At 42.0% G+C, this 60,410-nt stretch overlaps 1 protein-coding gene across 7 annotated transcripts; it reads right to left on the minus strand.

The window, feature by feature from the left end:
• Nucleotides 1-217: 217 nt before the first annotated feature.
• On the minus strand, nt 218-34,929 carry ZFAND6 (zinc finger AN1-type containing 6). 7 transcript variants are annotated; one of them, XM_048317628.1, is made up of 8 exons: nt 34,807-34,929; nt 33,213-33,255; nt 32,030-32,120; nt 9,705-9,874; nt 8,653-8,764; nt 6,479-6,579; nt 1,804-1,917; nt 218-1,219 (listed from the first exon to the last, which is right to left on the minus strand). In XM_048317628.1, the coding sequence occupies exons 4-8, from the start codon at nt 9,853-9,855 to the stop codon at nt 1,071-1,073; spliced, it is 627 nt and encodes a 208-aa protein (XP_048173585.1). In that variant the 5' UTR covers nt 9,856-9,874; nt 32,030-32,120; nt 33,213-33,255; nt 34,807-34,929; the 3' UTR covers nt 218-1,070. The 7 variants fall into 7 exon arrangements, with proteins under 7 accessions (XP_048173585.1, XP_048173584.1, XP_048173586.1 ...); XM_048317627.1 differs by lacking the exon at nt 33,213-33,255; XM_048317629.1 differs by lacking the exons at nt 33,213-33,255; nt 34,807-34,929 and adding an exon at nt 34,330-34,454.
• Between the last annotated feature and the right edge of the window lie 25,481 nt (nt 34,930-60,410).

Below are 60,410 nucleotides of genomic sequence, written 5' to 3' on the forward strand. Positions count from 1 at the left end.
GCACAGGAAGCACGGAGAGCTCCCTGGGCAGAATCAACAGACAAGGTGTGGAAACTGCAGTGTCTCTGGTAGTTACAGGTGAAGAGACTTTAAAAAAACACCAGAATTTAGCTGGCATTGGGATACACATGGTCACTGTGAATAAATACACTTTAAGTAAAGGAACCACCAAGGGAAGGTCCCCATTAAGTAAAGCAAGAGAAATCCAACTTACATATTCCAGTGACAGCCACAGGGGCTCGGATTTTTTTAAGTTTTATTTAATCAAAGTTAAGACGTGGATAAACATAAATACAGCACAGGTATTTCAGATCATTCTTCATATTTGTGTACAGACAAAACTGATGGATGTAATCCCAATGAAAACTGCAGTCAATGAAGTGCATACAGCCTTCCCCCCACACACACAAAAACAAACCCCAATTAAAAAACCAAAAAAACAACAAAAAAACCCACACAATCTCAGCACACACTCTCATTACAAATGATTCATACATAAATAGGTAGAGGGTGCAAACAAGCTAATATGCGAACATGTATAACCTCTCGTTAATGGGAAAAAAAAACCAGAAGCAGCCATAATGATTAAAATACATTCAGTTACTGATAACTAGTTGTGCCATACAAGGCATTATCAAAAAAAAAAAAAAAAAAAGGAAATTGTGCTGCAGAGAAAAGCTATATACAACAAGAAAATAAACTGCAAAGTTAATGCATGCATGTTTTATCCTGGAAAAGCACAGCCCTCCAATATTTTCTCCACGTTTGTTATAAAAGCCCTCTGCACTCAACTAAAATTAAAATGATCTTAAAGGATAATACTTGTAAAGTTTACTTAAGTCTTCAGCCACAGAAAACTGCAATGAAAATAATGTTCAGAGTCATTTTCAAAACAAAAAAAAAAAAAAAAAAAACAAAACCAAAAAAATCTATTCATCTGATGACATGCATGATTAAAAGGTCTAGGCAAGATACACTGCTCTACGTTCCTGATGACTAAGGAAAAAAGCTCAAGTCAATTTAATCTGCAGATGGTCAGAAGATTTTTGTATTCCAGCAGAAGCAGCAGTTCAGATCTTCTGGATCTTTTCCCCAACAACTACAGGATTCTCTTTTCTGATTTTCTCAGCAGCATCAGCTTTGTAATTGTAAGAGCAACTGTGTACATCTGAGTAACGGTGCATTCCACAGTAAACGTTCCCACACCGACATTCGAACCCTGTGGACAGAAACAGCAGCTCAGATATTTCAACATTCTTATTTACATTGGTTTGCTTTAAATCCTGAATGTGTTCACTCACTAGCAGTAAATCTCAGTCACCAGTGTCAATCAATCAGCCAAAGAGCCTCTGCTGCAGAAAGCATAAGAATCACAAATACATTTTTAAGTGATTACAGCAAGATTTGACTTGACCATCCCTCTTTTTGCATGACACTCTAGCACAGAACATTCCTAGAAAACTCCTGCTCTTTTGCTAGTGTTTATGAGCCCTGAAGAACTCAGGCCCTTTCATTGGACCACTGCAAAGGTGGCTAGTGAATGGCAGCAAACTATCAACCAATTCCTCAGCTAAGGAGACTTCCAAAAGGAAGTATTTGGAATTATGAACTTCACTTTAAGACAGGAGGCTGAAAAACAAAATGATACAGGAATGACTAATCTAGTAAGATTCAGCTGAAAGCACCTTTGACTATTACTTCAAGTCAACATCAAATGACCATGCCCCATTTTCCCTTTAAGATAACATTTCAAAGGTCCAAAGCCTAAACAAGCATAAGGAAACTGAAATCAGTATTTCTTACCAGTAAGTCCAACCTTCTTCCTGCACATGAAACAACGATTCTTTTTCTGTTTTGGTTTGTCAAGCGACTTGTCCTGTTCTTCAGGTGCGGGCTCTGCATTCTCTGACACTGAAGCTGACATTAAAAAAGTTAGTAAGAACAGTGGAGAAAAAAAAAGTCTGTCTCTTCCCTTTTAAGTCCTACAACAATCTAAAGCCCATGTTGTACATTTGGCCATTTTGCTGCAGCTTCCATGTCTGAAGTGTATTGGTGTCTCTGCAGTGACTGAACTCTCTCCTTCTAGACCTTCAATGTAATTTAAGGAAAGAACTCACCAAATGCTTGAAAATACCATAAAAAAACCAAAGTAATAAACATTAGGTTTAACAGTAAGATTCAGCACTGTCAGATTCAGGAAGAAAATCCAGCAGCCAAGTGCTTCCCCACAGTGTTACTCGCCAAGTTCCCAAAATCAGCTTGTAAGAAGCACTCTGTGTAACAGCATCAGCTGAGCCAAACACCCTCTTTCAGATCCTGAATCAACATTATTTTTGCTGAAGGCTGCAACACGGAGGCCACACAAAACACAGTATTTCAGAACAATCTCAGCTATTGTGACACTGTTGCTCTTGCACACCTGGAAAAAGCCTACACAGAACACAGTCACTACCTGGGGTGAGAAACATCAGCTCAAGAGACCCAGACTTACAGGTTGGAACTACATTGTCCTGGAGCCCAGAAGGAAGCAGGTAAAGACCTAATTTTAAAGACATTTCTCCTAAGGCAACTTTCAACCTACTTCAGTGTTCTCTCACATCTAAAAGAAACAGGTTACAGGTTGTGTGGGAGAGTACAAACAAGTAATGATAGTATTTGCCCGACTCAGGTAAAAATAGAAGTTGGCTGGTTTCCTCAAGTATTTCCACATTCCTTACATTACAAAACAGAAATAGAAACAAAAAAACCCCAACTTCATTTCAAGAAGGGCAAAGAGCCAACCTCTGCCTACCAGACATAGCTACACCACAGCAGGACAAGCCTCCAGGGAGTAAGATACACAGAAGCTGGGAGTATCTGCAGCAAAGAACAAAAGCAAGCTCCAGCTGGGAGGAGTGTGGATGGAAGCAGAGCTAGAACCAGTGCTGTAAGGAAGAGAATACAACAGCAAGCTCAGACATTTGTCAGGGAAAAAGCTGCAGGCATCTCTGTGCAGCTGGACTTTTGTTTGTCAGAGACTGTCAGATGCAGTTCTGTGCTAGTTCTACGCCAGTTGACAGCTCTTCTGCATGACAAATCCAGTGGGGTTTTTCATGCGCTGCTATTCTGATCTTTTTTTTTTTTAAAAGGAAAGGGCACTCACCACTTTTGCTATGTATCAAAACATTGTACTAAGCAACATCAATGGATAGCAAGATACCTGATAACCAGCAAAGACTTTGCCTGAGGGGACAGTATATTCCACAGGCTAATCTAGCAAAGATACTATTATACACAGTCTATTAAGTCCTTCTAAGTCACCACCTGTGTTACAAGCAGAGCTTCTCTTTGTCCTGAAATGTATAAAAATTCATAGTTTGCAAAAAAAAAAAAAAAAAAGGAGGTTCAATGGCTTTAAATGGCTGTTACAGGGCACATTTCTGACTGGGGATAGCATCAGAAGGATTGCAAGATAAGAACCATAATCAGCAAGGACTAAAAGAGGTGAGACAAATACCAGAAGGGGTAAGACTTACTCAAATGAACTTCTGCAGTTTTATACAAAACAGACATTGCAGTCTTAATTCATTAAGACATCGTCATGCCATGAGCTAACATTCTCCAGTCTGCATTTCCTGTTGTAGCAAAATCCAGTTACCTCAATGTAAGTTTCACTGAGAGCCTCTGTAACTATTAGCTAAATTTAGGAAAAACTGGCACTCTTCCCTGCATAACAAGGCTCTCAAACACCCTTACATTTTCTTTGTGCGTATGGCTCTCACATTAAAAAAAGTTTAAAAATACTTAAGCGCTGCTGCTCAGTGTAGAACTGAGTGGGAAGATTCTTCTACTGCACCACAAGTCACTCTGTATCTACTGTAGTAACCATAAATTTTAGGTCTCAATTTGCTTTTGAATAGAAGCCAGAGATTTGAACCAAAATCCTCTATGAAAATCACAAATATCCCAACCATGAGTTTCATTTTACGTCATCTTTAATGGTATGTTCATGGTATTTAAGAACACTAAAGTTAAAAAAAATTCTATTAGTCCCTATCTTAGGGCATCTGGGCTTTTTGCAGTGTTCCACAAGCACCATCATACAAACACTAGCTCTGAAGTCTAGACTTATTAACATATTCTAGAGTTTTCCTCTATTTCTTCTGCAATGCATAAGTCCAACAAAGACAACTCTGAACTGCTCTTTGGGAACTTTATCCCTTTGTAGTTTTAGCTTGACTGCAAACAGCAAGGACTGTTGCACACAGCTCAAGTCCCATTTATCTGTCTGCTTTAGAAAAGTAATAACAGTAATCTAAGAAAGATTAATTATTCACCCAGTCTTTCGTTCAATGTTGTTGCAGCCTGGTAATTTTTGTTACATGGCAAGTTAAGGAGACCTCAGCTGAACACAATACATTAAGTTACACCAGCAGCATAGAACAATTCTCCTCAGAAGAGACATTCCCAACAAGGCAAGATTTTATCTAAATAAATACTGACATTACTTCTCCTTTTGTTCCCCTACATCAACAGAAATACTATGAGACACACTTCACTCTGGGATCAACTAGCACATTGCTGGGACTTTATCTTTTTCTAAATGTTAAAAACTTAGGCAGTACTAAAAAAAACCACTTGGATTCACGTGTTTGTATTACATTCTTGTCAGCAACCTAAAATTCAAATTCCAAAAAAAGGAGAAACTTTAGGATGCACAACTGTTAGAGCAATTCAATTAAATTCTCTCAGCATCCATTCTAAGCTGCTTTCCTTCCAAACTTATATTTTCAAATCAAAATGCTTTAAAACTGGAAACACTACATTTCCTATGATTTTCAGTTACAGGGCAACACAGAAGGAACTCTTAAGGAAATAAGGCTGACCCTGCCAGAGAGTTATAAATAGGGATGGTAATTTAGAACTGCAACTATATGCTGGTGATGTTCTTAGTTTAGAAACGAGGGTACAAAGAAAAGGACAGAGGACACAGCTGAGTAATCTAAACACCTGATATAGGTTGATCCTTGAAAAACATACTGTAAAATGCAGATACGTCCCTAAATTCAAAGCTTCTGGTTGAGAAACCTCTTTTCTTCTCGTAAGGAGAATGAGCTTGAGAGGTAGAGAATCAGAAGGAGCACAGATTTACCCAAATGGTTAAGGAGAAAGACATGCCTCTGAAAACCTGCTGGAAAAAGTCTTCTCACAGGCCCAAGTCACTTCACAGTGTAAGGGTCAATAAAGTAAAGTATTCCCTCTGCCTCCCAGCGAAAAGCCCGTAGAGGCACTGTCAAAACTGAGACAAGAGCTCTCAGCTCCAGAACACAAACTTCCTAACAGGCATTAGAGCGTATCTCTAGAACATATATTTTCAAGAGTAAACATGTTTCTAATAATTAACACCTCAAAGGTTAGTAAAAATGGTAAAAAAAATAGAATTAAAATCTTCTCACAAGTTTATGTGACTAAGGAGATGGCCTTACTTGGCACAGTAGCTGAATAATGACTCTTGTATTCCACCCTACAAAAAGGGATGGGTCAGGTTTAGAAAAGTATCTGAGAAGTGTAACTTTGATACCAGAGGTACAGTAGAAGAACAAATATTTAGAATGTTTAAGTGGAATTACATGTTGTATCTGTGAAAAACCTAAACTTCTGTGTTTAGACAAAAAAATAATCCTCCCCACTAAAGCCTAAACTGTCTCAGTAGAAGGCAGAATATTTACTGTCTTACCTTTAAATACCTTTCATAATGTCTACAGGTTACCAGTCTGAGCACATTTTGTACACTATCTGGCATTTCTGCATTTCCTAAAAAATATTACTAATTTTTTTTTTAGTCTTAAGCTCTTAAAGTCTGCATTTAGAAAGAAAAAAGGGAAAAAGAAACTTTATTTGTACCAGCAAGAAGAATTTTAGGCCAATATAGTTAAAATAACCTACTCAGCCATTTTCCTTCAAGTAAACATAACCTGTGGTTTGTTAATTTTATACTTGATAAAGTGAATTTCAGTAGTTCAAAATATTACACCACTACAGTTCCTAAGTAAAAGGTTCTTTTATAGGTATTTCCTGTTCATAAAAAATACTCACCCTGTCTTGCAATGGCTGTGTCAAACACCCTCTATCACAAATATGCTCATAAGCTTCTGGTATGTGCTGTAAATGGTTACTCTGAGAAGTAACAGATACTCAAAACTCTACTTACATGTAATAGCCATGGCATACAACAGGATGTCCATTTATAATGTGCATTTCCAACACCAACTAACACACTTGTTTATGGCAGACACTGACCAATCACCAATTACACATAAACATAAGGTTTCAGCTTGACTTGCCGTTCAAGAAAAGAAACTTTATCCTTATTTTGCCTTCTGACTTCACACAATATTTGGGTTTGAGAATCAGCCATCTCAAACAGGAGTGTATTAAGAACAGTCAAAGTTTAAAAAACATTATTCATAAATTCTGCCTCTGAAAACTAGGCACCAACCTTGCAACTCTTCTGTCTCAGGTACTGTTTTGTCCACGGCCGTACTATCCGGTTGGGATGATGCTACGGATTCTCTTAAAAGTGACTGACTTGACACAGGGCTGAGGGGCAAAAGAAGAAAGTTACAATTTTTATGATGCATTTCCATGTTCTTTTCCTGTAAGAGATACATTAGGGTACCTCCTGATGAAGTATCCCAGAACTTTTCACTCTGAAGCTGTTTCTGTAGCCACTTAGAACTGCCACAATCTGAACTGACACAAAAGGTAAACATTTTTTTAAATTCATATTGAATGCAATAAAACAGTTCTACTACAAAAAAGGAAGAACATTTTGGGTGGTTTGGCATACCATCATTCCACACAGAAGCAACAATGCAACATTCAATATGCAAGGATCTTTATAACATAAGTCAGCAAGATAATTGTAGAGGAGCTACTTTCAGTGTTCTGGTGATACGAACAAGAAAATTGCAGCATGTCAATGTTTCCAGTAATAAAAAGCTGCAGCAGCTGCACACAGAACCCCTTGGATTTTCACAGTGTAAAGTGGTGCAGGCAAAACTTCCCAATCCTTTGGCCATACTGCTAAATCACAGCATGGCTGAACACTCACCAATGAACACCCCGAGCAGCTGAGAGAGAGCAATTCAACACTAGCAGTCACTCCCAGACAAGCTGCTCATCCAGCAGCTCTCCTATGGAACAAGACAGAGCTCAAGCCCCAAGCAAGAGGTAGCACTATCTCATTTGCATTATTTTTTTTCTTCCTTTTCACTGAGTGAATTCACTCTGAAGGCAAAGCCCAGCAGCCCATGAACCAGCACTCCATGGCACAACCAGAGCACTGGAGTCACAATTTTAATTGTCAAGAACTGCATGCAGGTCTCGAGCTGCCTGTCTGGCCACCTGCAAAAGGACACTGTCAATTTAATAGATCTGTCCTTAGAGCATCGTAATTCTGAGGTATTTCCAGAGACTGAAGTTGAATTCCTGCTTTTTTATTTTGGAAAAAAACCCCAAGCAAGTGACACTGATTTTTCTGAAGTGCAAGTCCAAGAGGACTCACTTCTCCTGCAGCCAGTAATCAAGCCAGTGATCAGTGAGGTACTTCTGCTCTTTCATGACTTTACTGAAGTTGTGAGAGAACAAAGGCAAGGCACTGTAATTGGTTCACATCTGTGCATTGACCTGGATGAACTTTTTTTTTTACACATACCAGAAGAGTTGTTTCAGGGTAAGATATGTATTTTCTAGCCCAACTAGAAACCTCAGAATGGAAAGACTAAATATAGCATCAAGCATGGCACCTAGCTCTCAGTTCATATGCAGGATCCAAGCATGAGATAACACCTCCCATAAAAAGATAGAGAGCAGAAAACAGTCTGAGCAGAATCAGTCAGCAGTAACTGATGAAATCGCCCTCAGCCTGTGTTTTGCTACATTCATTTTTGTAAAGAAAAGTTGAAATGAGTATTACTACAAGTTAGCTTCCATGGTATGTAACACACTAACACTTTTCACTCAAAAAATTTCCAAAGCACTTAAGTTGCTGTTGGTTGTGTCATTCTAAACTGAAATGAAGCACTAAATATAAACAAATATTTAGCTTTTACAAATGGAGAACACTTAGTAAGTCTGAGTGATTTACAAGAGGACATTATGTATCCTTGAATAATCCTGATGGAAATTACTTGCTTAATAAGAGATCAGTTCAGTAGCACAACTTGTACCAAGACTTGTATCTTTCCCCTGTTCTAGTACTCTCCACTCTTTGTGGAGCAACTGGCTTGTTAACACATTATCATACATTTATTTATGAGAGCTCTAGTAAACAGCTCTCTGCCATTTTACAAAATCCTCAAATTTCTAAGATGAAAAGAGTTCTCCTTTGGTAAATGTACAACTACAAGCTGTGGAATCAGAAGAGCAGCCAGACAAATCTCTGTAGAACAGAAGCTGGCAACTTCTATTTGAGGCTAAATTCTAAAGACAAATTTCCATTTGAATGCCAGATGAAGCCCTGACATCCCATGCTTTAAAGTCAGCACTGAAATCTTACACCTTTTCCTAATCCTGGTTCCAGCATTTAATTATGCAGGATCAGTACACTTCATTTAATCATTTTGACACAGATTTTTCTGTAAAGACACAGAGCACACCGAAGTGTCTTACCTTGGCTGCATAGATGGAGTCGATGTAGAATCTAAAGTGGACTGAGTTTCCTGGGCACTGCCCTCTGTGCACTGGACCGGTAAGGACTCGGTGATACTACTGACAGAGGCTGCTGCAAGACACACACCCATGGAAAATGTGTTATGCTACTTCCTGGGACTACAACAGTTACACACCGAAATCACTCTTCAACCCCTGCGACACCAGTCAAGAAAGTAATTGGATCTCTGCCTACACCATAATGAAATGTAATTTAAAAAAAAAACCCACACATTATGTTTGGCCATATTTTGATCTCATTCCAGCCCCAGGCCCCCAGAACTTACACTGCAGAAACTTTTGAAGCTGGAGTTTTAAAATAGTTATTATTTTTGCTAATTAAAGCATCTGCAAGCAGCTTTCTCAGCATAAACTGCAGTATTCTGACATGAGAAGTTGGTGTTTTGTTTAAAAAACCAAGATGGATCTGTGAGAACACCAGTGTAACATCCTAATGCCAACTCCAGATGCATTTTGAAGGTGTAGAACCCAGAACCTCAGATTTCAATAGAAGCTATTGCTTCAGTTTAAAAGGTCAGGTTGTAGGAAAGGCGACAGTACACGGGGCACTGGGCCAAAAAGAACAGAAAGTATATGAAGTTAAGGAGAAACTATCAAGTGTTTACAGGTTAATCCTTCAGCATGAGGCTGCAGAGACAAAATACCTGTACTTTTAAATGCTTTTCACAAACATTCCCCAAGATCAATCCTATCTCTACACTCAGTAATTCCAGGAAAAATATGTTGGCATAGTGTTTTTCTGCATTTTTCCATCTTCAAATCAGAAACACTCGAATACAAAAGGTATTAGTGAGAGTCTACTTCTGAGCAGATTAGTGGCAGCACAGTTACATTATGAGCATTCCATCCAAGCTCATTCTGCACGGTAAAATGCTGGAATGAAATGGTTTGCACTAATGCTCCAACAATCAGTATTTGGACATGGCCATGAAGCTGCTGCCTGCTGCGTCAGGTTGAGCTGTTCACACACGTGTACAGACGGTGTTACTTACCAGGAGGGCTAATTCTACCATTACTGTTCTGCCTTTGAAGGTGCTCTTTGTAGCACACTGAACACATGCCATTTGTGCGAGGATTCCCGTAAAATCCGCAGCCAGTGGAACAAAGCATAGGCACTTGGCTACGGTTAGTTTCTTGAGCCATTTTCCCTTCTTCTATAAACCTGAAATTGATACAGACAACCCAGTATTTAGAGGCCTGAGAAAACCCTTCTTTTACAGCTGACATTTGAAAATCTGGAATTTCCTATAGCTCAGCAAAAAGACCTTCCAGAAAAAATGCCTTGTGGGTAACTTGGTGCCCTTTCCCAAAAAGTCTAAAAAGTCTGCCCAATAACGCAAGTACAGTCATATGTAGGCTTTGCATTACCCACCCTCAGCCCCACCAACTTATTTTTGATATACACCCCGCAAAGAAAAGTAATTTTAGCAAATATTGGAACTATTACTGCTTCTAGCAGTCAGGTAAGGGGAAGAGGGGAGAGGGACACTTATGCTGAAACCTGAACACCTGACACTGTGCATGAGAACTGTAAAATAAAAGACAAGCATAGTAATACAGACTTACTTCCTGCATAGTAATTATAACTAACAACAGTCACATGAATTCACATGTCACTGTGTCACTAGTGAAAGACAACGTAACTGCTTACCACAAACCCTGTATTATGATTTTTCACACACTGAGAAAATCACCCTTTCAGTCAAAAAATATTAGACCAGGTACACATAACCATTTATTTATAAATTATGTGTGAAAATATAACAAAAATGAGAAGTAGAAGATACATGAGTCGCCTCATTATTTAACATCCTTAAATTTGGTTTTCATTAAAATTGCATAATTTATTTTTTTCCCGTGGCTTGTATTAAAGTAAGTTTACAGATATTTGCAAGATATTACAAGAAGATTACAACAAATTACCATTTCCATCAGTGTTCTGAGGTTCCTAACTATTATCAAGTGGTCTAACTTGCAAATCATTTCTGTCACGCCACTGCATGAGATAAAATCAGTTTCCATTTTTCCCACATCCATAAATATACAACTGCCCTTTTTTTACCAATTTTGAAAGAAAAAACAGCTTCTCGTTAAGAAACTAGGTATATCAAGGTATCAATTATTTAACTCAAGATCAACTTAGGTCTACCATTTCCTGATTAAAAAGTAAGCTGAAGCATAGGTAATTTTAATTCTTGCAAGTCAAGCCAAAGATAACCAATATTACTGAAAAGAAAAAAGAAAAAAAAAAAAAATAAATCAATCTTGCAAGTAACATCAGTATACATTTCAAACAGAAAAAAAAACAGAGGGAAAAGGCTTTCAAGATAGTTGAATACTTCACCAAGTGCCACGTTATAAAACTAGATAAAACCACAGTAAGAAGTACCACAGTAAAAAAGACTTCCTTTTACATAAGAGGTATTTGAAGCCAAACACAAACAACTTTCCCATTATTTTGTTTCCAGAGAAATCTCATCTCCTCTCACACCCACATCCACCCCATTTTGTTTTTATTTCCCCAAAACATATGAAATTGATATCAAGAGCAAACCTCTGGGTTGCAAAGCCAACAGCAACATAGAAACAAGTCACGTCTTCTGCTCACAGCAATAAGGTAACTCTATGGATGAGGAAGTATTCAAGATTTAAGACAAGGAAGATGTACAGGCAGGAAGACAACCAAAATCTGATAGCATCTTTTTCAGCTTCAACCTGCAATTAAGCTTATTTCAGCTGTTGACTGCACTCCCCCACCCCGACAGAGAAGCACTTGCTTTTGACATACAAAGCCCCCATTGACCTCACATGACAGCTAAATTTGATTTTTGCTGAAGTACTGTACTTGTAGTTGAAAGAACGCTTTCATTCCTGCCTTTCTCCAGACAGTCTTTCAGAATGAAACTGCAAGTAGTGCATGTGGAATTTAATTCTTATGTTGGGCCCAACATTCAGAGAAGCCATTTCAGGGGAGAGCAAATGAACACAAGTTTTCTGTGCTTTGGTAACCAGAACCAATTTAAAGCTGAAACCTTATGCATGTCACTCTTGGGATAGAATGTTTAAGATTGAAAGACTAATGAAAAACACTTTTGACTGAGTATTTCAAGAGCTAATAGAGATTCAATGTCAAAATACAAGTATTAATCCTTTTAATTTTAGGCAGCAGCATATTAAAGAACCCTATGCTAACTTTCAGAAGGCACCGTGATTGCCCTTCTGTTCAATATTAGCTTCAAGCAGCACACAGGAACTCGGTTAACAGCACCAGCCACTGCTAATATTCCCCTACAGAACGTTGCTGAAGGGACCAGGTGCTAATGCAAACACAGAATAACAATCTCTAACATGGATGTAAAAAAAGACGTTTGGGTCCAATTCAATAAACAAACTGTGAAAGGTGCCCAAAGATGCCCAGACGAAAAACAAGAAAAGCTGGCCTCAGTTCCAGCTAAGCCAGTTCCCAAGCTCATTAACCAGTGGATCCTGTCACCAGTCAAAGCACAAGCCACTGGCATGAGGCTCCAGAACGCTTCAATCTCCAAGGGGAAGTGCCAGGGATTCTTCTGAAGAGTTTTAATAAGGGCCACAGGAAGTGGAAGATCTTTCATTGGTTTCTAATATTTGAGAAATACAGTGAATAAGAGATAGGATCAAACTGATGCAATGTTATGAAGTCAAATGAGAACGTGCACCCAGACAACAAGTTCGAAGAGGGCAGTTGGCTATAATCCCCCTCACCCACACTATTAGTGCTGTGAACTACCAAAAAAACCCACCAGGAAAAAAGGACCATCACCAACACAAAGTTTTCTGACAGTTCAGTGAGCTCAATCAGCTCACATGCAAAAACCCAAGTAGAAAGTCCAACACAAAGGAGAGCCTCTGGAACTGATGTGAGGGAGGACATGTGACCAGGAGGGAACACATATTTTAGCCACCTGTAAGCTGCTGGAATGGCTGAACTCATCTATTTGAACCCTAAAGCCACAAAATGCCAAACCAGTATAATAAGCTCTCCCATCCTTAGCCCTCCCTTTCAGTGCTCACATGCACCAAAATGAAACAAGGAAGTGATCAAACTTTAAAAAAAAAATCAACCACTTTACCTTGTGCCAATTAGTTTCAACACAGGTTGGTTTCTGAGCTCATTTGTCACGGGTGTGCTGTTTGGGCAGGAGACAGGGTCTAGCTAAAGACAAGCGTGGAAATGCCTGTTTCAGCAGAAGAGCAGGCTTGAAAAATTAAGAGAACCACTAGCCAAAAACAGGCATTGAAAACAGAACGAAAGAGACCCAAGTACTGGCAGTTCCTGCCAGTGCCACTGCACTTGAGCCATGGCTCTCCTGCACACATGCACTCCCGCAGGAGGGCCAGGGCCGGATGACAGCACTGCCGCAGGGACTGCTCCTCCTCCCGCCTGGGCAGCGGGCAAACAGCGTGAGCAGAGCAGCCGGACTCTGCCCCATCGCAGCAAACATCAACAGAGAGAGATCATGGAACAGATGTTTTTGGGGGAGGGAAGGACCTCCCATCAGCCCAGTTCTTGGCTCAGCTTCAGATGATTTTTGTTTCAAAACTGTCTGTAATTCTTCACCCAGGAAGACCCGCAGTATCACCGAGCCCAAACATCCAATAAAGCATTAAAGGCGGGCAGTCACTGCTGGAACAGTGCTGTGAGAGGGGCGAGCCTGCTCCCACAGCTCCAGCCACTGCTGCCCCCCTGCTCCTGCCTCCAGGCACATCAGCTCAGCCATCTGATGGAAACAACACAAATATTTGTTCTAGTGCACTGGAGAGCTTGCTGATCTGATAGAAGATCAGCTCCAGAGAAATGACATACACTGCACAGGAAGTGACATGGCTAAAAATAGGACAACTTTTTAGGGGCAGCAAGCCCTTGCTGAGCATCAAGCCTACTGTAAAATAAATCCCAAGTGCATACACTACGCACATTTCAAAAATGGTCTCCTAAGCTTGGCTTCAGTATGACACTTGAAGCAGCTTCATAGATGAAGTGACAACAAGGTCTTGGGATCAGCATGACTACATGTATGTCCCCCTCAGTTCGAGGTGTCACAAAAAAAAACATGGACCTTGTCAAGCTCCTGGCTATGCCTCTGGGCTCTGCCTGTTCCCCCAGAGCTGTGCTTGCACAGCATTCACAGGGTAACGCTATGAATTCTGAAGGTTATTCTGAATGCAGATTTGATTTACCTTAAAGAAAAAACCCCTAAACAACAGAGCTCTTTACAGTATTTTAAGCACATTCCCTGCTTTGCTTTACAGTATAGTTGTATAACCAGTTGTACGAGCACTAATGAGAAGGAACAGACTTGAGGGAAGTGCAAGAGCCTTAAACAACTCCTCTCAGTGCAACCTCAAAACATCCACTTCGTTGAAGATTATGGAATAAACAGCTTCTTTTTGTATTAGCTAAAAATTGCTAAATTTCAGCTGAAATTACCTCTGTTTTCTAAAATATATTTATTGCCACCAGAAGCATGGCAGCACACAGCTCTGCAAGCTAAGTCCTCCTTTTCCTACAAATAAGGTGCTTAAAATCTACCTGTTCCTGTTACTCCTGCAATATGTAACTTCATGCATCTAATCGTGCCCTCTTACTGCTGCTACAGGTCCTACCTTTCCTCCCTCACCACAGCACATCCTCAGAGTATTCCTCTCTGTACCAAGGAAAAAAATATGCAAAGGACATTCCTACAAAATGTATAGAGGTGAAGCTGTAGAAACACAAGAGCAGTGCAAATCTTTTGGACATCAAGTTCTCTGGAGAAAGAGACACGTCTTCCAGTACTCTGTAAAGCAAGTAACAAAATACTTGTGGACATCCCTTCCCCACAGAGCGGGCACTGTCTTCCTCCCCACCCAGCTTTCTTCATTTCCTTTTACTTAAAATGTGTACATGCCACTAGTTTCAAATAACCAATACCCTAACTTTATAGGCTTCAAATGTTAATCAGTAAGATCACAGAGAGCAGCATTTAGCAGGATTAAACACACAAGGTTTAGCAATAATCTCTTTCACCCCCCCATTCTCGACAAGAAAAAAAAAAAAAAAATCCAGCACAGAAGCCAGCTCTCTCTTCATCTGTCTTCCCCAAAGAAAAAGGTCTCCTGCACACCAGTTATCATCATACTTCAAGTTGTGGCAAGGAAAACGAACAGATCCTTACATCCTGCAGTACAGTCTTGAGTTCTGCAAACACTTCTAAAATCTGTGACTGGTATGGGAAGGATCCCTCCCGAAAGCTAATGCTGAGACCACCCAAACAGCATTGTGCCTCAGCACCACAGCAGACGCCGTTTGAACCGTTCTGATGCCAGCTTTGAAACCGCTGCTCAAAGAGAAAGCAGAGCACTGAGTGTGAGCTACTCTTCACTGTCAAAATCAGCACACTGACAGTTTTACCTGACACTCACCTCAAATGATAAATCCAATTTTAACAAGTGATTAAAATATTCCCTCCTCTGTCATAATCACCTTTATAAGGAAGCAGTTCAGCACTGAGTGAAGTAGCACCAATACTAATGGTCATTTTCTCTTTGCGCTAATGAAGCGAGGAAGAAACTGCAGAAGTGGTAATGTGTGCTGCTTAAACATACAAAGCTTCATTCCAGGCACAAATAAAGCAAGACACAAAGTTGGGCACACAAAAATACACTTCACTTTAGAGCGCATACTGGCACAGATATCCAATACCACCTGTACCACCATATGAAAAGGCATGCTGGTACAAAAAGCAATAAATAGGAAATGCATTTCCCTACAGTCTTATCAAAACAAAGGGTGAATAAAGGCTCAAGAGCAGAGTTCTGCTCCATCTTGCTGCAGAAGCTCCCAAAGCACTGGCTGTGATCGAGGATACCGCTTCATAGTGGAATTTGCCGCTCAGATGTCCTGCTGGAAGCAGGACACTACTCAGGGTATAAAGCACTAGACTCACAAATTAATAGCAAGTTACAGAACAGTCCTGTTTTCTTTTACTCCATTGCTGTCTCCCAGAAAGCTCCAATTTACATTCACTGAGCAGTCATTTGTAGCTGCTTTAAGGCATTATCATGTCCCAGCAACTTGCTATGGAGCCAAGAAGAACTGGCAGATTTGAATAGGGGCCTCAGCCATTACAGCTCAGCTCAGCTTGCTGGTTGCAGTCAGACATGTCATTTCATCTTACAGCTCACCCTGGCTAAAGCACTGCAGCTGGTTCACATTTGCCAGCACAGCTACATGTGTAGCTACACTCTGACCCAGTTTCATCAGAATGCTTTGAGTTAAAAAAAGTGAATATGGTTAAGGACCAGCTATGCAAGCAGATCTGTAAGGGCAGCGACCTCTTTGTTCCTGTAGCAGCAGAACACACAGCTGCTGCATTTTTCAAAACATGGGAGTTCCAACTTCCTCAGCACCAAGAGAATCCATACATTTTAAACCTTTCCACTCATTCCACCGAGCCTCCGGTTTTCTTGCTGCTCACAACAAAGTTTTAAATTGTAATTTGAAGTAGAATTTATACAATGACTTCATAACAAAAACAAAATACTCAACACTAGTGACCAAAGACTCACATAAGATGTTCTCCTAACTCACTTGATAAGTCATTTAATATCTACTACATTCCTGTCTATTCCTGTTGAACAGCTTTTTATTTTTGATTCTTGCACAGACTTATTTTAGGCCAAAATCAAGTACTTATACTAGACACTCCTAGCAGAAACTTTACAAAAAGATGGAAAGAGTTACAGAAGTCTTTTCTTCACTTCAAATTTTTAGTAGTTAGTAAGTTTAAATCCTTCCATACAAAAATCAAAATATAAATAAAATTTGGACTCTTAAGAAAGCTGTATCTCAGATTTTAGTTGTCAGACTATGAAACAATCAGGCTAGTGGAAGAGACACACAGATGAGAGAAAGTGCCAACTAAGAAGTGGCAGATGGACAGAAAAGAGACAAAAGTTCAGGTCTTAGGAAGGGAAGGAATATTAGCAACTTTCGTAACTAATCTGAGCCAGAATATCATAAACCCAGGAACACCTGGCACAGACAAAGCCTCCAGTGTTAAAGTGTGTATGCTGCCAAGTACAGCTGACTGCTCTTGTACGCAAGGTTACACGAGGAACAAGAGAACATTTCACTACAACCTCTTCACTCTTACTAAGCAAGAACAAAGATGCACAGATTCTACACTGGTATCAAGGAGATCACTGATAATAAGGACTCAGCTTTCCATGCTTGTCTACATACACTATTAATAGATGTTACTTTGAAACTGTAATTACTACTTGTGACCACGCTTAACCTTTGCAAAGCACTGATTACTAGAGCCAAAGATTAACTTCTGTAAAAGAGGTGGTACTACAGACTCTCATTCACCTCATGCAAATGCATCTAATTGCTTGCAGAGACCACTTAAAGTCTACAAACAAAACCAAGAAGTATAAACATTTTTCATATTGAATTTCCAAACTTTCTAGTATACTCAACACACCAAACAAGGGGCCAATTCCACGAAGTTCACTGTTTTACTGAAAATTAATTCAAAAAAAATCCCAATAATTAACAAGCAATGTAAGAGGTACATTTTATTACCTAACAAGAGGAATCGTATTTTATTTATTTTGGATTTCAAAGAGGCAGAGTACAGGTAACAGGATTTTCATGGAAGTGCTGGAATTCCAGAAAGCTGCCACATAGAGCTACTAGTCTGATGATGGGTTTTTTTACAAGAATGACCACTGCTTTATGCTGGAGCATCTGCTAACTGCTGAGACACCTAAAAGATTAAGTGCAGCCTGTGTAAAAGACTGTATAAAGCCTTCAACACACCTATTTATCATGCATTTCAATTTGAGTCTAAACCAGCAAAATACAAGTCAAGATGGCAAAAGTTGTAGCTGTTTATACATTTAAGCCTGGACATTGGGACTTCCTAGTTCTAGGCTAACACTGCAGCACCACTAGAATTAGACCCCTACATATGACAGTATCCAAACTTCCTGAGATTCAAAGAAACATCATTTTTTCCTCTGACTTAGAAAACTTAAATACCTCTTATTTCCCAATAGCATAATACATTTGTAGGCAACCCAGTTCATTCAGCAAACTCCAGTCCAGAGCAGCACAGAAATGCTTTCAGAAGGAGCACCACCAGAATGTTCTAAGTTTCTGTCTCTTCAGTGATGACTATCAGAAAATCTAAGCTGACAAAGCTGCCTTTTTGGAGAAGTCAACCTGAAGGCAAGTGAAAACAACAAAACAAAACCCATCCACACCACGAAAGTCACTTCTTGGCTTCAAGAATAAAAACCAGCAAATAACCCTTGGAGCTGGACACGCTTGTTTACAGCAAGCCACTATAGGGACCTTCAATAAAGATAACTAGTTAAACATTAAAAGCACTGAGAACAACACATAACTATAGTTGTTCTGTACAAAGTAAAGACAATGTCTAATGAGTTATAGACAAAGAAAAGTGAACACAAGAAAAGGGTATCTCATGTGTTTCGGGAGGCTGGTTTTGATCTGGTATCCCTGGGAGAGGCATGGTGAGAGAAGTTCAAGAGGCATATCTGAGGAACACAGAGAGGACACTGGCCAGCCACCCCACTTGTGACACTGTCCTACCCAAAGCACTCCATGTCCATACACAAGCCAGAGAAGAGTGTTCTCCCCCACAAATATGAAGATGTACTTACGCAGTTTAGCCTCCCCAGATCACCCAAGATTTAAGGCAGACAGGCTGAGCAGGCCCATTTTTGGAAGATGGCTGTCTCTGAGACAAGACTGCCACAGAAACCTTGCATGAAGTTACACTTGTGACAGAATGTGCAGCTACTTTTAAAAGAGCACCCTTTTAGGGAATGCTTGCTCTGGCATCTCTGCTCAAGAGGAATAAAAATCAAACCATGTCAGTAATTGCTCATCAGCAGCTGGCTATGTCAGCTCACGTGGTTTCCATCATGTGTGGCTGAACTGGTGTCAAGCCGCACAAGTCACAGATATTGCTTGAGGAGCCCTTTTCTTTCCTCTGGAGTTTGTCCCATCTCACACCTGTATTTTGGCATTCAGGTCCTGCAGGAATCCTTGAGTTGCCCTTCCTATTTCTACACAACTCCATAAATGTAAGGTTTACTTGAAATCTGTCAGATTACAGAAATGCCTTCTTTCAAAACGCTCTAAAAAAGGTAAGAAAGCTCCTCTGAAACAGACCAGACAGGGCTGCATTCTGCTTTCTCTGGCATCAGATGTTGAAGCTGGCCATTTCAGAAATCAGAGGCTGTATAAAATCAGAATCAGGATATTCTAGAATTCTCTAAATTCCTTTAAAATACCAAGCCAAAAGGGATGCAGGAGAGCAACTCTATAAACTATCTTTGGTGCTGTATTTTAAAACAGGTTTGACTTTACACACTGATGAGAAATAATCTGTAAGAAGGATTCAAACACTTACAAGATTACTCTCATAATTATTGGAAGAATAGATACAGATTCAGTAATCGCTTCTTTTGAGCTTCAGTGAATAAGTAATCTTCTCTCAATACAGCATAAGTTTCACTTATTTTAAGCATATCAAACCCAGAAGAGATAAAAGCCGCTTTAACACGAGTTCCCAAAATAGACAGCTTCTTGTTAACAAAACACCTGTTGCTGAGAACTGACAGTAAGCACAAAACATATTATAATTTGTTTTTATAAACAGCACTATGTAGAATTTTAATTAGCTTATAATGCCACAGTTCTATGTGGGCCTAATGCTAAGGGAGCTCCTTCCCTAATATCGGGGCTCCTATGCGTTAATAAATAAAACTATCATCCACTTCTGGCTAGGGCATCTTCAATTCAGCTTAACTTCCAAAAACACTGTGATTATCATGCATGATGTGTAGTTCTATTTAGAATTAAGCACTATGTCTAATTTAAGTGTGCAAAATTATACAATACCCTTACTGTGGTTTGATGGAGAACTCAACCTAAAGCTAGAGCCTGACCAAAGAAAGAGGGTATGTAAGGACAAGTTTTGAGCAGAAGAGGTATAAGTACAACGTTCCCTTTGGCAAAGCTGCATTCCTCATCTCTTGCAATACACTTAAATTTAGTCAAGGGACTCAAAGGTATTACTTTGTTTTAACCCCAATGCTATTCTAGGGGGTTTTTTTGCTGCTTTTTTTATCCCTTAATTATTATTTCAATCACTGGGGAAGCCAGCTTACATGATCCCAAACAAATTACATGTAGTATGTAGATGTCTACATTCTAAAACTCACCACCCTGCACAAAGCATAGGAAAATATTACACAGGTGATCAGCAGCTGCCATGTTGGGACAACTGCTATTTATCCATCACTTTACTATACTGTCAAGTTTCACTGAAGATATGAACAGACCAACTGGTCCCACTCTGAAGGTTTGCATCTTTCCTTAGCTTCCTCTCAGCTATCCCTTTACACTGCCTGAAACAATGGAGAGTGTAAACATCCAACTTCAACCTATACATGTCCATTCAGTATCTATTTACATGCAACTAATGCAAAGGTTTCGTGATACAGGTAATTTGGGCTTTAGATACCTCGGTCACAGCGTTGCTGGGACAGAACTGATCTACCCCCCGAAGACTTCATTCTTCAAAAGCTTGGACTGGCTCTCATATCTGGTTTATGGTGCAGCTCTGTGCCAGAAGAGTCAAAAGTAACAGCACACTGCAGGAGGAAGGTGAACCTACCAGGTCAGTAACAGAACTGAAATTTAAGGCATAGCCTCACTTAGAGCTTAAGCCAAGGAAAAATGCACACATCACCAGGAGGTCAAAGTGAGAATTAGTAAGACTATCCAAGCACTAAGTTAATAGATAAGGGGCGAGGAAATTATCAGAAATTTGCAATGAGACACTCTCCCTTCTGAAGGTTTCCAAAAGTACACCACCTACTCAGATGGAGAGGTCACTGCTTAAGAAAAGCTTAAAAAAATACTGGAAGTAACTTGATTGAGGACAACTGGCATTTCTTCCCCCACTGCCATCATGGAACAAAAAATAGTTTTTTACACTTCTTCCCTAAGCCCATACAGAACAGACTGTACGTATTTCAGTTTCTCATCTGAGGAGAAAGCCAGAGCTGACAGCTTTCAAGTAAGAGTCTGCATTGCAAACATTGTGCTTTAATCACTAGGGCATCCTTTTTACCTACAAATACTCCAGTTACAACTCTGTGAACTGCCCTCCTGATAACCAAGTCTGTTATTCATTCTGTTTCCAAACAAGATTCCCCTATGCGAGCACACATTTGTAGTACAATGTCTCCCCCACACACTGTCCAGAACAGTTAGATCAGCAAGTTAAGAACACAATCACCTAAAAATAGCATGGCTGGATGCCACTGTCTCCCCACTTATTACTATGCTACCTTTGTACAGAGTTTTTGTCTACAATTCTACATGGAAAAATAAAGCCATAAATGGCTTTACAAGAGGGACTTGTAACCAAAAAGACCAAGCTGTTAAGTAGGGCCATGGGATTTCCCCTTTTTCCTCAAGCCACATAAACAGAAATTTACATTTTTAGAAGCATTTTGAACAATAACTCCTGAAGTAGATCAAATTTCTATTTTTATTCTCTTGCCATAGCGATTGTATTCTGCCAGAGAACAGATTGACACATGACAAAGTAACAGCACTTTCTAGAGAAAGAAAAGTTCATGATATAAAGGAAAAGTACACAAACAGAAAAATGCAGGCCAGATCTCCAATTATTTTGCTTGCCATATTAAAGCCAGTACCACACTTCAGAAGGGATAAAAAGGAGGGGGAAAAAACCCTGCTCACAGGATATTGAGCTTCAACTGTCAACAATGTGTGGCTTTCTATCATGATGCTCATTCCCTTCCATTCACAAACTATGGCCTAAAGGGCTTCTATCAGGAACGAACGGAAAAAAGAACAAAGTATTTTCCTTTTTATTATGGTACCAGGTCAGAAACAGGAGGGCCATCAGCAAGAACAAGGCCCTTTAGCTTGGCCTAAGGATGCAGGCACAAGCACAGCAGCTTAAGTTACGCTGATTCCACAAGTACAGCGTCCTCACTACGGCTTGGAAAAAAGCCCAGTGCCCTTACACTGTCTCCCAGAAATCCCTTCTGTCTGAGACTGCTTTTGTGAAGGCAAAAATCCACACACAACTGTTGAAGAATATTTGTATCCCTTACATTTAAAAAAAAAAAAAAAAAATCACTAATTTTAACCCATAACCCTGGGTTTTAAAAACCAACTGTCCCATTTTAAAACTAACTTGATGCTGCTCAAGAAAACCCAGTAACACTGCAATGCACATTTTACACTGCATATGCCACCCTGTGTAAGGTCACCAGGCTGAGCTTTCAGGCCACACAGAAACATTTCAATAAATTCTTCATTTCAGGCCTTGACAGTCTGAGAAATTAAAGTGTCAGAGCTGCAGGAAGGACACAGGTCTTATTCAGAGCAGACTGATGTTCCAACCATTCTGATTGTGTAGTGTGGGATCTGAGGATGAAGACAGAAGGATAAGTAGGTAGCAACTAATCAGGGATTTATTTATATACAGAATGACTAGCTATAAACTTAAGACCATGGGTCACAGTCACATTATGACTTTGCAGAATAACAAGCTAATTCCTGCAGGAAGAGACAAGGCAACAGCCAGAACTTTACAGATACCAAGTAAGAAAAAAGCAAATGCAGAAAGGCAACAAAATCAACCAAGTGACCAGAGTGTGAAATTAGATTTTTTTTTGTTGTTATGCTGAAGAAAAAAATTAAAGCAAATTAATCCATTGCTATGCACAGAAGTTTTAAATCACTTTTAAATGCACTCAAAGCACCAAATTTGAGTGGACTTATTAAGAAGGCAGCAAAGTCATGCCCAGCTGCCAGACCATTCTGCAACAAATCAAACACTCCTTTATCTCGGGACTAGCCTTAGCCCCTGCATGGTTTGTCACACACAGCTGACAATTTGTTTGTTATGTAACTAATAATAATACACTTACCTTGACCTATTGTTACTAATGCTGCATTCCTCCTCTCCCAGGATACTTTAAACAAACCCCATGAAAATATGCTGATACTCAAAACAATTCTACTGAGCAATTCTAAAGTATCTTCCCTGAAAAGCATTTCAGGTAAGTCCTTCCACGTTGTCACAATTTTTTCCCCTTTCTTTGCAAGTTAGTAATCAAGTGCTTTGGTACTGTAGAACACTAAAATAAATACTTTTCTTGTCACTTTTCACCTGGAGAACAACATTTGTTTGTTAACTAATTCTAATTAATACCTACAAAATCCCTGTACTTAAGGACTTGACACCAATATCCAACAGCATATCATACTAGTATAGTATTTGGATAGCATAATCCCAACACGAGAAGTCTGGTGAAATTCACTTAGAAAACTCTCCTGTATCAGCAACTAAAGCTACCCCATAAGCATCTTACCTGATTCTGAAGGAACTGGGCAAGGAGAGCAATCTCCAAACCTTTCAGTTTAACAGTCACAATCACTACTTTTGCCCCACCTTGATAATGATGCAGATCCCAACCCAAGGTCATCCTGTTGCACAGAAAACATTCTGATACATGACAACATTGCATTACGGCCTTGATTATAAATGATTTTAGAGTAACATGTTAAATTCATACAAGGGATAGTAGAGAAACAATCTTGTCCTTCTTTGCAGTCCCATATCTCCCCTGCCACCTCATCCTTGAAACCAGCATGATCAACAACTCATTGAATGTTTTCTTCTGACAATCTAAATTAGAGATAGCCTTCTGTATAAAATGCATTAATGTGTCCAATTTAGGTACAAAATGCTCCATTTTTGCCTGAAGAATCAGTGGTTCTCTTGCCCCACACATCACTTAAAACTTTACATAGAAAATACCTGCCTTCCTCATGCAATATTCTGCTTTCATCAGTGTAATTACATTCCACGGCACACACACGAAAGTTGTCCAGCCTCCTATCTTTTTTCAGGCTGATGGTGAAAACTTCAGGCCTTAATAAAAAACCCCATGCAATGCAAAATGTTTCAACGAGCCCAAACACCTCACTTCCATCTCACAAATACCTCTCTTAAGCTCCCATTCCAATTTGATTATTAAGTTTATATTTGTCTCCCTAATCCTTCAGATAGGTAAAGATGCATTAGCATCATGAATTACAGGACACACTGGTGCACTGCTGTCTTAAACCCTGGGCTAGTTAAACTGCTGGGGTGGCTGCCAGGGCCTGCCAAGCCAGCCACACTGTTTATAGTTTAGTTCTCCAGATATAGGATTATTACATTTCAGACTGACAAATACCATATCCTGAAGGTTAGACTCCTGTGACACAAATACATCCTGGCAGGGCAGAACAGCTGAGCCAGGGTGGTCTTCAGCACAGTCTGAGCTCCTGCAAGATTGCTGAAGCATTAAGTTAAAGGAAGAACTGTGAGTTTATAAAACTGCTGCTTAAAAATCAGCTTTTTTTAGGAAATACTCAAACGAGTGTGTTCATTTGTCTAAGTAATACTCAAAATACTGTCTTAAGTTGATCTAAATGGAGCAGAAGATGGATCAGGTTAGGATTTAATTCAGTTTCTCTCTTAATGCATAATTTAATAGCCAAAAAAGTTACTTTTCAAATGAAAAAAAGTCTCAGTTTCTTTCAAAAACTGGAGAATGAGCAAAAAAACCCAACATGATTGAGAAGAAACAGTTTTTGCACTGTCAAAGCTTTGTTTTAGCTAATCTCTGTTTAGCTCAAAAGCCCTATAAACACACTTGGAAGGAGGGATCTGTTAAAAATATATCACCCCACCCCTCCAATTAAGGGCTGAAGCTTATGACACATCTGAGAGATCCAACAAGAACAGGGAAGACAATGTTCCTGATACTTCTAAAGGTAAAAAAAAAAAAAAAACAAAGCAGGTTTAAAAATCCCAAACATGTTTCATGCCTCTGTTAAATGGATTTTAAACCAAGAACAGATCCCAACTATTTTTATTCCTTTGTAGGTCATGTGTAATTAACTGCTTATTTTCACAAAACCTTATTACAGTGTAAACACCACTGGGCAGATGATCCACCCCACCCAGAGCGAGCTCCACACCACAGGAGGATACACAACTATCTCCTGAGCAGCCCTTGCATCTGCAGGAGAGGGCTGGTCCTCAGCACCAATCTGCCCTGCAACAGCACGCTAGTGCTGATCACACCTCCTCAGCTCACCCCTTTCCTAGAAACTGCAAGAAAACCAGTTAGAGGCCAAACCTCACAGCTAAAACCATGGGCAGGTGTTCGTTTTTGGGTATCACTGACATGTTCTAGGATGACATTATTCTTCTCCCGCCTCCCTTCTGCCTTGGGCACAGGGCAATTAGCAGAAATGATCACTAAACCACTTGGGAAACAGGGGGGGAAAGAGAAGAGGAAAGAGCCAGTTGGGTTGGCTCCAGCCACCAGTTCAGAACAGTTTGAGCCAGCCTAGGTGACTTTGCCTGCAGTGCTCACAGAACCCACTCTGCAGGGAGCAGGCAGGAGGCCCTGCGTGTGGCAGAGAGGGCCCAACAAGCAGCGGGGGGGGGATCCAAAGCCCCAGGCCCTGTTTTCAGGGTGAACTTCTGCCCTAACTACGGTGCAGGGGTATTTTACAGAGATCAGCCCATGGCAGGCACAAGTAGCCTAAACAGAACCAGAGTGCAGGGTCATCATCCCAGCTCATGCTTGGCCGCCCACCTCACAACACTGGGCAGTGCCACCAGCAGACTGTAGGGCACAGATGTCCTTTGTCTCAAAGAGGGGAGATAAAATTTGGTCCTGCATTTTGTACACACGGTTACTGTGGATTTGAAGAATCTCTTATTCGCATCAGAGATGTATATTCCATTCTGGCACAAGAAGCAGACACATAAATCCCACAGCAAACAACACATTCACAGTATTTAAGATCTGCAGATGGAGCATGTGCAGGAGAAGGTTTTATGAACAAGAAATGCTGGAACAACCAATCGTCATGCAAGGACAACACGGGTCCTGCCAGCAACGGCTTTGAATGCAGGCAAGAAACATTTGCTGTAGCCTGAATACAGAAGTTGTACAGCTGTGCCAGCAAAGTGGTATGTTTATCCTTTAGGGCAGATTTGCTTTCTACAAACAGCCTGCATTAGAACTGTATACATGTGGCAAGAGAGTTGAGCATTTCACTCCTGTGTTGAATAAATCAGGAAAATTGGTCCCAGATAATACATCTTTCCTAACTAAGTTGGGGGGCAGAGGGGGCCCAAGAAACATGGCTGCTCAGTGATCAAGCTGTACGAACCAAGTTGCCTCACGTATTCAGCTTTTATCTTGTTCAAAGCAAAACCAGCTTTTGGCTAAATGTAATATTTAATAGCACACAAAAACTTCAGTTGGCTGCCTTTAGTTTCAGCAACTCTAATACACATACTCCCAAGTTTAGAGGAATTCCAGCTAACTCTACTATTCTTCTTGCCCTCACCTCATACACCTGATCTAGTCACTTAGTCTTAGGCCTAGCATCACATGGAAGTTAAGAAATTAATATCCAGGTATTTAAACACTTACATATCCTGGTCTTAAACCCAGTACAGTAAACCTATCTCAACTGTCAGCTAAAAGACCATATACAGTCACTGCCCATTATAAAAAAGTATTTCCAGGATTTAAGTACAATGCAGGACATCTAAAACATGCCATGAGCAGATAATGACAACAAGAACAATTAGTAATTCAGACCTATAAGCCACTGGCCCATGGCAAGACACCAGTGTGTCAAAAGATAGACAGACAGATATATGAATGCAATCTATACCCAGCATTTTGGGAGAAAACAGCGTGGCTCAATGTAAAACTGAAAGAGTGAGCTATACTTTCAAAATAACACTTGTTTACATTTGGTAAAGGTCCAAGCCATTGCCTTCCACGGTCATTTGAAAGACTGTTGCTCAATTTTTCACATCCATTCTTCTATCACCATGACTAATCATACAAAACCCATCCAGCTTCTTAGACTCAACAAGTATCAGGGACATGAGTATTTCTTTCCAATTCCCAGGAGCAGCTGTGTATCAACCCAAGTGATTTTATAAAAAACAGGAAATATTTAGGGAAGTAAGAAAATAGATTTCCCAATCTGAAAGCCTTGTTCTATATGTGGCCTCATCTAATATAGAAAGGGTGAAAATTAAAAGAAAGTCTTCATTCTCATTAGAACCCCTCTGTTTCCTGCCTCACCACTTCCTGCTCTCCTCCCTCTCACCCTATCCCATGCCACCCATGGCAATTCATACTTTTCCTGTTCCTGAAACCCTTTCAGATGCACAAAGTGTCACTAAAAATACTATATATGATATAACTGGTACAGAAACTGAAAATAATCTTTCCTCAAATAAAACACCTGCTATCATTAAGCAATACAGGTTTCCAAAGAGACTCAGACCAATTCCAAAGCAAAAAAAATCCCCCCCCCCCCTTTTATTTCCCTTGGCTGGAAGGGTAATAGCTGCAACAGAGAGCAGTAATACTTAATTTTTCCTGCCCGTGTTTGTAATCAGAGCTCTGACAGACCCAGACACCCTACAAAACTGATTAAAATTGAGAAAAATTGCCATGTTTTACATAGTTTTTACATATCTTTGTTCTAAATGCTAAAGACCTGCGAGACATTCTTCTCATCAAGAACAAACACACAGACAACAGCACAGCAGCCTTCAGTGATACAACAAAGGACAATTTAAGACAAATGACTTGGAGCAAATGCTATCACTGAATAATCCCACAGCAGCTGTCATAATTAGTTACCTCCAATCTCATCAGAATCAGGGAAGTTAGAGTTAAAATCGAGCTCTCTTCCTGTAACATTGTGTAACTCCAAAACAGCAGCATTATCCTCGCTATTTCAGAATTAACATTTCTCCATAAGACAATGTGGAACCGCTCGATTCTTCCACATCAGAACACCCGGTGAAAGCCGAGAGATGACAAAAGAAACTCGGTCAAGTTTGAGCCTCTCAGCACCTTATTTCCTGTCTAAAGAGCCCTTTTGTTCTGCTTCCCTGCATAAATGTTAATATCCTGCCATCATTAGAGAGCGAAACGACGAAGGAAAGCCCCACGCACATGAACTCCACTGCCCCGGAGGGCGGAACGACGCCACACGACGCGATTAGAACGGCAAAATTCCTACCAACACGATCTCCACAATTTTCTGTTCGCTTCACCCCAGATTAACTTCACTTGGAGCTGCACTTCGGCGCAACCTACCCTGGGCACGGGGCCCGCCCTCCCGCTCCTATTGGCCGAGGCGGCGGAGGCCGGCCCCGCCGGCCGGGACGCGCCCGCTGATTGGCGGAGCGGCCTGTCCGTCACGTAAAGAACTTTTCCTTGCTAGCAGGTTAGGCTGGGCGGGCTCGGGCACCCCGGGCGCGCGCTCTTAAAGGGACCGTGCCCCGCTCCCGCCGTGACAAACCCGAGCCGCGGGCGGGCGCACCCCGGGACTGATGCCCGGGACGGACCCCGGTCCCCGCGGGGCGCCCACCGCTCCCGGCACCTCGCTCCCGGCCGGGGGGTCGGGGGTGGAAGAGAGGATAACACCCGAGCAGGCTGGGAACGCTTCTCCCGCGGCAATTACACAACTGCCGCTTGCTCCACTTACGGGATAAAATTAGCTGTGGGTTTGGAGCCCATCCGCGCTTTAAGGGTGACTGGAGTTACCCTGGGAGGCCGAGCACACTATACAAATTAGTAACCCCGGCTAAAAATACATCGGGTCGCCGGTTCCAAAGACTTCCACCCATTTAAAGCATGAGTCAGCAGGAGCTCCGCAGGAAGTGACTGTCTCCATCCCACAAGGTACCACGGTTTCTGCCAGAAACTTTTTGTGCTTATTCAGGCTTCACTTGACTGAACAAATTTGCAAGATCCTGGTCACGTTATGACAACAGCGTTTCTCACGGCACAGCTTCCTCTCAGCACTACACAAAATCCTGTCCCTTTAGATTAAAAGTGCTTCTTTCTCCTTTGTGCAAACATAGATGTGGTTCCCTACCCATCTATCCAGTGACAGGATGAGTAAAAACAAAACAAGGCTTAATACGTATTTCACAAGTGTAGATATGACACCTGGTTCAAGACGAACCTTGCCCCATTCCTATCAAGCAACACAGGGAAGATCCAGAACACAGTCAGTGTTCCCTCCTGCACCCACAAGTATCATCATAGTTACACAAGACTTATCTGGGTAGCATGGTTGCCTTACATAAAATATTTTCATGTGTTTAGTGTAAAATCACTAAAAATATTAAGCTAGAGGAAGATAAAGCACTTGCCAGCACAAGCACATTTGGGTTGTTTTTGTTGTGTGCGAACGCAGAGAGGAAAATCTTGTTTCTGGTTCTTGCCACCTTTCCTCTCCCAATGCTGGAGCTGCCTGCCTTCCCTTACTTCACCCACCACCAACACCACAAAATGGGGATATTTTAACTTCCCTAATACAGATTAATAAAGTCCAAGGCAGTCCAGCACACTGTTTTACTGCAAATACCATGCAATGCCAGAAAATATTTACAGCTAAGTACTCCCTTGAGCTGTGATACACCAAAAAGAGCATAAAAAACACCTTCAGGAAGGACATTTACTTCTGCTAAAATGATGAAGTAGCACATTTTGTGTTACCTATTTTAGAGCAACCTATCGTGCCACAAACCCAAGTAGGACTGAAAAGCAGCAATCGGTTGTAAATGGATATGTATGAAACACTACAAGAACAGAATTAACAATGTTCACATAACTTCCCCCAAAATACCTATATAAGCTGAAAGAACCTTAATCCTTGCATCTGAATTCAGTGCCCTGAGAGAGCCAGCACTGCTGGAAGCTGATTTGGGGTCCCCTGAGGATAACTCATACTCGCATGACACTTTTTTTGACCAACCTTTATCTAAGCAATCAAAACCAAGAACACAGTTCACACAAACAAAACATACCAGTAAAGTGTCCCTCAAGTATCTCAGTAACCAATCTTGGAACGCTTCAATTTAGAGCACATTAACTTTAGGCCCATAAAAACAGCAGCACAAGTCACAAATCATATCAACCAAACTGCCAAGTGCTAGAAGACACGACAACCCTGAAGTCAGCATTGTTGTTAGGGTACTTTAAAAAAGAGAGGAAAAAAACCCAAACCAAACATACTACTCCAAAAGTCTCCAGCTCTTTGCTACCACAGCAGTCCCACCTCCTTGTAACAGCAATGAAAAATAATTTTTATCATCAAACATCCCACACTTCAGATCATGCTTCTGTCACACAGGCAACTAGCAGCTCTTATCACTACAAGTTTCATCCCTTTTCCTCCCCACCTCTTCCCCCACAAGCCCTGCAGTCTGGCCAACTCCTGAAACCCAGCTCTGGTGCTCATCAGCCCCTTCCACCTGCCTTGAGTGTCTGAGCTGGCAGAAGTTTGGCCAGCCTCTGATAAGCAAGAGTATGGCTTACCCAGAGCAGAAGGGAGATGGCAAAGCAAACTCTCCTCTGCTCAGCACAGGCCTCCCAGATTTGCTTACCTCATTTAAAACCAAAACAAACACACACAACAAAACTGTCATATTAAGAAAGCCCCAGGAGTACTTTGTTATCCTCATAAAAGTGAAGATCCCCACATCATTGTGAAGTGGATTCATGGTTGACACTAGGTCACTGAACTAGAAATCATGGGTAAAACACATCTGTATCTAAATGTTGGGAATCCATGCATTAAAAAATTGCTATTCATTATCCCATGCTGAAGGAAATGTAATGAAAGTAGACATTAGAAAGCCTTATTTTTAGCCTCAGTTTCTGCAAAAAGCCATCTATTTTCCCTCTAAACACACGTACACTGGAAAAATGGCACAGGCACATTTTAAGGTTCAGGCTCAAGTTAAGCCTTTGCTACTCTTCAATATCTGTAGCAATGCAGAAAAAATGAAAATAGAAGATTGCAGCTACAAGACCCCTAAGCAGAGAAGCTTTCACAGCAGTGTTAAAAAAAAAAAAATCACTTTGCTGCCACCCAACTTTTCATTTGGACAGTAAGAGAGCACCTAACTCTCATTTGACTACTGTAATCATGGAACAGCTAAAAGGCCATTTTGTCCTGTAATCTTACACATGCAGAAGACAGCAAGTTTGGAAGACTTCACAGCTCAAGAGATCAAGGAACAGAGCCTTTCATCTTTAAGTCGCCCGTTCAACAGAGACAAGAATAGCAGTGATCAAAAGCTACATGTGATGGCTGTTCAGGGATTAGATGAAGAGATGGTTACTCAACGTCCAGATCCCAACAGATCAGTGTGAACCACAAGAGCTTTCTTCACTATTTTGCACCTGGTTTTCAGTCCTGAATCCATTATACCTCCTGGATTCTGTACATGTTAATAAGTAGCAAAGAAACTGATCTGCTGCATACACACACTGACTGAACAGGCACCGGAGAAAAGGACTTCACCCTCTGGTTGTCAATTATGTCTGCACTACAGCATGTGCTGAATTGTTTATTTATTATTATTATAGTTCTGAATTTTAGCTTTTCTTATTACTAGAGACAGCTTTCAAAGCAGTGTTTAGCTTCCCGGCACCCTCAGATGCTGTAATCCTGTTTATAAACAGTAGTTCTCAAACTTGCTGTGTATTTTTGAAAATGTATCAATTTTAAAAGCACATAGCATAGGAATTTCAGAACTTTGGCATCTGAGAAATGACTCTGAGACAACATTATTAAATTTTTTATCAAACCTAAAAGAACCATTAACTTAATGAGGGCCGTGACTACATAAAGGCAGTGGAAAAAAAATTCCCTATGTGAAGAAAACAAACATTCCTTTTCATATTATGCATTCTTCAATACATCGGTGTGCAGTCTCTGCAAAGTCTGCTAGCAATAGCTCCTTTCCAGCCTGACTATAGTTTTGAAAGTGTGCAAGAGTACCTGGAATTTCCAGGCTGGATAAGCAAGATGAAAACAAGTTCAGAGTGTATGTTGACTGAAGGTCCCCAGAGCATGGGTTCATTGTCCTGTTTCAAACACTACCTAAAACAATCTTCTACACAAACCCAACAATGCACAGTTCATAGCTCTTAGTAGCACATTACTTCCCAAGAACGAAATTGCTGATGAAAAGCCAAGATCCTAGAAACCTAGCAGGAAACTTATCCTTAGCTGTAACTAAGGAGGCCCCTACACACAAAGAATTCAACTTGCTATTCCAGGAGTTTGAAGAGAACATACCAGACTGATGAGTTTTCAGTAGTCTCGAACTTCTGAGATTCCTCTTGCTGTTTTCAATCCCAGATGTACTACTGCACTGCAATAATCAGATCTGGAAATAACAAAGAGGTGCACATGGTAAATACAGAGAGGTCTGCTGTGCTGTCTGGACAGCAGCACAGATACACCAGACACACACATTTCCCTGGATGTTTTAGCAGTTATCTTCAAACCACCCAAAGCTTAGCTGGTCTGATATATTATTAAAGTTCCAGAATGTTGAATCCCAACTCTTTCTATATAGGGAATAAACCCTTAACAGAATCATCTGTCCCTGCCCCATAAGGCTGGACATCCCTAAGAGGTCTCAGTCTCTCAGCAGCTGCCACATTGGTTTGCTTTGGGGTGGTTGGGGTTTTCTGGGGGTGTGTGATTTGGTTGGGTGTTTTTTGGTTGGTTTTTTTTTAAATCAGAACATGGAATTGCATCTTGTACAGCTGCACAACCAAGGTCTCTGGTGACAAAGGGCCACATCACTTGCTTCAGCCAAAGTCCTTGAAAAAGGTCTAGACATTTTAAAAGACACTTCCTTGATATCAGGTATCTCTTGGGTGGAGCAAAAATAAGTACACTGAATTCAAAGGAAACTGTAGTATAGTCCAAGTGCATTTATTTGTAATCTATAATAATCTTTGTAGGTCAAATCACATATCTTGAATGCAAGTCATAGCTCATTCAGTATTAAAAAAAAAAGGCTGCATAGCAATTAACTGCCAAGAAAATGGAGCCAGAAGTTTGTACACTTCCAATTCTCTCAGAAATCAGACTGATTAATATAGCTGTTACAAAACGACACACTTTCACAGAAACAGGGATTACCTTTATCTGTAACCATAGCAACTTTTCAGTAGTTTGTGTTAATGCTACTCTCCCTCTTGATAACTTGCCACTATCTCTTTCAAGCTATTTGTGTAAGGTTTTGAATGTGCCATCTGAGACCACGAAGTATCAAGAAGTTGAAATATAAACCTACATTCTTCAATCACACTCCTGTAAGTGTACTATGTCATATACAATGTTGTTAATTTTTGCCATAAATTCATGATTAGTCAAGAAGTAAAACAGTAACAGATTAAAATAAATTTAACATGATTCACAGGTTTTTAAGACAAGCATTTTAAGAAGTATTCTATGAAATACATACAGGAGACAGTTTCTCCAGTAGTGAAGAGTATCTTCTCCCCTATCTGCAAAGTAATAAACCCAATTACGCCACTGACATGTCAGAGACTTTGTTATTCAGTATCATAAGGAATAAAAGTCTTCCCAATATACATTTATTTTGACCTGAACAAACACAAGACAGATCAGAAAAGAGCCAGTCCCCTTGTTCTAAGTTAGGTGATAATAAAGAACAGGTGTAGGTACCTCAGCACTACAAAAACAAATCAGATAAAATTCAAAGAGTAAAGCTGTAAAAGTTAGAGGACAGACGAGAAAGAGACAAAGGAAGGAACTGACATATTTACTTCCTCAATTGTTGACTTACCATCATCCACAGCTCAGAAGAGGATTAGCACTCTGTACAAAAAATTACTTGACACAAGACAAACAAAACCATTTGCTTGTAAGTAGGAGGAAGAAGAGAATAATTTCTTCTTTTTTTTTTCCCCTTGAAGTTCACAGGGCAGCTTACCAAGCTGTACCCTTCTCTTTTCAGGGTAGAGTTTGGCACAGTTAAGATGTGAGCACAGAACCTTAGAAGAGTGAAAGAAACTCGGCACGCTCTTTGCTCCCTGTAGCTCTTATGCAATGACACCTATTATAGGACAAGCCTGGACAAACACTCGGGGAATGGACTTCAGAACACAACGGTGCACTTGAAGTCAATCCATGCAGGGGGTGAAGTAACTACCACGGCTTTGCTGAATGCCTCCACATTACACCAGCACATATGGTGGAAGCTTCTGTATTTCGTTGTTGCTGCTGTTGTTATTAGCACTAAGATAACTGCCCTTTTTATTTTCTAAGGTTACCCAATCCTAACATCCTGTGGAAACACGAGTGGATGTTCACACCCCTTATCTATCACTCCAGGCTTTTGGCAAAGCCTAGGAGGTAAGATGGGTTAAATCTCACTGGGTTCCTGGGCCAACACCAAAACAACAACAATAACTTTCAGAAAGCAAAACGCGAAAGTACGACAAACGGCGTTAGCGTTAACCCTTGGTTTAACCAGAAGAATGGCACAACACAGACTGCATGCTGATTCCCGAGCACCCCTGTCCCCACACCAGCCAAACCCGCCGCACTGGGCTCACCCGGGGGGCAGCGGGGCCCGGCCCGCAGCGGGGGAACCCTCGGGCCCACAGGGCACCGCCGCCGGGTCCAGCCGCTCCCAAAACCCCCGCGGTCCGCGCGGAGGACGCGGGGCCGGCCGGCGCAGCGCTGGCGGCGGGCCGGCTCTGCCTCTCCCTTCCACCCAAGGACACGAGTACAAACACCTCTGCCCCGGGATGGCTCCTGCGCACGCAGCCGCCCGCCGGGGGTGGGGAGAGAAAGACGGAACCACCAAAAAAGGCAGAGAAAGAGCCGCGGGCCCCGCGCCCGCGTCGCCCCGCAGCCCCTCGCCCGCAGGGTGCGGGGGTCAGGGGTACGAAGGGGGGACCTTCCCCACAGCCCCTCCACCGCTCCCGGGGGCCGGTGGGCGGGCGACCGCCGTCCCCCCGCCCCGCCGCGGTGCGGAGTCGCTGCCGCAGCCCCGGCCCGGCCGCCCCGGCCCCACCGCGCTCCCTCACCTGCGCCGGGCCCGCCGCGCCCGCCGGCCCCGCTCGCTCCTCACCAAACTTTTTTTACCCCTTTCTCCGTGTTTCGTTGCCCTCAGAGTGACGCGGGCGGGCGCTGATTGGCGGAGCCCGGGAAGGGAGGCCGCAGGGAGCGGGAGGCGGCGCTACGGCCCGCGAGTAATTATTACACGGCGACGGCGGCGACGTGAACCACCGAATGCTATTTAAAGGGACAGCGGCCCGCCCCATGCGCCCCCCCAGCCGCAGGGGTGACGTGAGGCGAACGCGGCGGCGGGAGGGCGAGCGGGCGGCAGCTGCTGGGGACGGTGGTGTCCGCCCTCCTGCCCCACAAATAAATTCATTTTGCTGTAAATACTGACCGTGAAGGAGAGGGTGTCTCCGAGCGGGGTCGCCTGGGGGGCTCAGGGCGCTGTGTGAGGTCAGTGCCTCACAGCCCCCTCGCCTTCTGTGCCCTGTGGGAAGGCAGCGATGGGCTTAGAGTCTCTTGTTATCTGTAATGTCACCTGCTTGTTTCTGTTTTCTTCGCTCTGTGTGGGGCTCTGAGGCAATCCACTACAGCTTCTTCACATGCACAGCATTTCCACCTCACACCCGATATACATGTATACATATACTTTTTTTTTTTTTATATATATATACACTCTCCCCACTCGTCACAGCCAGTTGTAGCCCATACCATGCAGGGAGGTTTTAAAGGTGAGCTTTAAGGATGATGAGTGACTTGATGGCTTGGAGCAGATAGGAAGGGAGTACAGGATTCCAGGGAGATGAAAGAAACCAAATAAAAGCAGAATTTTGTCTGTGGATAGGGGAGAGGAGCAGGCCAAGACTGGAGGAACTGCCAGGAGGTGAGTGGAGTTTGCAGAGAGTTTTGGAGGAAGGAAGGAAAAGTGTGCAGTTGTGAAGCCTGAGAAGCTGAGGCTGAGTAAAACAAGTTTCCATTTCATACAATCAGAGAATATACTGAGCTGGAATGGACCCATCAGGATCATTGATTTCCTAGGGGTACTGTGAAGAGATTTAAAATTTGGGGTCTTGCAAGCAGACACATAAAGATTTCAGCAAAGATAAAGTCCAAGCAGAGACTTGCCAGGAGTTTGCTATCATCCACATTGAGAGCTGAGTAGGTAGATCCACAAACCTGGAAAAAACACTTAATGGGAAGAAAACACCTAGTTTGTTTGTTTGTTTGTTTGTTTTGAATATCTGAGCTTGGATCAACACTAGAAAATGCTGGTGCAACCAGCATAGAAGTGCTAGCATAGTTTCACAGCTATTTTGGTAGAGATTATTCAGTCTTGGCTGTCTTTGCTGATGCAATAGGTTTTCCAAATGCCAGGCTGCATGAGCAGAAGATGACCTGCATTGCATGTGGGTATCACAGCATTCACCACAACATTATTTGGAGCACTTTCATGGTCTTGGCAGTAATCATACGGAGCTGTGAGGAGTGATGATCACATTCCTCCCAGCCTCTCCATGATCACCTTTTGTTAATTTGATTTTTTTAAACCTCAAATTCCCTCTGCTTGTTCTCAGACTGCTTTCTTTGTGTCAAGTTTCATCTCATCATTGGAAATATAAATGCAGAATAGCAGGGCACAACATCCTCAGTGTTTAGGAAAAGGCCAATTGATTGTTCTGCAGTTGTGAGCGACCAGCACAACAGCTGGCAGAACAGCAGCGTAAATACAAGGGAAATGCAAACAGAGAACAAGGCGGACACCTCCTGCCAGGAGTTACTGACCAGCAACACATGGTGCAACAAATGTTAAGTTGTGGCATCAGATGTCAAGGGGGAGCAGCAGAATGTTCAAATGTGATCTTACTTAAGTTGCGGATGACGCTCATCAGTTCTCATGTGACCGAAATGAGAAAACTCAGTTACAATAATGCTGGAGTAAGTGGGTTTCTTGGAGCATTCAGAGTCACTATGTTTGGTACAGTCAGAAGCTGCCACAGTTCAGAAGAGGCAAAGAACCTCTAGGAAAATAGAGAACACAAAGTTTCATGCCATTTGTATTAAAAAAAGCCAGTAGCCTCTGAGGAAGAAAATTCCCAAACAAGATGTCCCGGCTTATTCTTGGGGTAGAATAAAGGATGCATTTAAAAATTAAATGTACATATTGTTGCACTGTGAATGGAAAGCATAATATTGAAGAAATAGTGAAAGGTTTCCCAGCTGTGCCAGTGATTTGATGATGTATGGCAAAATGGTGAGTGGTAATCAGTGAACATTACTTCCTCTTCTATAACGTCAGAACTGGAATAGTGTTTATTCTCCTTGACCTGCATTACTCAGATCTGCTTTCATATATTAATGCTCCCATTACCTTCATTCCCCAGCACAACTTATTTTCATGGTTTTAAGGACTATCTATTCATATACCTCTGTGGAAAATATGGGCATAATTTTTCTGAAAGATGTTTCTTCTGATGTTTACTCCCTTCTCCCAAATCCATTTAATCCATCTGCTAACACAGAGGACCTTTTCCTTTGGCTCCTTTTATGTTTGCTTCTGCTATAGTGGCTTGTTATTTCTTTTGCTAAAGCTTTGGAAATCACTAGAGGAATCTTAGTAATGTATTCATTTTGAGGTAAATTTATCTCCAGAGCTGGTAAATGGGAAGTCTCTTCTTCACCTCAGTGGGCTTTGGATCTGATGTTTAGTGCTAACATCATTTCAGTTCTAATCTTGTTGTTTGGGGCCCAGTGTGCAGCTCCTGACACTGCTGAGATTTTTACCATAGACTTTATCGTGAGCAGAATCAGCCCCTGCTTCCTGAGAGACAGCCTATAAACATACAGAAGAAAAAAGTACAAGGTTCTCTTGAACAAATGCATCTTAAATTTCATTTGATTCTGAGTCTCACTGTTTTGTTTTTTTTTTTTTATCTACAGGTACTCTGACCTCTGTTCTACGCCTTATCCTAACAGGATGAGCTGGAGTTTCAGCTGCCCAGGCCTACTGGAAATTGGGCCCAGCAGTTATTTGGCAGTGGCCTTCATGAGCAGCAATGCCAGCTTTCCATTGCAATGCGCACATTCAGAGATTTGCAGAATTAGAGTCCAAATTCTGCTTGTATTTGCAAGCCCAGAATGCCACTGACTTCAAGGGGGTTGTAGGATTTTAGCCAAGAGCAGAAATTGGCCCAGGATTTTTTCAGACTCCCTCATGCTTCTGTTTATATGGTATTACCATCAGGCTCTATTAGCATGCTCTGTGATGCATTTTACTTTTAAATTACATAAAGGATATTTACTGTGCTGATGCTACATAGTTTGCAAGAAAGATGCACATATGGAAATGAAAAAACATCAATTACCATCAGGATTTCCAGCTTTCAGCATTCATTTTCCAAAACAACCCAGGGACTATTTCTCATCAAAAAAAAAAGCAGAAATGAAAATCTGATTTCTTGGCATTTATGTATGGCATTCTGGAGCCTTGCTCATCAAGTCTGTTGTGAAAATGGTTGGAATAAAAAAGCCTCGTATTGTACAAAACTTTAATACACTGCTTTTATTTTCTGTATGCTGGTTTCCCAATCAGAGACATGAGTCCACCCCTAAAAATAACGAAATGTTTTTCTGCCTCTCAGAGGATGGGAGAAGAGATCATCTGGGGAAAACTGAGAATGACAGGTACCACTGAGAATGACAAGTATCACCAAGAATGACAGGTAAAAACACAGGCAGAGTTTGAGAATTAATGGATGAAACCTGTGAAAACAGGCAAGTGAGATGCCAGGCGGAGCACGTCGGACCATGCCCACCGAAAGTGGGCAGTGGAGCCAGGTCAGTGCTGCCCTGCCCAGAGGGATGGATGGCACCGCTTCAGGGCCAGCAGCTCGGGGGTGCCCTTGGAGCTGCACAAGCTGAGACCAAACCGGCTGCTCGCTGTCTTTCCCGAGCAGGGGGCAGCGAAGGGGAGAGGGATTCCCCAGGGCAGCGCTGCTCTGGTTCGAGTCGGAGCCACCGGGCAGCTCAGCATCTTTCAAAATGAGGCAGATTGTGTTGCCACGTGGTTACAAATCTGGGAGCTTCCTTCTAGATAGCCTTGTTTAGAAATCTGGGCTGGGGCCTTTTAAAGCCCTAATGACTCCCTACTTAAGCTTTTAATATCCATATTAAATATTTCATTGAGCACGGCCTGGTATTCAGGAGAACAGTGTGCCATTGTCGGCTGATGAGTAACTTTAGCCAAAGAAGTTATTCTGTACCTCTGTGCTTTTCCTTCTCCCGCATCTGCTTTGTCTGGGTAGATAGTAAAGTCTTTCAGGGCAGGAGTGGCTCGAGCTGTGTGTGTCTAGTCATCAGCACAGCAACTCCAGCCTCACTGGGAGCCTCTCTGCGCTCCCCAGTCTCCTGCCCATAACACAGCCCTCTGAACACGTCGGCTTCTGCCTATGCTTTCTATATGCTACAGGCTTTTAGTATTAATTACTATTAATTACTATTTAAAACTAAAACCTGGACTCCAAAATCCTGTAACATTAAAGTAGCCATATATCATATGCATAAACCCTTCCACAAATAGGTCACTGTACAGAAAGCCCAGAGGCTACCAACTGCTCTGGCGACCAAGTGCTTAATTGTGAGGACACCAGAGATGCTCTAACAGGATGGCTTCGGCCACTGGAAAGTCTCCATGTACTCAAGAAAGCTGGCCCTACCTGTTTCTGCTCTAGTCCTTGAAATTTAAGGGGAGCAAAGATCCCATTGTGAGGGCAGCAGTGCTTGGTGATCCTTTAATAGCAGCACTGCCTCAGACACCTTTAAATCCAGCAGAATTTAGTGCATCCCTGAAGGTACTCTGAGCCAATTTTTCTTTTGCAACTTTTTGTTGTCTCCACTGCATGTAGGAGAGCTCTTAGCTCATATTGTGTCACTGGATTCTTGGATTTAGAGGGTTGCTCTGTGTGAATAAACTCAGTGCCTGGACACATCCTGGTGTCTAGAAAGCAAACAATATGCCCGAAGTGCCTGTCAAGGATCCAGATACAAACGTTCCAAATGACAAAAATGTTTGTTCATCCCTCTCCCCACCTGCTTAGGAATGCCAGGAGCACCAGACTTCTACAGGTTTGGCACTCTTGTTTGTTCTGTTCCTGTCCATCTGACCTTGCTAGCTCAGATAGGCTATTTGTCAATGCCAGGGAAATCTGCTGCAACAACAGAGGGAGTATCTGGTGTCAGTATTCTCCAGCTCCTTGAGGGAACCTCATTAGGGAAGCTAAAACATCTCTTTGATTGCTTAGAAGCAAACCATTTGTTTTGCAAAACTCTCCAAGCAGTTACTCACTTATTGTAAAATTCTAGTGCCTGAAGTCTTTTTCTAAAGCACTCTTGGATACTTGAACGGCTAGAAATTTGCAGCTGATAAAAAGTTTTACAGCAAAGCAGATCTGATCAATGTTTCTTTAAATGAAATAATTATTATTGTCTGTCAAAATGTCATTAGATTTTGATGGATTTAAAAGAAATAAAATGTTCTACTGGAGAAAGTTATAAAACAGGACATTTCTATAGCTTCACAGATCCTCAAAATGTGTATGAAATTTTGTTTGCTTTCTTTAGGAAATTTGAAGCTGAGACTTTTAATATACCTACAGCACATATTTTTGTCCCACAATATCCAAGTATTGTGTCATGATCAGCTTTGAGCTCTCTCGTAAACTTTGGCATGGGCCATCAAGCTGAGATGGAATGACTGCTGTCCTGGTATTCTCCCTCAGAAAAGAAGCCTTCTGGAAGATTGATAGCTGGGGCTGCCTTTGGGTAGTACCTTTCATTCAAGGATCCTAAAGCAATCACAGAAATCCCCAAGTCCTCCTAGCCAGAAATTTGGCACAGCCTTCCTGCTTTTCTGCAGTGTACTTTGCTCATTGTATCACATCAGAAGGGACAGAGTCTATCCATCTCTCACCTCTGTGCTGGCAGTTTCCCAGGGAATTGCTTGTGAACACAGATTACAGACCATGCTCCCTGCACTCCACATAGGGAGAAGGAAGGTCCAGAGAGGGAGAGGTATCGTGTTCCTGTTCTCCTGTAACAGATGGAAATCCCTTGGGTAGTATCACATTTGGGCAGCTCCTGCACAGCTGTAGCCTATGTGAGGACCACAGTGACAGAGAAATCAGAGCAGAGGCCTGTCCATCCTCATTCCTACCCTATTCCTGATACATTTTATAAAAGCAGATCCGGTCCAGCTGATATACTGTTTAATTTAATTTAATATGAAGAAACTCTGATGCCTGATTCCCTATACTGTCTTTTAATGTCTTGTGCACTGCCCAGGACATATTAAAAAGCTATACTAGCAACTTACCTGAGTTACACACAGGAAATGCCCAGTGGACTTCTGAGCAAAAGTACACACAGAACAAGACTGAGGATTTGGATCATTGACAGGTCTACAGTTGAAAAGCAATAAATCACACCTCTCTCCCAGCTTGCTTCTCTCTGCTTCCTCCTTACTTTTCTATTTCTGCTCTTCTAAACAAAAGGGGACATCTTACAGGCTTGCAAAATCTTCCCTCCTGTGTGAAATTGCTAATTATCAGAGTTGCCACAATAAAGAACAAGTCCTGCAGAAAGAGCAGCATACCACAGTAGAGTACTGCAGTTTTTTGGTTTTTTCCTTTTTGCTTAGCAAAACTCTGGTATTTCTGAGAGTCACACCTCCTAGCACAGTGTCATGCATGGGAAGATATAGTGGGTTTCTGTGCAGTTCAGCCATGAAAACACTGGGGTTTGTTAAGTAATGTAAGGTCTTCATAAATAGTGCCTTGTAAAATCTGCTTTATACTGTCTTTGTTCTTTTATGTAGCATTCTCTAGAATGTGCTTGGGAATATTTATTTTCCCTAATTTCTTTTCCTTAACTGAGGCAAAATATTTACACACCCCACACCAAGCTCAGTAGCTCTCGCAAAGAATAGTGCTTAGTATACTGCTGCTGTTAATTTGCTGGCATACCTAATTATACAGTTGAAAATGTCAACATTAAGTTATGTCTGCATGGCAGGCATTGATGTGGCTGTTATGTAACACAGGTGTGCTCAACCCACCTTAAAGCAAAGCTCAGGCACTGCTACCAGCAGCTGTCGCTGAGCCACGTGGGCTGCAAAACAAAGCAGAATAATATTTATTGAGTCACTAGCCCATGCCAAACTCTGGCTTTAACAATCTGGATGCTACTGGTAATCAAGCCAGCTCATAAAGACCTTGTCCAGTGTGTAGCTACACAGCAGTGATCACACCCCCGGGTCACAGCTCTCCAGAGGAGCACTGGTGGGCCTGGCCACAGAAGGATTTGGTTCCTCACCACCCTCTGCCTGCATCTTTCCTCTCCGTGAGGTGTTTTCACCTATCTGGTAGGGATTGGAGAAGGGGATGGTGACCTAGTTTATAATTCAGCTGGCCCAGCTCACAGCTTAACACAATGATGGAGATGCATTGGTGCTAAAATGCTGGATTATGAACTGTGGTACAGACACACAACCCTTTGTGCTATTTTATGCTACAATAGTGTCTGCAGAAAATACCATGAGAAGCACTGACCATATACAAAACTACTGCTAACAGTGCTGGAGCTGGGCTGCCAGAGCCCATACTACCAGAAGAGAGGAATTAGGAGAAACACAAACCATAAACCAGAAAGCTTTCTACTAACAAAATATCCCAAGGTAGTTCAAAATCAATATTAAGTCTTGAGTAAATCAGAGAAAGCAGAGCAATAAGTAAACCAGGGGAAATAATAGATATTAAAGACATATGTATTAGTCCATATCTAACAAAAAGTTACTTCTCTGGGATGTTCTTCTGAGTGCTGCAACAGATCTTCTGTATGATCTTGCATAAAGTGCGTATTTTCTCTCTGCCGTGATGTTAGATAATACTTCCCTACTTTATAATCCCTCATGTTGTGAGTTGCTGAGTGTCAAAGAGTGCTCATTATGTAGCATTATATCAGGTCCTAAAGAAGGGAGAGGACCTGAAAAAGGCAGATAAAAATGGGATGAATTCCATTGTCCTTGAAGACATCAGGAGCTGAGGACATGGCAGATGCTCAGGTGCTCTCAGGCTCAGTCTCTTGCTGAGGAAACATTTCTCTACCAGCATCCAGGGAGCAGGTCTAGCATAGGTGCAAGTATTTACACTCACAATGCTCAGTGGACAACTTGATTACTTGCCAAAAAATGTTGTTTGATTTCTCTTTGACAACACTTGTAGAAAATATTTCAGTAGAGTCAGGACCGATTCTTCCACGGAAGAATGAGCTCCTGGTAAGGTCTTGAGAAATGTCTGAGTAAATGTCTGGAAGTAGACAAGGGTGAGTGTTAGCAGGTGACAGGGCATGTTGCTCCTTACAGTGTTACATATATTAAATTGAGTAAGACACAATAGGAAACACTGTAGAGTGACATTTGGGAAGACACCCGTACTTGAAATTCATCTGATGGATAAATCAAGTGGTATTTTTTATGACTGGGTTTTACACCCTTCAAAATGATTTCCACCTGTTAGCAGTGTAATAACTATGGGCAGATCAGAACAAACAGCATTGACCATTTCTGTGCACAGACCAGAATCTTCTACCTACAACTCTGTTCCCATCCCTGTCTGTTACCTTTATTGCCTTACGTATAGCAGAGAATTAACACTTCAGCTTTGCAGCATTCCTTGTCATGCCCAGGTAATTAAAAGAATGCCACTGCACCTGGTAGAACTATAAAAATGTCCTTCTAAAAATCTCAGCAGCATTTAATATTTTATTCATTGCTGTGTTGTTGTGTTTTGCCTGTGGTAAAACAACCTCATGGAAGTGAGACACTACCACTGAAGGCTAACAAACATTCTCCCTTCAACATGGTATGTTAGCTCTGTGCCTTTTTTGTCCTTCCATTTTGAATCCTTGTTTTTAACAATCTTTCTGTTTTCAAGCAAGAAAAAAAGCAACCCAACATTTCTATTGCTGGAAGCAGGGAACCAGAACAGGCAGTGTTGAAGCGTTCATTCCTTTTCCTTATGTGGAAAAGACTGTCTGAAATCTTTATTTCCCAAGGAAATACAGTCCACATTTTCATCCTGTAATGCCTGAATAATTGCCCCGCATATAACAGTATCTGTCCTGTTAGTGACTGAGGAACCAGAAGAAAAAATAAAACAAGTTTAACATATACAAAATAACATTGATAGCTTTATTAGAGAAGGTGTAGGAAGCCAAACCACGCAAGCACAGACACAGTTATTATAGGAAAATTAGAAAGTTGTCGACACAAGCTGTTCAGAAATAATTTCAGGTCTCCCAAAGCCATGTGATTGGTTTGCAGACTTTCAGTCTTCAAAATACAGGTTCAGTGTGTTCTTTTTTGACTTCACTTTTTGATACGCTGGGAAATCACATGAAACCAGCTTTATTTTACAAACGTGGAGGCTGAAAACTTTTTGTTTAATAGAGATTCTTGAGTGCTACCATGATTCCAGAATCTGGAGATTTCAGAAAATCATCAGCAGGGCCACATGGCCAGCAGTAGCATGCAACATTAGTCTATTTTTCTAGCAAAAAACCTGATGTTCCACACATGCAGCTCCCTGTGGACATGCTATGTTTTTCCATTCAGCAACCTCATCTCAGAGAAAAAGGGCTCTGTCTAGGATTTGCAGACATCTTGTTGCACAAAGGGAAGCAAAAGCAAGTTGGGACATCATGAAATTGCCATTATGTTCTGTGTATGTTCTCAGAGTGCCCATAAGTGCATATGCAGTACGTGTGACTCATCCCCAGATCCTGGATGTGAGTATAGGAGCCCCGGGTGGAGAGTGTGCCAACAGTGCAATAAGCAACATGACTGACATCTATCATATGTATTTTGTTTTCTCATCTTTTTTTTCAAGGGAAGGCCTGCATGTCTTGGCAGGTATTGTTAGTGCTCTCTTTGCGTCCAAGAACACAAGCTCTAGGAATTGCACCTCGCACAGGAAGCAGAAGGTGGTGATGTTTGTGATGGCCATGAGCCCCTGAGGGAGCTCATTATTGACTTTGGGATGTGGCCTGTCCCCTGCCCAGACAAGCTGCATTGTCATTTTGCAGAATCCTATTTACCCGAGGGACGTGGCTGCCAGCGAGGTGTTTAATCTGAAGGTCTGGATGATGGGGTGTGAGGATCTTGCTGTAATGTCCAAAATTTACAATGACAAAAAGAAAACTAGTCCTCTCTCCTTTTTTTCCCCCTTCTTTTTCTCGTTGTAAATTCAGAATGGTATTCAGTCCAAGGGTATGGAGCTGTGTGAAGGTGAAGAGGTGAAATCAATATGCCAAACCCAAACCAAAGCAGTGGCACAGTCAGCCATAGGCTGAAAGTGCAGAATCGGGGGTCAGTCCACCCCATTGTCACTTTCATCCAAACCAACCCATTGATACAATTTTTAAAAAGCCTCAGCAAAAGCAATCTACACTTTCTCAAGTAGTTTGACATATCTGAACACTGAGACTGTGTGCTGAAGTGAAAAGCAAAACCCTCATTCTAGATGGAAAGGAAAAAATCACACATTTAGTTTCAGTAAGTACATTCAGTGTCAGCACCAGTGCTTCCAATTCTGGCCATTAGGTCTCATAATATTTCCTGTTTTTCTGAAAACAAGAATTATGTGTAGCTCATGACAAATGAATTTCTAGCCTTAATGATTGCAAAGAAGGGCTTGAAGACATGAAATGGGTGTGCCTCATAAACCTTAGAAAACCCAAAGGCAAATTGAAAATATGCATTTTATTGTTTTTGATCAACCTTGTGATTTTTAGTCATGCATGACTTTTCTTGGAGGCCTGACTCACAGCTTTTAAATGTTCATGTGGGGCTGCAGTGCCCCACAAAGAATGAAATGCAGCTACAAGAGCTGTACCCAAGTGACAGGTATGGGGCATCCAAGCAAACATGAAGCATTTGTATTTCTTAGCAATTTTTGTTCCATGTTGGCAAACGTGAGGAGCCTGACAGTCTAGCGCTTTATAGGAAGAGAGAAAGCTGAGGAAGAGCAAGGCAAGGAGAAGAAGGATTCCTGCTCAACTCAAAAAATAGGTGGAAGTTCATCTTGAGAAAAAAAATAAACTAAATCTAACTGCTACCGCTGTTCTAATGAAGGGTTAGGAAGGCAGAGGGAAGGCGTGTGTTTATATCGCAGAGCTGGTAATAAGGGATTCTTCTTCTCGCCCTGGTTCTGCCACTGACTCATCCAGCAGGGTTAGGCCTATGTCAGTTCTCACTTCAGCGCAGATTAGACTTAACTATAGACCCAGCTGCTGTCACATTTACTTGTGTTGAGTAACACTTTCTTCCCTGGTGACAATAGTTGTGATGGGAGAAACCCCATCGTTCACAGGAGGTGAATGACGGAGCCCCACTGTAGTTACAGAAAAGAAGCATCTGCAGCACAGAGCTGCTCTAAGGCTTCATTAGCTCTATGCCTAAAGCATCTCTTAATTAGTTGAGCCATATGTAGATACCAGGATCTGCTCCTCTCCAGGCTTCTCTTTAGGAACAAACAATCAGGAGCTAAGGAAGATCTGTGAGCTGAGGTTTGCTCAGTTGGCAAGCCCACCCACTCAGCTGAGTAGCTGGCAAGGTGATGAAGGATCACCTCGCCTCTCTTCCATGCTTCACTGAATCAGCAACAGAAAGGCTAAAGATCACAATATATTTATGGAGATGCTTCTAAAAATCATTGTACTTAAGCCTAAAATGCTCTGCTCCAGGACTGAGCTGAGTTTGGAGCCCAGTACAAGTCTCCTTTGTAGAGCTTCTGCCAGCCTTGAGTGCACACAGCACACAAACGCCCAAACTTGTTACCAGTCAGCACAAGAGCACAACTCAGGAAACCCTTCCAGGGAGGTTTTTCTCATGTTAAACAAATGTTTGGCTGAAAAATAAAGTTTTAACAAGCAGCCAGTTGCACAGATCCCCAGGCATCATTTGTTCAGGGATTGTTTGGTGAATAGTGATGAGTATTATCAACACTTATATATATATATAAAATTCAGAGGTGTCAATGAATATGATATATCTGCTTTTGTCAATGCTGGCACCCTGCCATGCCTCATTCCCCCTTTGTAGAGTGGCTGCAGATTTGTTAATAAGCACTAGATTAGAAATTAAGTGTCATAGAAACTACATCAGTTGTAATTGTATTATTATGGCTATGTTGCTTAAACATCAAAGTGAACTTTTCTCTGGATTGCTCCTCAGATTTCAATAAACCACATGTGTAGTGAATTTAGGCCAATGCCTCATTTGTGCTCTTATGGAGGCCTGTACATTTTTATTTTTTATTTGAAGTGTTTCACATCTCCCTTTGCTCTTTTCTCAAAGAAAACATTGCCTTGCTACAGCTTCCAGCTCTTACATTATCTACTTCACCTTTATTGTTATTAGTCCAGTACACAAAAATCAGGCTGAACAGCTAAAAACTGTGCAGTATTAAATGCACACTTCAGGACTTACAGCTGCTGTAAACCCCTCACCTCTACGCTTACTGGCTCAAGAACTTCATGTTCCCCTTTTATTACACACCCATAACTTACAGCAATATAAAAACACATCATTGTTTTTCCTGATAATTTTGCCACCCTGCTATTTTATGAGCCAGTCGGTTGGTCTGCGAGTACATGCACCAGGTACTGTATCTTGATGAAGGAATTGGATTATTGCCAAATAAAACAGTCAGACTATTATTATGGCTAATATGCTAGAAGTGTTTGCAATGGGTTTTTAAATAATCCTCTACATTTATATTGCACTATTCATCCTGAAGAGATCCAAGGTGCTGTGCAAGGCTGATAATGGGTCTTTTTGCTCATTGCTAAAACGTGACTGCTGCTAAGCTGGAGAAATAGTGACCATCCTGCACAAACAGCATTAGCAAGCGCAGCAGGTAATGAAGCAAACAATAATATTGCCATTTGGAATTGCAAGGTAATTGCTTGATTTGGAATTTGATGAGGACATAAGAGCTGATATGCTGCTGCTTGTAAAAATATGCTCCAAAGTATTTTGTGGTCGTTTCATCACTTGTGAGTGATGATGGCACTTCCACAAGCATTAGATTCCCTGTGACCATGCTCGGCACAATATTTCCAACTGAGCTCAGGGACAAGGCTGTGACTTGGAAGGTTCATTTCTAGCAGTGCATGAATTTCTCTAAAATATTTCCTAAGCAGTCCAGTGACTTGTGAAGCCCAGCTCCCTTTGGCTCAGGACCTGAGCACACACAGCTTTACTCACTACAGCCCAAACACATGATACGTGTGGGAAGGTGGATGACAGGCAGCCTTCAGCCAGGGACGTGTAGGTGCTTTGCTGATGTCTGATTTGTAATGCAGATAATACCACTTTATTTAACAGACAGCAAATCATTCCCAAGGGTAGTAGGAGGATATGAAGCATTTTACTGGACTTAGAGAGATGTGGCATCATCAGTGCATTCCCACAGTCTGCTCTAACTTCTGTTTTGTGGCTGGCTCTGCCACGTATACTTGAAGGATTAGAAGATCAGGGCTGAAAATAGGGAAGGTGAGAAATTCTTCCATTATGTCACTTTTAAAAATTCACTGTGTTGCTATATGTAGTTATGCGAGGACTTAGTTATTACCTGAAATAGCAGATAATTCCTAACAGACCATCCATATCATGCTGCCTGTATAACCTATCATTACATGAGAGGAACTGTACCACAAGGGAGGACAACTAATCAGACCTTCCCTTGAAAAACTATTGCCAAAGGCAGATGGGAAACACCAAACCAGCATACACCAAACATGAAATCCCACATACAGGGAAGATACAGGAAAAATTCACCGTAAAAGTAGTGGTGTATGTCCAAATTGGATCTAAGGCCAAATTCTTTGCACATTAAACATTTCCTGGAGCTTACAGTTGAGTGCCATTTTTGAAGCCAGGAGCTTAAATCAAACAGGTGTTGCCCAACTGGACTCTTGAGACGGAGGGTAAGAAAGGTCCATCCCTCACAGCAGGATAAAAGCTGAATCCAAAGCCTGTACCATGAATCCATTGCAGTGTGCACTGATGTCCCAGAATATGCTTATCCTAAAGCTCATCTTCTCCCCTCAGTCCCAGTACTGGGAACTGAGATACTCACACTGCAGTGCTGCTTTCTCTCTGGCTCCCGTGCATCAAGCACTGTAAGTCAAACAGTTTCAGATGGTGCTTGTTTTTTGTGCTTAACTGAAATCATTAGGTAAGTTATGTACCAGGGTGCACAGGGATTTAGCAGTAGGATTCCCATTAATATGGTCAGACGTACATGGCTAAACTCTTGGCACTAAAATTTCCCTGCACAGTATTGCCTTAATAATCTTTTTAACTTCAGTATATTGTTTTGTCTATGCAGAGATGCTACAGACATACTGAAGGTAAACTTTCCCAGATTTTAATCACTCAAATGTCAATATTCCCTTTCTTCAGGCTCCTCACGCAAGAAGAAACCCTGTGATGACAAAAGGACAATGTGCCAAATTAAAAGCACTGTAATTATTGAAACCAATTGCTATAATTTACTTTTCTGGAGGATGATAGCTCAACTGGTCTCTAGAAATAAATTTCTACAAATTCCTTAGGAGTCAAAACTGATGCAGTCACTTATTCATAGTAAAAAGGCTGTGGCTGACTCAGCATTCTTCTTCATCTATTTATGTCAGAAGGTATCAAAATAACCAAACTTTAATAAAGGGGGAGATGGAGGCTGGAGAAATCAGTAGTGTTAATGTTCACATAGTGTTAATGATGACAGAAGGTTTTGTCACCATACCCTAACTCAAATAAGTACAGGGACATATAGAAACACAGTCATAAAGACACCCCCAGTGAAGGTATTTAGCTTTGATGGTGAAATTCTTATCTACCATTTCAGTTGTTCAACCATTGAACCCTCTGTAAAACTTACCAGTGGTACAGAACAAACTTTGGCTGAACATCAAACAGGTGCCTCAGGGTAGAAAGGAGGTTTACAACCCTACTGCACCAACACTCAGGTAGCTCCAGGGCCAGTGCAAGAGCCAAGGGGGAATGCTCTGGGAGAAGGAACCACAGCAGTTGTTGCGAGGCATGCGTGAATCAGAACACTCTGGAGTGTTACATTTCTGCAAAACCATTAAAAGGAATGAAATTATAAAACTGTGAGGGTTCATCTAGCTAGCAGAGCCTGTCTTAGCTCATTCATGAGCTACACACAGAAGGCAATAACTGAAAATCTCTGCTTTGTGTTATCAAAGAGGGCAGGCTGCATGCTCCAATTCCAGCAGGTGTACATTTATCAGAAGGAAGGAACCTATTCTGACCTTTTTCACATCCAGTTGCAACCACCCTGTTGCAAATACAAAGCAGAAGCAAAGCATTACCAAGTCAAGACTACAACACCTACCTGGGGAAACAACTACATGGGCTACAGGGCAACCAACCCAGAGCATTGCCCCTTTATATGGCTGGCAGCTAAGAAATAAATATTGTACTTTTGCTTGTAAACTGCTTACATTTGGTCAGGACTCAGTGAGAGCAGCTTCCTGCAGCTTGGAAGTAACATTTTTACCGAGTCAATTTGCACATCAGAACACAATTTTCAGTGTATTACTGGGGTTGTAAATGTTTGTCTCGGCATTCTTGTCTTGCTAACATCACCAGGAATTAGGGAGTATGTTTGCTGAACCCTATCCAGGACTGTGAGCTTCTGGGCCACACTTTGTTACCCAGCCCCTCTTCCTCAGAAGTGTTCAGAACCCTTTAGAATTGAGCTAGAAGCTGTCCAGGTTGGATCCTGCAGCTGCATTCTACCTCCCTCCATGCAGGAAACCTTCACACGTGCACGTGAGGCTGCAGAACAGGGCTGTAAGTCCGCAGAAAGGAAGAAAGAGGACAGGACAGCACGGATGTTTTAGGATGAAAACAATGTCTCAAAGAGAAACAATAGCTAGAGGTCCACAATGCATCTAAAACGCCTCCTGATTTCACATGAAGCCATGGCTAATGGAGAGAGCATTGTTTGGCAAGGAATTGCTGCAATAAACCCCCAGACATTTTCTTTGTTGGGTATCCAGCTGGACACCATAAGCAGAAAACCTGACTACATCATGCAAGTGTGTTCTGTTTTTACCTTCCAGGGGAGATTAGTTTCCATTAGATTACAAGTTAATTAACAATAAATGTAGTTTATTGTTATTACAATTGTTTCCAATTTGCCAAATATTACATACTAGCAAAACCATTTCTTTATTTTAAAATGAGATTTTTTACTCTTTTATGAAATCTATAATTCTAAACTATTTTGGAGAGCTAGACAACAAATTAGTTTAGCACACTATAAAGAATCTGACCATGACTGAATAGAAATCCACTCACAAAGTGACTATCCAGAAAAAGTGATTAGCAAATAACAAAGGACAGAATACAAAAGAAATGCTGTTCTACACCAATTTCCAATTTATGCAAAATTAACTTCTATCTAAGTGGTTAAAAAGGAAGAATGTTTTCAGGAGCAAGTACCTTGGATCAAAGATCAATGCACAAGAAAAAAAAATTGCTTCAGAGTGTGGTAAGTTTAATGGAATAATTTTACAGCTAGCAAGCCATATTGTGAAATAAAAGTGATTTGAAAAGATGAACTTGATAAAACTGCCTTTCAGGTTGCCTCACTAGCACTCAATCTTAGGTAACTTAACCAAAACGTGTCCAAAGAATTATGAGTTCTACATCTTTGGCATCTCTAAGGCAGATCTAGCTGCTATCTACAATGTCATGTGGGAGAAAAATGGGATTCAAGACATATACACACACACACACATAAATGCCAAAGCCAGCCTCTCACTCCACAACATGCTACATTAGGCTATGTATTAAACCAGCACCTAGGCCTGGCTGGGATTAAGGTCCCAGCGTGCCAACTGCTGCATAAATAAACAGCTCCAGTGACTTCCAACAAAGGATGGAAAACAAATATTAGGGCTCTGACTCACACACAGATGGCAAATGACTGGAGTGATGCACCTGTGAGTCAGCTCTTACCTGCTTCAGCTCCACTGAGCTTGTGGCTGCACAGTTAACATCATCAATAGCCTGAGCTCGGTCCAGCCCAGCTGAGGCACCACATACAGAACCCCCCTGTCCCAACAGACCTCCTTGGGAAGGCTGCTAAATACAGGCAACAGGCACAGACCTGAATGTAACTCTCAAATTTCCTCTATTTTAGAAGTGGGGAACTGGGTCATAGAGAGACCAGTGGTTTTCTCAAGGACATGCAGGCATAACTAGAAAGTTAAATTGCATTGCCAGAGTCAGCAAATCTTTTGGAGAAGCCCATCCAATAGACGAAGGAACCAAAACTCAGCAGGTTAAGAGGTCTGCCACACCATAGGAACACCAAGTTTTACCCTGGATATAATGATTCCAGATTTCGTGTCTTGCCACCTTTTGTAGCAAACACGGGCCCTTGCCGATACATCCCTCAAAGAACTGAGTTGTGGTCAAGTGAGACAACAACTCTCAATCCCCTGTAGGCAGCCAGAAAAATTGACTCCCTCTGGAACTGCAGTGGCCATTTATTAGCTCAGGAATATAAAGGAGAGACAAGTAAAGTAAACTAATTACATTTCATGGGGGCTTTTTGGGTCTGGATTCTGAGTTACGGAATAGATTGGGAATGGCTGTTTATTGTCAAGCCTCCAAAAGGAGATTGAGGGCAAAGGAGAAACAAGGATGTTGCTATTATTTATGTTGCTTGAGCACTGGCCATTGGAAATGCATTTCTCATTGAGTGATTAACAGTTATCCAGCACAAAGAGCAAATAAAAACCTTGTCTAATCCAGTCAGTCCCATTCTCTCTGCCCTTACTGCATTAAATCACGTGCAACTGGCTGATTTATTTACTGTTGCTTTTTAATATCATTACTCTGCTGTGATGCCATGTTTTCAAAATCAGGAATAATTAAGAAAACGTAAGAGATTTTTAACTAAAGTTCTTTGCTCTTGAAAATCGATAACTTTAGGCTTCATTTAGCTCCCTGTAAATAGATTCACATCCCTGCACAGATGAAGTTACCAAAATCAATAGAGCTTTGCAGAGGCACAGGGGGTCAGTCTGTGCAGAGCTCCTCTGACTTCATGAGCAAAGCACTCGCTGCTGGGTCCAAGCTTCCATCTGCATTTGGGTTTAAAAAGGTTTCTCAGCTCCAGAATACACTGTGAAAGCCCTTGATTAAGTCATTATGATGCATAATTCCCTGGCATGCCAAGAATCTAGTCCCAAATTGATACAAAGGTAAAGTCTGCTGAGGATGAGTGGGTATTCTGGGGTTTTATTGTGAAAACTCAGAATTACATGCACTGAGCTGCTGGTATGGAGTTTTCTTGCTCTTGCTACCGATGGCCATTAAAATGCCTCCCAGATTAAAGGCAATCAGCCTCACTGTTGCCTAATGAAAGATCATCATAGTCCCACTCCTGCTGTTACGTGAGACCAGTGGGGTTTGTGTTGGCTCAGTGCCTCTCCCCACGTTCAGGGAGCTGGGGCAGGACACTCCTCCTGGCTCGGGCAGGTAAACTCCCAGCACAGAACAACCCCCACTCCTGGCTGGGGCATTTCGGTGTTGCTTTATTGCCTGTAACAGCTGGCAAAAGTTGAGGTTATTTGGAAGGGTCTAAAAGAATTCAGCTTTCTTAAAGACAGAGCATTTTAGGGCCTGAGCAGGCCCTGGGATCAGTATCACTGCTAAGATGCTTACAGGCTTAATTCCCTTGATGACCCCAGGCTCCGTACACAGCCATGGCAATGAAGATGGACAAATGCAATTCAAAGCACAGAGCACTGTAAAGATCCGTCATTAAAAAATGAGCTCAAAAGCAAATCACTTTTTATTCTGCTTTGGTTAGAGAATGGCAGCAGGTTTGGAAAACTAGTCACGGTAGCATCAGCTTCCTTCACACTTATTTAGCAGGACATCATTTCACTTAAAAAGATCAAGGGGACAGTGTTACATGCTCAGACAGCACAGCGATGAATGTGGTATAAATACCTGGGGAGACAGATTAGTTTGCTATTTCTGCTCACAGCCTTCTCCTAGGAGCACAGAAATGCCATCTCAGCATGCTTTTTGGAGGATTAGAAAATCGTAATAAACACAAGGATAAAAATATGCCATGGGAGTTACAGCTAATTTCTTGCTATAATTTTCAGCAATTTACACAAAATCGTTTGAAAATACTGCACAGTGCCAACAGCCAAGTGTCTGCTGCAATGGTGCAAATCAGGAAAATGAGAAATGCAGTTAGGGCTGAAGAACGCTCCAGAAGGGTCTTTTGGGATATTAAGTTCACAAATTCTTCCTTGCAGTTGAGTAATGCAGGAGATTTTATTCTACCACATGGAGCCCAGTTTCTTAGGCTATAGATGGATGGAATGACCTTCACACCAACTGATTTTAGACTTCAGAAAAGTCCTACCAAACAGCAATGTAGTCTATGTCTTTCTCTTTCTTTTACATGAAGGGTTTTTTAAAATTTTTATTTTAAAAAGCAGTCTGCAAGCAGTAGGCACTAGCACCATGACATTTTCATGCAAATACACATTTGAAAAGGTAATAAAACTGTAGTAAAATTACTGAATTAGGGTTCAGATATGTGTTGTAACACCAATATTTATTTAGAACATATGAAAATTACTGAAATCCCATTACACATTCATTTCCTAATCATAATTTCCATCCAAAGATCTGGATTGCTTACGAAAGAGGAAAATATCTATACACTGTACATTTGTATTTTTGTCTATTTTATAACTTGAAATATTTCAAAACAATTTGAAAGGGGAATAAAAACAAATGTGCCCCTAAACTGGAACCCTGCATGTAAAACAAACCAAAGATGAGTTATGAACCTCCATGAAGAGGAATTTATAGTAGAAATACCAGTGTTGCTGCAACCCTCTTTTATAGGACCATCAACAGAGGGGATATGGAAAAAGGGGGGTGAAATGATTTATTAAGAGAATACATTATCTTCTAAAGAAAAGATATTTAATCTATGGATCACTAACACTTGACCCAGGGCAAAGGTTACCAGTAGTACCAGGAGCAGATGCAGCCTTGATTTAAATAATGGAGAAGTGCAGGAGCAGATGCAGGGCTGATTTAAAAGATGGAGAAGCATGGAAGCAAGCACACTCCTGGGAGGGCTGATGTCGAGGACTGCAAAGCTCCAAGGCACCCAGGTAACTTGTAACTGGTAAAGTGAGCTTGAATTTTAAAGTGATTTATTTTAAAAACATGAGACACATAAGCTTCTCTTGGAAAATAAAGCAGCAAAGAATTTAAAAGCATGCCTAGCTTTAAACTGTTAGTAGCTTCAATGAATAGCTGCTTTTTGTTTTTTCTCCAAAGACACCTAAAGGAAATGGGCACCTGTATCTATCCTATCCATGCTCAGTGGAAACTCTTGACCTAAATCTTGTTCATATTTTGGAACTGGGATCCAGTGGGACTCTCTGTATGCTAAGCAAGGCTCAGATAATGTCACTGAAATGCTGTCTCACCACATTTTGAGTATCACCAGTGTCTAAAATAGGTTTAGGTGTTGAATGCCTGTCTCTCCTGGCAGAATTATGTTGCTGAAAGACACAGATCTGAACTAAAGCTGCTGTTCAATCACAAATGACTGTGCACATGTTCACCTGCCACAGGAGAATGAACCAAAACTCAAGACCACCCTTGACTCGTGGGTGCAAGGGACATACAAAGTTTTGATCACCATTTTGAGGCATGAGCTCTTGCCTTCTTATTTCATGAATACTCAGAAGCAGATTTTTTTTCCCCCTTCTGGGAGCAAGTATTTTCAGCCATGGAGCTGACTTCAGTGTTTCTGCTGGCATCTGCAAGAACTCGCTAAGCTTCTTCCACTACTTGTTCATGCTCCATTGTCTGGGAAGCTTAGGGACCTTTACATTTCTGTGGCTCACTGCTGGCAACTATGACTATGTGTTCAAATTCTCCTAATCCGAGATAAACATTTGGAAAGGCTTATGAGAATGTAGAGCATGTGTCTGCACACATGCACATGATGACCTGTGACACATGCACAGTGGAGAAGTATGTTTGGCTGCTCCTTGACTCATGGTGATGACAGAACCTGGGGTTCAGAAGAAAACAGGCTCTGACTTGAGATGAGTTACCAGGGGAAGTGACGAGGCAGCAGCTGAATCCTGAGTAACACAGCCAAAGCTGGCCATTCCTACAGTTCCCTCAGGTCTCTGGAGTGCTACAGAGGAGTCATACGGGAGCTGAATGACCATCTTCTCATGTTTGAGCAACGGAGCATCTCCATTTGATCCCCCCTCCCAGCCTTTGCTGTGTGGTATTTTGGGAGCAGGAGAGAGCTGATGCCATATTGCTCAGCCCTCAGTCATTCTAGATGGCACCACAGCTCAACAGGAAGCTGGAGTAGTTACCTGCTTTAGTTTATGCCAGGGACCACTTTGGCTTTCCAATTATCCCAGAACGCCTCAGTTGGCCCAGAGGATGCAAAACCAGCTGCATCCTCCCATCCTTCCTGGAACTTGCCTTCAGTGCATGCCTGACCCACAGAATGCAAGCTGGGTCAAAGTCTCTCTTTCAATTACCACAGAAATTGAGATCCAGGCTCCTGCTATTTTGTCTCCATCCAAGAAACATTAGGAGATGGTCTTAAGTGTTTTGAAGTTAACTGCTCCCAAAATTTATGGAGATGACCTTTCCATGCTTTGGACAGGAGGCTTTGATGTATCCTGGCTGGCAGAAATCATAGAATCAGAGAAAATCTGAACGGTCTGGGTTGGAAAGGACCTTAAAGATCACCTAGTCCCAGCCCCCCTGCTGTTGGCAGGGGTACCTTCCACTAGACCAGGCTGCTCAAAGCCCCATCCAACCTGGCCTTGAACCCTTCCAGGGATGAAGCAGCAACAACTTCTCTGGGCAACTTGTTCCAGTGTCTCACCACCCTCACAGTAAAGATTTTTTTACTAATATCTAATCTACACCTACCATCTTTCCGTTCTAAGCCATTCCCCCATGTCCCTGTAAATAGTGTCTCTCCATCTGTAGGCACCCCTCAGGCTCTGGAAGGCTGGAACGAGGTCACCCCTAAGCCTTCTCTTCCAGGCTGAACAATCCCAATTTCCTCATAGGAGACATGGTCCATCCATTTAATCAACTTAGTGGCCTCCTCCGGACCTGATCCAACAGGTCCATGTCCTTCCTGCCCCGGGGACCCCAGAGATGGACACAGCACTGCAGCAGCGTCCCACCAGCGCCGAGAGGGAGAATCCCTCCCTCGATCCGCTGCCCGCGCTGCTTTGGCTGCAGCCCGGGGCACGGCCGGCTTTCTTCGGGAAACACAGTATCACTTCTTCACTTAGCTGCGTCCCCATCCCATGGGACTTCAGGTCTTTGCTGCACAGAGAGCCCAAAATCGCGGATGTGCGGCACAGCTCCCCCGGCGCTGCAGCGCGGCCGGCTGCGACTAGATGTCAGCACTCCACTGGGCAAGCGGCCCCAGCGCAGCAAAGAAAAGCCACCAAAAAGCCTCCCCGAGTCTCCTACCAGGGCAGGGCAGGACAGCTGCAAAGCTACGAGTGAACCGAGCCGTTCTTCCGCAATGAGATCCAATACCACGCAAAAAGAAAAAAAAAGAAGAAAAAAAAAATCATGCCGGTGTGGACATCAAAAAGGGAAGAAAAGCAGGAAAAAAAAAAAAAAAAAATCTTTGATCGTTTTCTTAAGGCCTCGGACTGTTCTTCCAGACAAAAAAATCACAGTTCCCACAATAACCTGGAACTGGAACAACTCCGGCAAGGCAGATGCAGCACGGATAGCTCAGCAAAGCTTTTGTTATTTGGCTTGGTTTTGTCTCGAACACGATGAGATAACATCGTCTCTCACAAGTCAATTTTATGAGGATCTGTCGACTCAGTCCCCATCTGTTCTGGAAAAATAAGCTTTTTCAGGTTAGGGTAGGATGTGGATTGAAATCCACAGGGCACAGATTTAAATCTAAGTATCTGAAGCCACTTCAATTGCCAAGTAGAGAGGGGAGGGTTTGCATTTGAGATTCCCTGTCAAGCTGGTTTCTGTTTCAAGCCTTTTATTAACAATTAACACCTAAGGTATATTCAGCAAAGAGGAAAACAAGGAGGAATCAGTGCAGTGTATGAGAATGCAGTCTATGCAGCACAGAGGAGACAAAGTAGAGTTTCATTACGTTAGAGGTATTCACTTACAACTGCAAAAAGAGAATAAAGTCTGCTAGAAGAAAGCAAGACACTGTCTAATGTAGAAAATGAGACTCAAAGCATTAGAGTGGCATGATGCAAGAGATGCCAAAGCTGATTTCTTAGAGTGTTCAGAGTTTACCACTATCACTTGTGTGTATAGACACACAAACTGTCACTGCTGCTGAACATCCAACACTTGGAACTGCACCCTGCCCTGCATGCTATTGAAAACATTGAAGGAGAGAGACCTGGGGCATTTTCAACAGCTCCATCCTGAGCTCTGGTCACCAGTGTCACAGCTGGCTGTTAGAGCTGTCTGCTCAGAGCTGCCACCCCATTCTGGGAGCTGAGCCCTCAGCTTCACCTCACAGCCCTTTAAGAAATTAAGGGACTGCAAGTAGCAGCATTTGCACTGAAATTGCCAAGGTATTAACACTGATTTCTTTCAATAATGGTGGCATGTTCATAGTCTTATTTCATCATTCCCCTCAGAATCCTACATGCTCCACTAATGAAGAAATATCTGCATCTGCCTGTACTCTGCTACTGTCAGTGATGAAGAAAACAAAACTGGTCTTCTTAGGTATTTTTCACTGTTCTCATATTCAACTATTACTTATATTCTCAAAGAATACAAAAAGCTTTTCATTAATCAATTACTAAGAAATTCAGGAGTGATCTATATTTTCACAGACTGTGCTATATAGGAAGAGGATTCTTGTGATGTCTGCTCTAGTACCTCTCTCAGCCCTGTTTACAGCAAGCATCTGACAGGAGGGGAGCTGGCTGGGTGAGCAGTGACTTCCCTCTGCACCAGACATTCCTGTCCAGTTGGAAAGAGCTAGGGACTGTTACAGCCTTTATTTTTTTTCCATTTGCATTCCTCATAAAATGTTAGCATTTTGCTGAAATCACTGAACATAACAAAGGCAAAGTCAGCCTGACAGCTCTGCCAAAGCAACAGCTGCAGGTATTGGATAGGGACCTCTGAACTTTCAAAATGAGCTTTGGTAAGAACATGAGTGTATGAAAGAGAGGGATCCAGCTTTCTATGCTGTGCTGGTTCTAGCTTGAGGTTTCAAGCCCCGCTATGATGGAAGATGACTGTTACTCTAGGCCAGACTCACCACATACAGAAAAAAACTGAGCAGGAAATGGAAAACTACCCTGGTCTACTCAATGAGTTTCTGCAAAAACTGTGATGTCAGAGCAGCAGCACACGCATTTTGCAGGGCTGGCTGAGGTTAGCAGTGTGCTGACACCAGAGCAGTATCACAGTCCAGACAGGCTTTCCCCAGTGTAATTAGGTGCCAGTGCTATCCTGACATCTGAGACTGCAGCCCTGTGCTGGCCACCAGGCACGCAGCTCTGCTCCTCTTAGGTCTGAGCATCAGGGAGCACCCAGGACTGGAAACAGGCTCACAGCCACTCCTGGGACAAAGAAAAGCTGTTGGTGGGGGATGCTGGGAGTGCCTTTTGTTTTCAGAGAAGGAAGAGCAGTGAAAGAGAGGCAGGTAAGAAGTAGAGGGATAAAGAAAGGGTGATGGAGAAAGAGAGGAGTCTCCAGACATCAAACTGCTTGCTGTTTTTGGAAGCCTTTGCAATGGGGTGATGTTGTCTACAGACATATCCTGGCCCTTTAGCAAGATCAGATTGCCTCAGAAGATGTTTGTAAGCAAAAAGCTGGCTAGATGCCCCTGCCTCTTCTCCCAAAAATAACAGCTTGACAGAAAATTTGAATCTAAGAGAAGTTGTAGGGATCATGATACTTCTTTGTTACCTGTCCTAAAAGACTCAGGTGGTATCACACATCACTGGCCCCGTATTTTCCATCCCATGTTCTGACATGCTGCCTGCATTAGCATTGTCTTTTATACTTATAATGTCTTTTACAGCAGAACTCCCCATGGGGGAAAGAAATCTTTGAAGCTTCCCATTCAAATCTTCAAAGAAGGACCTTGAAGAGCACTCTGGAACAGGGGTAATGCTATAAAGCTGACTTTCCCCTTTGTCCATCCATAATTGTACCACTGTTGTGCTTCCACTTTTTGCACTTCAGTAAAACTCCCTGAGTGCTGAAGAAAGTTTATCTATTCTTCCATCCTGTTGGGAATGTCTACCAGTTTCTTCACAAAGTTGTGACCAGAAATAACCCATAAACCTGCAATACAGATTGCAGCCTTAACCCCAGCAGCGAGGAGATTGGACTGGGGGTGCTGGGGGGGCTGCATCTCCAGCAGCATGCACTTATTGGGCATGTTTTTTCCAGCCAAATGCCTAACCTTTGCTA

Source organism: Corvus hawaiiensis, chromosome 13 (genome assembly GCF_020740725.1).
Source record: "Corvus hawaiiensis isolate bCorHaw1 chromosome 13, bCorHaw1.pri.cur, whole genome shotgun sequence".
Classification (NCBI taxonomy): domain Eukaryota; kingdom Metazoa; phylum Chordata; class Aves; order Passeriformes; family Corvidae; genus Corvus; species Corvus hawaiiensis.

Excerpts from the sequence above, each read along its gene's own strand:
- ZFAND6 (XM_048317626.1), bottom strand. Across the intron at positions 6,580-8,652 it reads ACTCCATCTATGCAGCCAAG|CCCTGTGTCAAGTCAGTCAC; the intron begins GTAAGACACTTC and ends TTTGCCCCTCAG. Across the intron at positions 1,220-1,803 it reads GAAGAAGGTTGGACTTACTG|GGTTCGAATGTCGGTGTGGG; the intron begins GTAAGAAATACT and ends TTCTGTCCACAG.